A 72,089-nucleotide genomic window follows, 5' to 3' on the forward strand; every position below is an offset into this window, starting at 1 on the left:
TCTTCTTGCAATAGAGCTGGTACAACAAGTACAACTCTCTATTCAACTATTACAATAAGTACAATGGTTGGTACAATAGGTACAGTGGCTGGTACAGTCAATACAATGGCTAGTACAGTAAGTACAGTGACTGGTTATAGCAGGTACAACAAGTATAAATGTTGGTACATCAAGTACAATGGTTGGTACAACTGGTATAGTGGCTGGTACTAGCAGGTACAACAAGTACAAGGATTGGTACAGCCAATACAGTGGCTGGTTACAACAGGTACAACAAGTACAATGGCTAGAAATCATAATAAATGATTAAATACCCTTGCCTTCAGTATTTCTTTGCGATGGAAGCCTCCAAAACAGTCCCCAACAGCTGGTATTCTTCATGGGCAGCCTTCAAGAGAGAGAGAAAGAGAGTAGCCATCATTAGGGCAGCCTATATAACGGTGGTAGAGGCTAGTGTGCAGCAAGAGAGCCTTTATTAATGAAGAGAGAGGGCTCCAATTTATAGATTTGGGCCTCCCATGAGCTAAAATGGCAAGAGAAGGCTACAATGACAAGTGGAGAGCCACACAATAGCTGGAGTGACAAGGGTGAGGCCACTTGTCTCACTTTGATCCACTTTCTTGTTGGCCACATGTCCCAATTTAAGAGATGGGTTCTCCCATAATCTTTACCTTTAAAAATATCCCAACTAGTAGACATTTTGTCATAGGCACTTTGCCAACTCTTGGTATCTGCTCAATTCTAGATGTAATGACGCGAATAGAATTTCCATCGGAGTTGGGCCAAAAATAACAACTCTCCTAAATTTTAAGAGTGTGGTCCTTTATATTGTAGGATAATCCCCCATTCCCAAAGCTTGTACTTTCCAAATATTTAGACATCTTGGAGTCCACCAGACCCCTTTGATACTGGGAAATGTCCAGGCTGGTGATATCCTGTCCAGCTTCTTAAAAGTTGTCCGACAACTTGAAGCTTGAAGCCATATATCCAAGATATAATCTGTCCCATCGAGTGGGCGAGACAAGACAGTCTCAAAAATCCAATATAACTGAAGAATCCATGTCCCAAATAAATGGACAAGAATTCCATGGAAGATATGCTAGACATAGGCACAAGAGCCAATTGTGTCTCAATCACCAATATTAATGTGCCATTCTAGATCACAAACCATGGTGATAGAAAAGCTGGTTCTCCATAGGTATGGCAATCCTTTCTCCCAATCCCAACAATTCCCATGTTCTCCCATACAATCCCAACTCTGATCAACAAACATGGTGTGGAAACAATGAAACACTTACTCCACAATCGCAACATGAATCCACGTGTATGGTGGAGTGTTCATTGAATTGCCCTCTCACAATCCCAACATGAATCCACATGCATGGTGAGATGAACAATGAACCTCTTGGCCTCTTTATGGGGAGATAATGATTCTAATATGGCTTAAAAATAAATAAATCCATGTCCCAAATAAATGGGCAAGAGAAAACAGTCCCATAAGTCCAGATATCCTAATCATGTCCCAAGTAAATGGGCGAGACAAATCAGTCCCATAAATCCAGATGTCATAATCCATGTCCCAAGTAAATGGGCAAGACAAATCAGTCCCATAAGTCCAGATATCATAATCCATGTCCCAAGTGAATGGGCGAGACAAAATAAGCCTCCTCCCAACAAGGCATCGGTCCACATGACCCTTGGCAAAGACATAAGTCCCATGCCAACCAGGCGTCATGTCCACTTTACCACTTGCACTCTATGTTGGTACTCTGACCACACACCTTGGATGAGAGGTGGGCTCAAGTAACAAGATAAAACAATCACTTGCAGCCATAGATAGCCTGGTGTTTCATAAGCATTTCTCCTACACATAGTTTATAGGCATTTCAACCACCAATAGCTTGTAGGCATTTTGGCCACCAACTCACACTACTCTCTCAAGTGCCCATGTTCCCTTCCATCTGCTCTCTATTGTTCCACCACCCACACATGGTAGGAGCAATCTTCAAGAGAGCACATAGGACAAGAGAACACTACATAAGGTAGGTTGTGCTTGTCACTACCCTTTGAAGTGCCCATGTTCCCTTCCATCTGCTCTCTATTGTTCCACCCACACATGGTAGAAACAATCTTCAAGAGAGCACGTAGGACAAGAGAACACTACACATGGTATGTGAACCATGAGTTCCATAAGTCCAATGCATCCCAAATACAGGGAGCCATAAAGAATAATCCATCCCAGTAAAAGGGAGTCATAAACATAATCCATAAACCTGAGGGGATGGATCCAAATCCCTAGAAAAGAAGTCCATGAATCCATATACCTATATACCATAATCCTTGTATACCATAACTCTTACCACATACTCCGTGCTAAGCACACACCTTGGAGCAGAGGTGGACTTTTATCCATAAAAGCATCATATCCATGAGATATCCAAATATTTATTCTCTATAAACTGGGACAGATTCATCCATAGAAATTGCTTGTGATGAAGACCAATATCTATATAAATCTCGTCCAAGAAAGAAATCTCCATAGATATAATCCATCCCAATAAAGGGAGCCATAAACAATGTTTCCCTGAAACCATCTCAAGGTAAACAACACCACCTTTCTCCTTGCATGGCTATACAAGGGTTAGTGAACATCAAAAACACTTCATAGTAAATAGCAAAAGCACCAACTTTGCAAACTCAAAGTATACTTAGCTTTTCTATGCCAGGTTGGTCATGAAGCCAAAAGAAATATCTCCTCACCATATCCTTAAGATATCCCGAGATATATCTCCATATAGCTTGCATGTAAGCTTGATAATATAATCCACAATATCCATATGGAAAGAGTGCTAAACGTGTGCACATAAAGCAACTCCACATTTCTAAGATAAATTTTGTGAATTCATGAATCCTTAGACCAAGCTGTCTATTGCTCATCCTCTTGCTTCATAGACTCTGAAGCAGCTAGCCATGCTTAACAGCAATGATGGTAAGTGTGGTCCCCACTTGAGATCTTTTCTCTTCCTTATTGATAGAAGGAAGCCTCTGCTTCTAAGAAAGCCTATGCTCTGATACCAAATGAAACTTGCGGGCGGTGCCCAGGGGACTAGGGCCTTTGACACATTTGTTGATACCATCAATGCATATTAAAACATTTAAACATGGCCACAACCTTAACACATATCCATCATTACTTTGCATGAAACATAAAAGCTGGACAAAACGTCCACAAATGCTGAAAATGGAGCTTGCACATGTGACACCGCATAGAGGCCGACCCCCCCCCCTTGGAGTATTTTATTACCCAAGGAGAATAATATCATGTACAAGCTTTGAGGGCCTTACTCTCCCCATGGGAGATGCCGGATTATCCATATACAAATGCCATAACACAGCCCAACATGAGGCAACCAAGCCGGAACATAGGCTATAGAAATGCCGAGCCAACAATATAATCCATATACCTCCGTGTGGGTATCGATTCTTCCCCAAAAACCATGGGTCTTCATGCAATAGAGCTGGTACAACAAGTACAACTCTCCATTCAGTCGGTGCAACAAGTACAATGGCCGATATAGTAGGTACAGCGGTTGGTACAACAAGTACAGTGGTTGGTACAATAGGTACAACAAGTATAAATGCTGGTACAATAGGTATAATGGCTGGTTCAGCGTTTGGTACTAGCAAGTACAGTAAGTACAAAGACTAGTACAACTAGTACAGTGGTTGGTATAACAGGTACAACAAGTACAATGGCTAGAAATCATAATAAATGATTAAATACCCTTGCCTTTGCGATGGAAGCCTCCAAAACAGTCCCCAACTGCTGGTATTCTTCATGGGCAACCTTAAGAGAGAGAGAAAGAGAGTAGCCATCATTAGGGCAGCTTGTAAAACGGTGGTAGAGGCTAGTGTGCAGCATGAGAGCCTTTATTAATGAAGAGAGAGGGCTCCAATTTATAGATTTGGGCCTCCCATGGGCTAAAATGGCAATAGAAGGCTACAATGAGACAAGTGGAGAGCCACACAATAGCTCGAGTGACAAGTGTGAGGCCACTTGTCTCACTTTGATCCACTTTCTTGCCACATGTCCCAATCTAAGAGATGGGCTCTCCCATAATCTTTACCTCTAAAAATATCCCAACTAGTAGACATTTTGTCTAGGCACTCTGCCAACTCTTCGTAGCTGCTCAATTCCAGATGTAATGACGCGAACAGAATTTCCATCGGAGTTGGGCCAAAAATAGCAACTCCAAAATTTTAGGAGTGTGGTCCTTTGTATTCTAGGATAATCCCCCATTCCCAAAGCTTGTACTTTCCAAATATTTAGACATCCTGGAGTCCACTAGACCCCTTTCATACTGGGAAATGTCCAAGTTGGTGACACTTCCCCCTCTGTTGCTTTGAACATATGCATCACTCCCAAACACACTAAAATTCTGGTTTCCTGCCAAAATATGTCTCAAAGGGAGTCATTTTCGCGGTACTGAAGTCGTCGGAGAACGGTTGAGGATATGGACAGACATAGCCTCTTCCCAAAGTGAATGAGGAAGATCACGTTGTCCTCGCCATCTCCACCACAATCGTGTTCTTATGCTAAACTACTCCATTCACTGAAGGCGAACCTGTATTGGCCAGCTCCTGCTTGATGCTGAGTACTAAGAGGGAAAATGGGACAACAACGTGATGGCCATATCCTCTGATGATATCTCTTTCTTTGCCTGGAGAACCTCTTGCTGAAGAGCCTATAACTTGTTGATGTGCTCCCGTAGTATTGTCTCGACAACTTTGCAGGATTCATCACGTGCATCTAAACTTCCAAGGAGATCCTCTTCATGGGTGATACCCTATTGTACAGAGAAGCCAAATGCAACCAAATCCCTTAGCCAACGTCATTTGCTTTATGTGATTGATCACTTGTGGTGTGCAATTTAGGAAGATGAAAGAACGGACGTGGGCATTGACACGATCCCATAACTGTGCCTGAGCCTCCCGTTCCTTCCGTATCGAGGGGGTAACTCCTCGTCTTCCAACTCTGGCCGTGTAACACCAACAACAATGAAATCAACCAAGTCATAAGACTCCAAAACGGACTCCATCATTATCTTCCATATGCAGTAGTTTTTCCCATCCAACTGTTGTCCACCAGGAACGTGGGGAGTGTTGGGATCTTCACGTGCTTCTCAACCATCTCAAGCAAGTCTGCCATCTCAAGGGTTCACAAGGTCTTGTGAAGGGAGAGTGGGTGGGAAAAAAGAAGAGGAGGCTGCAAATAATATGCAAGGTGGCTGTCCAACGGTGATGGCCGCCTTCTACCTGATCTCCAAGTCCCCGTAGAGCCCAAACAATCTCCAATCAGCACCTCAAATCAGCAAATGACCCTCGACGTCCCACTGTCTCCAAGCTTCAAGCCACGCGGGGCTCTGATATCATGTCAGAATGCACAAAGCAAAAATGAAGACAACTATTGTAGAGAGAAAAACGTAGATGAAAGAGAGAGAGAGAGAGAAGTTGTGTAACTTTGCTATATACACTCAAGAAAATCCTAGAATACACAAGTGGTAAGTGCGGGGGGAAAGGGGCCATTTTATATGGCCCTAGGCTACTGGTCGGCCAGTCTAAAACACGCCGATAGTAGCAGCAAAAGCTCACAGCTAGTCTTGGGCAGCTCACGACCAGCAAAAGAGCCAGTCTACCTGGTGCCTACAAAATCGGCTAGGACACCTGACCAGGTCAGGTAGTAGTACATCTACAATCGGCTAGTAACAAAAGTTAGCCGACATCTCTCCACACCCAGGTCAGGTAGTACATCTACAATTGGCTAGTAACAAAAGTTAGCGACATCTCTCCACACCCAGGAAAAAATGGAAAAACACATGGAGAGTGAGGAAAAATGGGGAAACACTAAAAACGAGCGGGCACACCCACAACAGAGGCCCTGGTGTAGTGTATAGATAGGAGATGACTGCTAGCACATACCGGTACGAAAAACAACTACGGCCTAAGAATTGTTATTCAATTTCTTTTTTTCTAATATAGGTCTAGATTTGCCTTGAGTCAATTAGAAGCTAACTTATAGCTAAATTGTATATTAAGCTAATAATTAATTATAGTCACTAGCAATAGGCTAATTAATGCTATATAAGAGGCTTGGGAGTCACTTATACTCATTATGAGGAGAGCAGGCATGCAGGACCTAGAGGCTAGAGTAGCTACATGCTGGCAGGCATACTGGTATGGCGATCAATCGGGCGGATAGCTTGGATGGGCCGCCCTACCAATAATGTTTTGGAGTGGACATAGTATTTTTGAGTGGAAGGTTGGGATAGGCTTTTGGCTTTCAAAAGGGTCTCTCTCTCTCTCTCTCTCTCGCACTGATAAATCCATTCATTGGGATCACTTAACAATTTTGCTTGCCCAAGCGGTATTTTGCACATAGCGCTCATTTTATGATTTTTTTCGCTCTAATGAGCCACACATAATGGGATAATCGAGCTAAGTGTAATGTTGGCATTGAATTCACATGCATACTAGTAGTTTAGTATGCACTAGTTTAGAGATCTATATAATGGCTGTTCGTGCTTGGTGAGGTTATAAGTTTATGTTATAAGTTTGTATAAAAGCGAACTCATCTAATAAGAACAGACACTTTCCTTGTGTGAGAATAGAGCTCTTGTGTGTTGCACTATCTCTTTGTAAGGTCCTCCCTCCCAAGCCATGTATGTGTCTATTTTAATATAGATTTCAAAAGAAGGAAAGAGAGTGCACTTAGAGAAGAGTGAGACAATAAGGCTAGAAACATTAGGAAAGTGTTAGAATAAAAGTATTAGCTCCAAAAATCCTAAAAGAAACAAGAAGACAAGAATAGTTCTATTAAGAGATAAGTATCTCCAAAAATAGAAATTCAAATTTAGGTGATAGGAGGTTGTACTTAGAGTACTTTTACATATTTAGAGTCCATGCATACTAGAAATGTGAAAAAGCAATGCGTTTCTAAAGATGGCGCGCTTGCGGCTATACAAAAATCTTTTTGCCTATTCTACCTACGCTAGCTTGTAGACCAGATGCCTTCCGGTTCTTTTGACTAGTTATATGACCATATTCTGAATTTTTATCAGAGAGTTATGGCTGAAACAATTTGCTGGTTCTATCAAGGTCTCTACATAGAGAAACTGTAAGAATGTAGCTAGCAGCCACAAGGTGATTCTAGACCTTGAGATGCATATATCCCTTCATTCTTATCTAATCTCTTGGAAAAGAAAGCTAGATCTCTACTTCTACTCCATAGCTTTTCTTTTAAAGAAATAATAGTATGCCATAGCCTTGCAAGAGAAGGCTACTTTCCCATAGACCTTCAAAAGAGAGAAAAGTCGAGTAAGAGGAGATAAAGCTTGGGGGGATGATCGGATGATTTCAATCGTAAGAGAAGGTATTAGAAGACTCTCTATTCTCATATATTAAGGTCTGAAACTCTTATTAAAACGAGCAAAGACAACGATAAACGATAAATTTCTATAAGGTATATATATATATTTTGTTTTTCAATTATATATCATTCTTAGGGGTTGAGGTATGGCCCCAGCTTCTTTATTAATTGTTAATAGTGATCTATTTGATTGATTTACTAGTTAAAGTTTGTATTCTTTTAAACAACAGCATATGCCTTAATAAAGAATGTCTTATCGCAATCTCAAGTTGAAATGCTAAAATCTTTGTGAAAAGGATTGTTTTCTTAATAAGAAGATAACATGGATTCTAGTCTTATGGTTTAGATGAGTAAATGGATTGTTATCTTGGTTAAATTAAGGTACAGGTATAACTTCTCCCTGTCTTGATGCTGCCCCATTCTTATGCTTGTGTAGCTGGACGGCGGAGACGTTAGTAAGGCATGGAGTTTGCCCATGGTACCCCTCATACCATTGGGAGAATGAGGTTCGCTGATTGAGGCGAGTAATTATGATGCTGCCTACTAGTTCTGAGGGCCCAGGCTAGTGCAGTGAACTAGCCTACCCTAGTGCGTAGACATCCCTCTGAGGGGCAGGAGGATTGAGTGTGACGGAGCCTGAGGGGGCGACAAGACGGCTTGAGTCCTCTAGCGGTAGCCGACGATGAGGTGTATGGTTCCGTAGGGTTTTGCCCAGCATGTAGAGGCTGGAAGGCCGAATTCTAGATCATCGGCAGTATAAAGGAAAAGAATAAGAGAGCCGGTTTTTGGCTTGTATGGAATTAATTCTTGTATAAACTTTTTTTATTATAAATCTTGTCTTTGGCATTATTGTACTGTGGAAAGAGGCTATTTTAACGAACCTTGTGAAAGGGCCTTAATTAAGGAACATATTTATTTATGTCAAACAGTGTGGTAGGATTAATTAGAAAACAAATTGATGCATGAGTAGGGTGAAAAGTTGGAGGATGGAATGCCCCGACGGCACCATCCTACGGACGGGTGGACCCGATTAGTCGGGTAGCTTTCCAACAAATTAAGTGAAAGCCCTACGCTAGATAAATAGGTTCTCGAGCAACTCTATTCTAGGAGACTAGGCCAGCGGCTGTGCCTTGCATGGATGAGGAAAAAAGCGTTGTCTCTAGGAATCAAGATTAGTAGTTGCCCAAATTATGATTAATTACCTTATGGGTAATTTGACTTTTAGAAGACCATGCTCCCCTTGCGGGGGATAGGACTAGGTCTTACCTATAAATCGTATCCTTGAATCTTTACATGGTCAAGGTGTCGATGAGAGTAGGAAATTTTCTCCAAGTTGACGTAGTAGACTATCTTAAGTGCTTCCCCTATTTTAGAAGGGGGAAACCTTACACTCTTTGCCTTCTTCTCTCATATGTGAGTGAGAGAGTGAGTGAGTGAGATAGTGTTTGTGTCCCTTACAAGTTATTTTATCCACTACCATGGCCTTGTTGCTGTGAGGGTAGAGTCCTTGGCACTTCTTTACAACAATGCTGACTACAATTGTAGCGGTCTTGGAGAGCTAGCTGAGCAATCATTGGGTAGCCTCCCTTGGGAAGCTATAAGTGGGTGGCTGTGCAATCTCCACGAGGTTGGTTTTCTATCCTCTCTTTTGTGAATACACTGTGTGGGTGGGTACAACCTTGCTGTGACCTTGAGAGGATTTAGACTCAATAATGGTGTCACTGGGGCGGGGAGGCATAGGCCACCTTAGCTCTCTAAATGTTCTTAGAAGCTCTAAGTTTCATTTTTTCTTCTCTGTGTTCTACAATAGCAATACTGTGTAAGAATGGATACGGGAATAAGACTTGAAAAGGTGTTTTTTTACCAGGGATTTAGGTGGAGTTTTTGTGATGATCTTTTGTTATTAAGTGGATCAGTGTCTGATTTTGATATTTGTATGGTTATGTTTGATGTTTTATGTGATTTTTTGTTTTATATTTGGTGTTTTTTTGAGTAAAAATACTCTTTTTTAGCTCTTTGTTTGAAACTTGCACAATGAGATTAGTTTAGATTAATTAGAAATTAATCACTCAAATAATAATAAAAATCATGGACATTGCATTACTAGCTTTGTTAGGCTTTTATTAATCCATTTTAGTTGTTGATTAAGCTTTGATTTATAATTAATTAGTCACTAATCACAATTTAACTATACTAAATTGCTCATATTGAAATGACTATGAACTTCAATTTGAAATTCAATGTTAAAATGGTCGGGACAAGAAAATGTGATACAATGACCAACAATCAGATTGATTTAACAAGTTGAAACCGAATCATCATTGTTTATATTACTGAATCAAATGAAATACAATAAATGATAAATTCTGACTTTAATGTGGAAGGAATAATCCCCAAAACCCTATTCTAATGCTAAGAAGCTCAATTAGCTCTCTCAAATCTGACAATTCATACACTGCAGTGAGTGTTAGGCTTAGGCTACACACTTAGTAGGTGGCTTCTTTTCACTATCTTGTTTACTATCAGCAACTGCATACAAGACATGCTTTTATAATGATCTGGGTAGGTGAACAGCTCTCGCCGATAGATAGACGAGTCATGATTGCAGATTCATCTCCATAATCTTACCGCGGATGTAATCAGGTAGGTGCATTCCAATCGGCCAAATTGTGCCAGTTAGGTCAGCTCTGCAAAACTGTCTCCTGAGAAGATTGTGACCTGTAATTCCTCCTTTGATGTAGGAATCACTTTCCACCAAACAAGCACACGTCACACGTGGGCATTTTTTAAAAGGCTTTTTATACCTTAGAGATGGTGTGAACTTGCATCTTTTAACACCTTCCCTCAAGATCATCATTGCTGAAACTTTGTTTAGACAATTGACTCCTTAGGTCAGAAGCTGACTCCGATAGACTGATTTAGTCAGCTGATTTTGAGAGCTCATTCAATCAGCTACTCTGATAGATTTCGCAGGTCAAAAGCTGACTCCAGCACTGATTCAGTCATTTGACTCCAATAGATGATTCAGACAGCTAACTGAGATTTGTAAAATAAAAAATTTAAAAAATCTAAAACATGTTATTTTGTGGAAGACTATTGAGGCTTCCCTTACTCCAAGCATGGAGCAGATGTGGAGCCTTCTGTTACTCCTCAAAGAGCTTCCCTTAAGGGAAGCTCCATCATGCCAAGGCCTGCTCTATGCTTGAAAAAGAGCTCTTTGCCTAGGGCTTTAGTGAAGATGTCTGCAACATTCACTTTGGTATTGTAATGATACAACACTAGGTCACTTGAGTGTATCTTCTCTGTGATGAAATATTCTTTGACTTCAATATGCTTGGTTCTTTGATGCATGATTGGATTCTTGGCTAAGACTTCAGCTGATATGTTATCACAAAGAATAAGAGTAGGGCCATTAACTCCATAAAGACCAAGTTATTGCAAGCATCTTTTTAACTAGATAGCTTCACAAGCTGAGGTGGCCAACTTTTCAACTAGATAGCTTCACAAAAGCTGAAGTGGTTATAGCTTTGTATTCTGCCTCTATGGGGATGATAGATTGAGTGTATTTTGCTTCTTAAAACACCATGAAATGGCTCCTGCACCAATAAAGAATGCATTGCTACTAATGCTTCTTTTGTCCCTTCAGGCAGGCTGCATAGTCGCAAAATCACTAAATCCATGCGCAGACTTAGTGTGTCACATGCATATAAGATACCTAATGCTGAGTACCTTTCAAGTATTTGAGCACTCTTTTGGCTGCACTCCAATGAGATAATTTAGGGTTCTCCAAAACTGAGCAAGACTATTTACAACAAAACAGAGTCCAGGTCTAGTGATAGTCAAGTAAATGAGAACCAATGAGTTGCCTGTACAAAGTAGTATCAGAAGGATGACTTGTTTCATCCTTTGTTAGCTTCAAATTGGATTCCATTGGTGTAGAAACCACTCGCTTTTATGCCCGCCCCGCAGGAGGGCGGAGGATGTTGTCCACCATCATATGGTTTGTGTCATGGGGACTTGTACCTCATGCGATAGCTTGGCCATGCTTCACTTGTACGAGGAGGATTCCTTGGTTGCTGAGGTAGTGACATGGAGCTAGTATGAGTATGTCACACATGGATGGTCTAGGAGATTACAGCTAGTGGAGCACCATTCGGCATGTGGCGAGTTCATAAGCACATTTACAGATTTTGTGTATGCCTACATACATCATGCTCACGGTGCCAAGTGGTAGGACCGTTAGTTTCGTGCTAGCCTACAACAGTTTCCTATTTGTGCAGTTGTCTCTGTGGGTTGACTTCGCAGAGAATTACACATTTGCTCCACAACAGAATATCCAAGTAGAGTACTACTTTTCTAAGCATGTATTTCATGAGACATTTCCTCATTTCAATTTAAGGTCTTCAAGATATTTTATATTAATGTTGTTTATGAATCTAACAATTCCCATTCTTGTGTGTTTGACTAGGTGGCCATCATGGTGCATATTAGTTATCGACATGCAGAGGTGGCAGAGTGATGGCATAACGAGCACCCCAGCAGAGGAGTGAGTTATCATTAGAGAGTATCACTTTTACATTAGTGACGATCGCTCTCACAGCGCCCAGTTTGTGCAGCATTGCGTCCATCGTCATGATGACTTTTTGAGAGAGCATGGAGTCACATGGACATGGCAGTGGATATGGTCTGATGGATGTGGGGCACAGTTCAAGAATGCTTGTCAATTTTATTGGCTATATTCTTGGAATCACATGACAAGCTTCTAGGTGATTTGGAGCTTCTTTGAGATAGGGCATAGAAAGGAGGAGCATGATGGTGCGGGTGCGTGTGTTAAACGCGTCCTCAAAAATCACCAGATCTGCCGTGTGACAGTGATTGTGCTTTTGAGATGCACATCATGTAGTGGATTGGTGCATTGCACATTTAACCACTAGTGCTTGCCTCTTCCTTCCCTCAGATGCCAGGATTGTCAAGAGGTTTTTTTGGTGTGTTAACAGTACTATCCTTGATTTTGCTTCTCTAGATTGTGTGACAGTTGTAAGCACACATAGGCTACACTCCATTAGGGAGAACATCCTATGATGATCCCACCATCTTCACACGGTGCCGTTCATGCTTTTGCAAGCCATGCATCGATGGGGAGACTACTCACTTTGTGAGATGCGAGATGCGAGAGTGGCCCTGATCCTTGGTTGCAGAGCAGGTGTTGATGCCAGAGCAAGGAGTTGGTCCCCCACCTCTTTTGATCTTCTCGCACTACCTGAGAGGACAGATCATGATTCTTTTTTGACAGATATTTTGACAGTGAGTGATGTTTTGGCAGTTATTTCCCAGGAGGGCAATGAGGAGGATGTAGACTACTACATTCTGAGGTGCACCAGGCCCAAGTGCACCCTTGAGTGTGATGTGACTGATGATTATGGATACTCATTTGATGCCCACATCATGATAGTGGCAGGTCACTACCATGCGCTGCGTAAGGGCAACATTGAGTTTGTGCAGTATGAGTGGGGCAAGGAGGCGATCATGTACTCTCATCTAGTTCTTGCTGTGAAACTCACACTTCGGTGAGTTAAGAGCAAGAAGGCAGGCCCCCCACGATGGACCTTACCCGAGCACATGCATGTGAGCATCTTTGAGACCCTTAGAGAGCTAGAGAGTCTATGGATTGATATTGTAGCCTCATCCCTCTTATTTGTTGTACCTACTGCACTTCATTTTGTATCTTTCTCTCGGTTTGTATCTTCTACCCATATATATTATGAGTTGGCTTTTCAGTTGCCCATATATTTTGTATCCTTCCTGGTTTGGTGGTGGTGAAACTTTGCAAGTGGATCTGTGGGGCTGCTACCCCACCACTTGCAAAGTTTCACCACCATCCGATGGCAAGATGGTGTGTTGCCACCCATCGCTATTTTTGGACATAGTGCCCAAAGGGTCCCTTATGCAAAAAATAACAGATTTGGGTGAGGCATCATTATCATACGATGTCCGATATGGTGGTAAAACTTTGCGAGTGGGTCTGTGGGACTGGTACCTAACCACTCGCACAGTTTCATCACTATCGGATGCCAGATGGGCGGGACGGTGTGTTGCCATAATAAGAATCCGCTATTTTTCAAATAGTGCCCAAAGGGTCTCCTATGTGAAAAATAGCGGCTTTGGGTGGGGCATCACTATCATACGATGTTTGATGATGGTGAAACTTTGCAAGCAAGTCCCTAGGGCTGCTACCCCACCACTTACAAAGTTTCATCACCATCAGCCATGCCGTATGGGTGGGACAGTGTGTTGCCATCCGCTATTTTTTGACAGTGTGCCCAAAGGGTCCCCTATTTGAAAAATAGCAGGTTTGGGTGGGGCATCATTATCAAATGATGTCCGATGTGGTGGTGAAACTTTTCAAGAGGGTCCACAAGGCTGCTACCCCACCACTTTAAAAGTTGCACCAATATCGTATGGGTGGGATGGTGTGTTGCCATCCGGGCCGCTATTTTTCACATAGTGCCCAAAGAGTCCCCTATGTGGAAAATAGCGGGTTTGGGTAGGGCATCATTATCATCTAATGTCAGATGATGGTGAAACTTTGCGAGAGGGTCCTTGGGCTGATACCCCACCACTTACAAAGTTTCATCACCATTGGATGCCGGATGGGAGGGAAAGTGTTTTGCCATCCGCTATTTTTCACATAGTGTGCCCAAAGGGTCCCCTATGTGAAAAATAGCGGGTTTGGGTAGGGCATCATTATCATACGGTGTCTGATGGTGGTGAAACTTTGCGAGTGGGTCTATGGGACTGCTACCCCACCACTCGCAAAGTTTCACAACCATTGGATGCACGATGGGCAGGATGGTGTGTTGCCATCTGCTATTTTTCACATAGTGCCCAAAGGTTCTCCTATGTGAAAAATAGCGGGTTTGGGTGGGGCATCACTATCTTATAATGTCCGATGGTGGTGAAACTTTGCAAATAGGTCTTTGGGGCTGCTACCCCACCACTCGCAAAGTTTCATCACCATCGAATGCCGGATGGGTGGGATGGTGTGTTGCCATCCACTATTTTTTAACATAGTGCCCAAAGGGTCCCCTATGCAAAAAATAGCATGGCACCTAGCATGTACAAACTTTATAGAAATTAAAAATCACAAAAGACATAGTCCAATATATAATACTTTTTAGAAATACAAAATCATAAAAGACATAGTCCAATATATAAATCAAAATGGGATACAACTTGTGGATGTCATACATAGAAGTAGAGATTTCGTTAGTTGGAATGAACGTATAAGAGCATCCTGCTGAGATATCGAGCTCGTCTAGTGAGGCGGTGGACACTGATGACCCGCCTGGGGGATAGGCCCCACACTTACACCACTGGCATGGTTGGTGAGATCATGGGAGATATGCGGCCAGTGGGATGACAGGCTGTGTGACAGCCATTCTAGAGACTGGCATAGTTATAGCGCCAGCTCATTTAGTTGAGTTCACACTATAGAGAGCCCGTGTATGTATTGGTTGAGTACCTTTCATATTATGTGTACTCTTATCTTGTATATGGTGTGTTGAGTGTTGAGTGAAGAAGAAGAAGATTTTCAGCCTCTCACCTTGTGTGTTCTCTATTAGGGTTTTGTGAGTGTGTGTGTGCTTGCAAGAGCTCAAGCTCTCTTCCCCCTTGCATCTTTTCATGGTATCAGAGCCAAGTTCGTGCTAAGGGCTGAGCTGCAAGCAAGAGAACCACAAGAAGCGGTACGAGGGTAAGAGCTTCAACTACTCTTCCCTATTGTGTTGGTGACTACACCCTTGTCGGGAGCTGTACAGGAGGCACCGGCAAACGATCTCTGATTGAGGAGCTTTCTTCGCGGGGGTAAAGCTATAGGGCAACTATATAGTCCTATTGGATTGCAATTTTCGGGCCGAGAACGTATTTCGAGCGCGTCTGGACCTCCGTTTTTCAGAAAGCAGGCGATTTCGAGCACTGCGGGTAAGTCATCGATTCTCTGCAGAACTCTGTTTTAAGAACTGCAGGAAGACAGATTGGCTGTGCAGACACTGTGGGTGCTGCAAAGAGGTCAACAGTTGCCGTTGGGTGTATGTATGTACATTGAAGTCACTGGTTGTGACATTTGAGAGTACTACAGTACCGCTGTGCAGAAAATACAGCAGTTTGTGCAGAAAAACCAGAGTGCAGTTTCTGGTAAAATTGTGTGTTTGGCAAGATGTCAAATGATGGGATAACTCAGATTGTGGGCTGAGAAGCTTGATAAGAATAACTTCCATGCTTGGAGGTTCAGGTTGATGAATTTCCTGATGGGAAAAGGCTATTGGGACTACATAGAAGGTGAGCATGAAGAGGCACCGGAGATACCAGACATAAATCCGAGTGTTGCAGATGTGAAAGAGTTTAAAGACTGGAACCAAGGAGCCAGGAAAGTTATGTATTGGCTTTCCATTAGTATACAGGACACCATGATTGGGCACATTCATCAGGATGCCAAGTCCCCCAAGGAGGCGTGGGACACCTTGGTAAAGCTCTATGAAACAAATACCAAGGCACGTAAGATACAGTTGAAGAATGAACTTCATACTGTAGAGAAAAAGAGCATGTCTGTGAATGACTATGCGCTGAAGATAAAGGGTATTGTGGAATCCCTTGCATCTATTGGTGTGTCAGTAGATGATGATGACAAGGTGGAACTCTGTCTACGTGGTCTCGGGCCACAATACAAGGCGTTCAAAATGTCTATTCAGACTCGGGAAAACATTCCCAACTTTACAGATTTGGTGTCTATGCTGATTATAGAAGAGAAGAGCTTGGGTGAAGACCAACAGTCTTCACAAGCCAAAAACAGTTCAGAGCAACAGGCCTTCTACACAAGTTCAGGAAGAGGACAAGGTAGAGGAGGCCGTGGACGCGGTCAAGGAGGTGGCCAAACAGGTAATCAGAATTATGGCCAGCAGAGCAGCAACAACAACAGTCCCAGAATACACAACAACGACAACAACAACACACAGGTGGAAGAGGCAGATTCAGAGGCAGGGGGAGTCAAAGAGGCTGTGGAAACTGGCAAAGGCAATATAATGATGCACGTGAATGCTATTATTGTGGTAAGCCTGGACATGTGCAGGCAGAATGTTATAAAAAGCAGGCTGACATGCAAAATGGGAAAGTGCAGCAAAACAACTATGCATCCTCAAGCAGAAATAATGAGGATAATGAAAGGTTGTTTGTTATGCAGCATGTCGTGAATGCCATGTCTGAAAATGTTGAAGCAGCACAAAAAGATGATATGTGGTATGTGGATTCAGGTGCTTCGAACCACATGACAAGTCATGGGGAGTGGTTCAAGGAGATGAAAAACTCGGAAAGACCAGGTTTTGTGGAAACAGGGGATGACACTGCTCATCCAATTGCCCATGTTGGAGATGTGCCATTGTCTATGCAGGATGGCAAAGTGAAGTACCTTGCAGATGTACTTCACGTTCCGAACATAACAAAGAATCTGGTTTCAGTTGGCCAGATGATTGAGCAGGGTTTGCAGGTTTGGTTTAACCCTGATGGTTGTTATGTTGAAGACTTTAAAGACAAGGTTGCAAAAGGCAACAGAGTGGGCAGAATGTTTACGTTGGATATAGACATGCCTGAGATGAGTGCTGCGATGTTTGCAAATGGTTCAAGGATTGTTGCAGACACAGACATTTGGCATAAAAGGATTGGACATGTGAATGTGCAGAGATTGAAGTCTATGCAGACTAAAGGAATTGTGACAGGGCTGCCAAAATTTAAAGTGGAAGGTATGCAGAAAATATGTGAAGCATGCCAATTTGGGAAGCAAACAAAGCATGTGTTTCCACGTAATAGATATCTGAGCAGAAATGCACTAGATGTTGTGCATTCAGATGTATGGGGTCCTACGAAGACCATATCTATGGGAGGCTGCAGGTATGATGTGACTTTCATTGATGACCACACAAGGAAAGTGTGGGTATATTTCATGAAGGAGAAAAGTGAGGTGTTCGCTCACTTTCAGAATTTCAGAGTTTTGGTTGAAAAGCAAATAGGGAAATATGTAAAGTGCCTAAGGTCAGATGGAGGGGGAGAGTACTTCTCCAATGAGTTCTCTGAATTTTTGAAGAAGAATGGTATTCAGAGACAGTTTACATGCAGATACACTCCGCAGCAAAATGGAGTTGCTGTGAGCGGAAAAACAGGCACATTGCTAGGATTGCGCGGGCATTGATGGAAGAGAAAAATATGCCGCATAGCTATTGGGCTGAGGCTGTTTATCATGAACAGGACTCCAACTGCAGCCATACATGATGTAACTCCAGAGGAGAGATTTACTGGCAGAAAACCAGATTTGTCTCATCTGAAAGTCTTTGGATGCATTGCATATGTGCATGTGCCAGATGAGCTGAGAACTAAGCTGGATCCGAAAGCTGAAAAATGTGTGTTTATTGGATATTCCCTTGAGCAAAAGGGATACAGGTGTTATAACCCTGCTACACGTGAGTTGAGGGTAAGCAGGGATGTTGTCTTTGATGAGATGAGCAGCTGGTATGCTACTAAAAAAGAAGCTGTTGGGGCTGATGTGAGTGGAAGTGTGGTTGCACAGAATGCAGGTCAGCAATCACAGTCTTTGAGTGGACCAGGAGAGTCCTCATCTAGTGGGTCTGTTGATAGACCATGGAGTGGCAGGCTGCGTCATAATACCAATCCTGCAAATGTGATTAGTACATCACGTAAAGGAAAAGAGAAAGTGGTTGAGCCCCTTGGTATGCCTGACATTTCTGCAGGGCATTCTCATGTTGATGGAGAGTCTAGTGGCTCAGATATGAGCCTTGATGAGGAGCTTGGGATCCCAGTTATGAGAACACCTGGTGTAAAGAAGGCTATGGAAGCCATGAATGAAAAGCTGCGAAGATCTGGGAGAGTGAAAAATCCTGTGCAGAGATTTACCTATGATGGTTATGTGGCACATCACTATGCATATATGGCAAAGGTTGTGCAGGTTGTTGAGCCCACATGCATTGATGAGGCTGTTGGAAATGTGTGTTGGGAGAAAGCTATGGATGAGGAGATGGATGCACTATATGGAAATGAAACTTGGGACTTAGTGCAATTGCCTGAAGGCAAGAAAGCCATTGGATGCAAGTGGGTGTACAAAGTAAAACATAACAGTGATGGAAGCATAAACAGGTGTACAAGGCTAGATTGGTATCCAAAGGATATGCGCAAACATATGGCATTGATTATGAGGAAACTTTCAGCCCAGTTGCCAAGATGGCAACAGTGAGAGTGGTGATAGCAGTGGCTGCGTCAAAGCAATGGTCTTTACATTAGATGGATGTAAAGAATGCATTCTTGCATGGGGATTTGCAAGAAGAGGTGTATATGTTGCAGCCACCTGGTTATGAGGATGTGGGTCACCCCGAGCATGTTTGCAGGTTGAAGAAAGCCTTGTATGGCTTAAAGCAAGCACCAAGAGCATGGTTTGACAAGATTTTTGAATATCTTGTCACTATTGGCTTTCATGTAGCCAATGCAGATTTCTCGCTGTATGTGAGACATGGTGATAGAGGGGTTGTGCTTGTTGTCATCTATGTAGATGACTTGATCATTACGGGGGACCATGATGCAGAGATCTTTGATGTAAAGATCTTGCTTAGACAGAAGTTTGCGATGAAGGATCTGGGGGAGCTCAGATATTTCTTGGGCATTGAGGTGATTAGGTCACCACATGGTATTGGATTGCTGCAGAGACAGTATGGCTTGGACATGTTGTCCAAGTATGGTATGAGACAGGCTGTAAGCCTATTTTCGTGCCACTGGATCAGAATGGCAAGTTAAGTGCAGATTCAGGAGAGATTTTGGAGGACCCTACTATGTATAGGCGCATAGTAGGAAGCTTGATCTATATGACGATCACCAGACCAGATTTGAGCTATGCTGTTGGGTTGGTGAGTCAGTTTATGCAGGTTCCACGAAAACCGCATTTGGATGCAGTGAGACGCATACTGAGGTATGTGAGGTCTACTTTGCATTGTGGACTATTCTATAAGACTGGGACAAAGATATGTGTACATGGGTACACAGATGCTGATTGGGCTGGTAGTATCTCAGATAGAAGATCTACCAGTGGATTCATGTTTTCTTTGGGGAGTGCTGCTATGACTTGGAGCAGCAAGAAGCAGCCTACGGTTGCTCTATCCAGTACAGAGGCCGAGTACAGAGGAGCTGCTATGGCAGCATGTGAGGTAGCTTGGTTGAGAAAGCTACTTGCAGATTTGGGTCTATCAGTGGATAGACAAGTTGTCATTTTCTGTGACAACATTAGCAGTATATAGTTGGCCAGGAACCCAGTCTTTCATGCTTGCACGAAGCACATAGAGGTCCACTACCATTTCGTCAGAGAGAAGGTTTTGGCAGGAGACCTTGGCCTTGTTTATGTCAGCACAGAGGATCAGGTAGCTGACATCTTCACCAAAAGCATTGGGTACAGAGAAGCTCCATAGATTCAGGGCTTCACTTGGTGTACATGAGATGGATTTGAGCTCGAGGGGGAGTGTTGAGATATCGAGCTCGTCTAGTGAGGCGGTGGACACTGATGACCCGCCTGGGGGATAGGCCCCACACTTACACCACTGGCATGGTTGGTGAGATCATGGGAGATATGCGGCCAATGGGATGACAGGCTGTGTGACAGCCATTCTAGAGACTGGCATAGTTATAGTGCCAGCTCATGTAGTTGGGTTCACACTATAGAGAACCCGTGTATGTATTGGTTGAGTACCTTTCATATTATGTGTACTCTTATCTTGTATATGGTGTGTTGAGTGTTGAGTGAAGAAGAAGAAGATTTTCAGCCTCTCACCTTGTGTGTTCTCTATTAGGGTTTTGTGAGTGTGTGTGTGCTTGCAAGAGCTCAAGCTCTCTTCCCCCTTGCATCTTTTCACATCCAGTATCAATAACAGAGTCATCAAGAAAATTTGAAAGGACTTAAGTAATTCATCATAAGGAGTGAGATGAGCAATGAGTGAATGCATAATTCATGGAGCAAGTGAAACCTATGTGTTACGACACTATGGTATTCATGAAACAATTCAACTTTCAGTTTACATCGATGCCAATGGTATTCTTGGAGGGATGCTTTCAAGACATTACTAGGATTTGAGCTAGAAAGACAACCCAAGAGTTGTTATTTCCACATTTGAGGGACAAGAGTTTTACATTGATTCAATTGCATCTATTTATATCCGCATGAGGAACACAGACAGCATCAGGCCATTGTAAATGGCTGTTGAAGCTAGAAGACCCCATCAAGTTCACAAAACATTGAGAGATCATATAGACCTGGCTACAACTCATACTCCTAACATCCTAGATAGATTCTTTTTTAGGAGAGTTAAAGGTAATCATGGGGAGACACAAGCCAATACAAGGATGCCCTCGACAACCACATCATTACAAATTCACAAAGGGACATAGACGAATCTTTTAGATTTGAGACATACCCCTGCTAAGAAAATGTCACCATCTAAAAATTGATCAAACGATATATACGAATGAGACCATCAAAGAGGTGAGAGGCATGGAAAGGTCAAGGGAGAGGGGAGTCATGTCACCTGTAGCTAACCTAGGGCCTAGAACGCAAGGAGCTTGAATGCGAATCTGTGAGATCCCATATCCATCACCTAATAACTTAAAGAACAGATGTGTAGCTGAGGAGAAACCAAACTAAACAAAGCTAATCTCTTTTTTACTAGAAGGATTAAGAAGCAAAGAATTGCATGATGCATTGTACGCCAAAAGGCGTATATGTGCCATAGATTTTTATGATAAATTTACAAGCATTCCCTCCATGAAAAGTATAAGACCATGTGAGAAATCTATGCTAGTGTTGTAAATCTAAAAATAGAGAATAAACTTGAATATATATGTAGTAGATATTAGATTATAGATGATCAAGGACCTGAATATGAATGAAGGTACATCACGAGGGAGGCCCATGAGTTCTAGTATGTACAAGTCAAGGCTGAAATAAGAGATGAAATGATGTGGGAATGAGACACCTATTTATATGTGCTTATGAGCTGTTCGGGCGTGGGCACCAGGAGTCCTACAGGTGGACTCGGACCAAAAATCCATAAAATGCTAAAAAGGGCACCTAAAAATGGTGCAAAAATAGCTGATAAAATATGCAGTCTAGGGCCTTATAAATGGACCAGACATGTAGGGATTCCATCTAGGGATGAACAATATTGGCGACACCTCCTCTTCAATGCCAAATGGGTGATCCAACATCGACAAGTTGAAGTAAGAACTCCAAAGAAGCACGAGGGAGCTGTTTGGCATGAAGAGGTCTACAAGGTTATCCTTGGTAGAACAATACACCAAGCGAAGAAGACCAAGTTCGATCCAGCCTTGAAAAAAATGATAATGCACTTCGATGTGTTTGGATCAACCACATATGACCAAGTTTTGTGCCAAAACAATAGCACTCTGGGAGTCTAAGAAAATTATGACATGAGAATCCTATGCTCACAGCATAAATGTTCCAAAATCTGATGAATCCACAAAGCTTCAATCATGGAGAGAAGGTAGGACTTATACTCAGCCTTAGTAGATGAAGCAGCAACAGTAAGAAACCATTCCAAATCCAAGTAGAAAACAATATCCAAAGGTAGATCGTAGAGAATCAACATAACCACCCTAATCAGCATCCGCAAAACCCACTAAATCAAAACCACTAGAATAAGTGATCCCATAACTAGATGTGCCATGAAGATACCAAAGAACCCGCAAAGCAGCTTGCCCCAGCAGTGAGACCATCGAGTCGTAGAGGAGAACTAACTGAAAATACTCAAGGCATAAGAGATATCCAGATGAGTGTTATTGAGGTAGAGCAATGAACTAACCAATTGATGGTACTCAGTAAAATCAAACAAAGGAGAATCATCGTCCTTTGAAAATAGAGCCAAAGAATCATCGTCCTTTGAAAGCATGGAACTAGGATCCATGGGACAAGACTAGAACTCATGGGCCTCCCTCGTGATGTACCTTCATTCATATTCAGGTCCTTGATCATCTATAGTCTACTATCTACTACATATATATTCAAGTTTATTCTCTATTTTTAGATTTACAACAGTAGCATAGATTTCTCACATGGTCTTATACTTTTCATGGAGGGAATGCTTGTAAATTTATCATAAAAGGGCGTGGAACTAACTCCTATGTTTTGTTCCGCTTGATACAAGAAATCTATGTGTCCATAGCTTGTCACATATGAAAGGGCCTCCTTGGGATTCTTGGGCTCATCAATATCTTGTAAGTTTCTCACATAAGAGAATAATTCACCATATAACCGGAAGAAGCAAGCCGAGAAGTTCTCTAAGGTGACTGGAAGATAGAGCAGATACCTAAGAATGCACTATGGTGGACCATACCTCCTCTCAAATCGAAAAGAAGAAGAAGGTATTGTTACAAAAATTGATGCATCTAAAATAGCAGTGTATGGAGAAGAAGGTATTGCTACAAAAATTGATGCATCTAAAATAGCAGTGTATGGAGAATAATTCACCACATATAATCGGAAGAAGCAAGCCGCCGAGAAGTTCTCTAAGGTGACTGGAAGATAGAGTAGATACCTATAAGAATACACTATGGTGGACCATACCTCCTCTCAAATCAAAAAGAAGAAGAAGGTATTGCTACAAAAATTGATGCATCTAAAATAGCAGTGTATGGAGAAGAAGGTATTGCTACAAAAATTGATGCATCTAAAATAGTAGTGTATGGAGAAGAGGCAGCCAAATGTGGAGAAGATAATGGAGAGGCTATAAATACTAATGCAGTAGATGCCAGTGGCAATCCAACTCTATGTAAGGGGCGGGACACAGAAGATACAGGAGCTAAAATAGAGGGTACAATAGGCTGAATTGGTGCTGTTAACCCTTGCTGGAGACCTCTATGGCATCGATTCCAAAAACCGTATTATTTTCACTTCTATTGGTCCACAAGCGTCAAAGTGGACGAAATTCACAAGAAAACCATGTATTGTACATTTTATGTGTGTGCTCTCACCACCGCTTGTCGTTAAAGGCACACCACATGATCCTAGGTTGAGAGTTCTAGCTTTAGAATAGGTTTTTACACTAGCTAGAGTGACCAAATGAGCTCGAGGACTAAACTTTTAGCTTTGGCTGCTGAAGATTGTAAACCCTAGAGGAGGTCACCTACAAAACCTAAAATGTTACTCTCATGAATCATTCTCTTATGCAACTAATAGAGTGCTCTTCTTTTATACTCTCTTGCTCTCTTGTGTCTTGTTTACCTAATTTAATTAGACCTATTGTATGCTCATTGTGTATGTGTGAGAGAGAGATTGAGAGAACGATCAAGCTTCCTTTTTGGAGTGTGGTTGTGGCGGGCAGCACATGGAGCTTTGGAGTGTGGCTGCGCGGCAATATTGTCTAATCCAAGCACAAGTATTCATGAGATGAGTGACACACCTTGCCCATGCAATTGTGAGCTAGGTCATGGTATATTGGCTTCTTGGTGGAGCTGTTTATCCTCCCAAGTGTGGTTTGGAAAAGCCCCATGACATTGGTTTGTTCCTACACTCTTTCTATGCTGAAAGGGTTTTCCATAAGTGGCACCAGTCGGGGAATAGCCACATTGCATAGACACAATTAATTTTGAATGCGTGTGTGCATATGATTGATTTCTATTACATTTCTATTTTCTATGTTTTTTCAAGAGTGGTAGAAACAAAATTCTGAAAATATATCCATTTTGTTGCATTGCTGTTGAAATCTTAAGAAATTTATGTTCAATTTCTGTAATTTCTGCATGTTTAGCAATTTATTTTCAATTTTTACATGTTCTGCATTTATATGGAGCAAGGACTGTTAACAAGCTTATGATGCACTGAAGTAAGGCTTGGCCAGTGTTCTAATCTCGCGAACAACTAAGTCGGATCTCATCTTTCATGTACACATTGATGCCTCTAATTTTGCAATTGGATGTATCTTAGCACAACTAGGGGATCACAAATTGGACTATCCTATTAGTTTTGTAAGTTGACAACTAGATGAGGCTAAAATAAATTACACCACCACCATTGAGCGTGAAGGGTTAGTGATGGTTTATGCTATAAAGAAATTTCAGCATTACCTTTGTGCTAACAAATTTGTTTCCTATGTTGCTCACATCAAGCCTTGTTGTATTTGGTAAACAAACCATGCTCTATGGGGGAAGGATCACAAGGTGGTTGTGTTGATTCTTCTCGAGTTTGATTTTACAATAGTTGTGAGGCTTGGCCAAAAACATGTCATGGGGGCGGATCATCTATCCCACATACCTAATGCCAGGTGAAGCAACAGTTGGAGTTGATGAGTGACAAGTTACTAGATGCTACACTATTCAAGGTTGAGGCTATTCTAGAATGGAGTGAGAGAATCATGAACTTTCTAGCTAATAGTTTTCCTGAGGTAAAAAAGTTCAGGAAAGATCTAGCCCAAAAGTTTCTTAAAGAAGGAGAAACTTACCAATTAATTTTTGGAACTCTTTATAGACATGGCAAGGATGACATATTAAGACATTGCCCTAGAGAGGAGGATGAATACTTATACATCATTGAGAAAGCACACAAAGGGGTAGCTAGTGGACACTTTGCATGCAATGTTATGATAAGAAAAATACTTCAATCTCGGTATTGGTGGATCACGCTCTTCAAACATTGTACACTATTTATCAAAGGATGTGACGAGTGCCAACGTTGTGCAAGGCCATAGAAGAAGGATATAATGCCACTACATCATGAGAATCAACCAACCTTTTGAAAAATGGGGCTTAGATTTCATTGGCCCTATTAGTCCTACTACATGTGGCACACAAAGCACGATTTATCATTCTTGCCCACCATGGATTATGTAACGAAATGGGCTAAATCAAGGGCTTCACGAAAAGTGAATGCCATGGCGACTACTAAGTTTCTCTATGAGAACATCATTACCCACTTTGGTTGTCCTTTTGAGCTGGTGAGTGAACAAGGGAAACACTTTATAAATGATGTAATCCAATAGCTCACCACAAACATTCATGATCTCACACTACAATTCCACACCTTACCACCCCACCGCATGCAAGCAAATGGTCAAGCTGAGAGCACCAACAAAGTCCTCATTTTCATATTAACAAAAACTGTTGAAGCTTGACACAAAGATTGGTAATTCTTGCTAGAAGCTTTATGGGCTTGCCAAAACTCTTACAAAGTTACAATTGGTTACACAACATTTAAGATGGTATATGGTGTTGAGGCGGTAATGCCCTAGGAATTTATGATATCTAGCTTAAGGGTGGCAGGACTGAGAGACTGTAGGGTAACATGTTGGCCGATCGGCTATTCATTATGGAACAACTAGAGGAAGGAAGACAAATAGTTGTACAAAACATGTTAACAAAAATTGATTGATAAAAAAAGTGGTTTGAATATAATCTCAAGGATAAGGAAATCAAGGATACCTAGTACTTATTTACGTAGTCTGCAAAACAAAAAGAAGAAACTAAAATATACTGATAAAGTACTATTTTGATTTTGCGAAATAACACCTTAAAATATTACATGTGTTGAGACTCTTGATGGAGTTGAAACTATCGGCTTCCTCCTTAATGGTATTAAAATCAAAAAGTAAAATGGTCCTCTTACCAAGGAATCCTTACAAGTCGCACATGATAAGAAGGTAGCCAAGGATAAAGTAGAAGAAAAGAAAGCTGAAGCTCGAGAGACGAGGCTAAAGAAAGGAAAATCTAATAGCAGCAAATGACGAGAAGCTATTCTAGCATCTGCACAAGCCTTTGTGGGAGAGGTTAAAGGAGACACAGAGGAGCACATAGCACCTCTAAAAGAACATCCATTCAATTTCCTAGCCCTTATGGTAAAGTGGTTTATAATGCATTAATTGATAGGGGGCTAGTCACAATCTAATTTCCTTTAATGCATGAGTTGGGAAAACCGCAACTTGTAGTAGATACCTTCTTAAAGGTGAAAGGTATCCATGGTAGAAATACCAAGGTTCTTGGTCTATAATAAATAAAGATATATTATGATGGGAGCAAGCACCTAGTGGGAGACTTTTTGGTTATGCTTACCAGAACATTACTTGAACTGATAATACTTGGTCGTACATGAATGAAGGCTTTAGGATTTAAGATTGACTGGTCGATAGGGGGTGTCCCTTTGGGTCAACAATCTAAGAACATTACTTGAATTGATAATACTTGGTCGTACATGAATTAAGGCTTTAGGATTTAAGATTGACTAGTCGATAGGGGGTGTCCCTTTGGGTCAACAATCTACTCATAAGCCTCTACCACCTCTCACTATTATCAAGGGTTGTGAGGAGGTAGCTTTAACATCCACAAAATCTATGGAAACCCCCTCTACTTAGCATCCACTATTCAAAAAAACCCTTGATTCTTTTACTTCCACATAGAAATCACCTGCATATCAAAAAATTAAACAGATACGATGAGCTACAAAGTGGCAACCCAAATCTACCCAAAGATGGGTTCCCAAGATTTCTCCATCTAGTGCAAGCTATATTGTCATGGGTTAGTGTTTTCCAATAGGCTTCCTCTTTATATGGACAAGAACTTTATCAGGAGAAAAATGTAGAGGGTAAAAGTAGTGATATTAGCATAAGACCCCCTTTCCTCCTTTCTATCATACCTTGACTTCATGAAAGATATTATAGGTTTTTTGTAACTATCCCTTCCACTGTGCTCCATTAGTATTTGTTGGCTAGGAGTGCCCTTTGTTACTTATCGTGGCATGTCAATTTCCAACTTTAATGGTGGTCAAGGGCTCTCATAAGACCGAATGGAGCTTATGGGTTCTCCCTTATCGACCCGATGAGAAATGGAGTTAACACTTACATAGTGGGTTGCTCTAGGGAATGGCATTGGTTTGGGGCTTGGATAGCCCCAACATTGATTTTGTAACTTTTAGTGATGTAGAAGCTTTACCCATCCAGCACCATGCCTCGTGTGATAAGTTTTCTTTTTGGGATGTAGACTTATTTGGGAATTGGTGGTGAAGGTTATTTTACAATAGCTTTCCCTTTGATGTTAATTGAGCTATTGAAGCTTTTATCCATCACTAAAGGAGACTTGGGAATTTGTAAGCGGTAGTGAGACTAGTGATATACATTTATGTTTTGGTATCCAAATACAATGGTTACCCTTGTAATAGCCTTGAGCTTTCAATAAGCATTTGGGGATCCATTTAGGGGTAACTTATAACTTGGACTACCCGCATTGATTCTTGTGTTGAGGTCCTCCTTGCTTGGTTGGTTATAGTGGACATCAATATACCAACTATACAAATACTGAAACCCCAACTATGTGGCGAGACCCCTCTGCCCCCTCCGCGCACCGAATTCCCAGTTGCTAGAAGCGGAAGTAGCTTCCTCTTGCGCGGGACAGGGTTTCCCACTCGGGGCCTCGCCCTCGAATGTTCGGACACAAGACTAAACTAGTGGTCATTCCGAAACTGAAACCGGGAAAATTTTCCTTGCCCGAAAAATGGGGACGATTCCACATTTTTGATTTTTTTAACAAATTTTCTAAGGAGGTCAAGAGACAAAACTATTCTTCACCTCATTAAACTAGATAGAAGGAAAACTATCACTAACTTAATTTGAAGAAATCAATGCTTTTTCCTAACCGAAATCAGGCACAGCCGTTGAAACTATTCTTCACCTCATTAAACTAGATAGAAGGAAAACTATCACTGACTTCATTTGAAGAAATCAGGCACAGCCGTTGAAACTATTCTTCACCTCATTAAACTAGATAGAAGGAAAACTATCACTGACTTAATTTGAAGAAATCAACGCTTTTTCCTAACCGAAATCAGGCACAGCTGTTATCTAGTCATTTGAGGAAATCAACGCTTTTTTCCTAATCGAAATCAGGCAGCACAACCGTTGATGTACTCATTTCTACATTCATATTCAGGTCCTTGATCATCTACAATCTACTATCTAGTACATTCATATTCAGGTCCTTGATCATCTACAGTCTACTATCTAGTACATTCATATTCAGGTCCTTGATCATCTACAATCTACTATCTAGTACATTCATATTTAAGTCCTTGATCATCTAAACTCTACTATCTACTACATATATATTCAAGTTTATTCTCTATTTTTAGATTTACAATAGTAGCATAGATTTCTCACATGGTCTTATACTTTTAATGGAGGGAATGCTTGTAAATTTCATCAAAATCTATGGCACATCTACGCCTTTTGGTGTACAATGCATCATGCAATTCCTTGCTTCTCAATCCTTCTAATAACAAAGAGATTATCCTTGTTTAGCTTGGTTTCTCCTCAGCTAGACATATGTTTTTTAAGTTATTAGGTGATGGATACAGTATCTCACAGATTCACATTCAAGCTCCTTGAGTTCTAGGCCCTAGGTTAGCTACAGGTGGAATGACTCCCCTCTCCCTTGACCTTTCCATGCCTCTCACCTCTTTAACGGTCTCATTCGTATATATCGTTTGATCAATTTTCAGATGGTGACATTTTCTTAGTAGGGGTGTGTCTCAAATCTAAAAGATCCATCTATGTACCTTTGTGAATTTTTAATGATGTAGTGGTTGTCAAGGGCATCCTCGTATTGGCTTGTGTCTCCCCATGATTAGCTTGAAATCTCCTAAAAACAAATCTATCTAGGATGTTAGGAGGTTGAGTTGTAGCCGGTTCTATATGATCTCTCAATGTTTTGTGAACTTGATGGGGTCTTCTAGCTTCAACAGCCATTTCCAATGGCCTGATGCTTTTTGTGTTCCTCATGGGGATATAAATATATCCAATTGAATCAATGTAAAACTCTTGTCCCTCAAATGTGAAAATAACAACTCTTTGGTTGTCTTTCTCACTCAAATCCTAGTAATGTCTTGAAAGCATCCATCCTTCCAAGAATACCATTGGCATCGATGTAAACTAAAAGTTGAATTGTTTCATGAATACCATACTGTCCTAACACATAGATTTCCCTTGCTCCATGCATTATGCATTCACTCGTTGCTCATCTCTCTCCCTTAAGATGAACTACTTGAGTCCTTTCAAATTTTCCTGATGACTCTCTTATGGATACTGGATGCTCTTATACGTTCATTCCAACTATTGGAACTTAGATCAATCAACTATCTAGAAGTGAGATCAGATGATCTTGATTAGGTCTAGGATTGCGATATGAATTTCAAGCAATTTGGACTTCGGGCAATCACCCCTCTTATAAGAAATATTCACTCTATCTAAATCTCTCTCTCTCTCTCTAATTCACTCTCTTTACCCCCTCTCTCTCTCTAACACTCATTCTCTCACTCTCTTATTCTCTATAACTCTCTCTCTCTCTCTCCCTCTCTCTTTCTCTCTCTCTCTCTCTCTCAAACTCTCCCTCTCAAACTCTCTCTCTCTCTCTCTCTCTCTCTCTCTCTCTCTCTCTCTCAAACTCTCCCTCTCAAACTCTCTCAAACTCTCTTACTCTCTGTACCTCTCTCTCTCCCTCTCCCTCTCTCTCTCTCTCTCTCAAACTCTCCCTCGCAAACTCTCTCAAACTCTCTTACTCTCTCTACCTCTGTTTATTTCTCTCAACTGACTAACCCTCTATCTAACGCTCTTTTTCTTTAACCCTTACTCTCTCTCTCTCTCTCTCTCTCTCTCTAACTTTCTCTCTTTAACTCTCTCTCTCTCTCTCTCTCAAACTCTCCCTCTCAAACTCTCTCTCTCTCTCTCTCTCTCTCTCTCTCCCTCTCCCTCTCCCTCTCTCTCTCTCTCTCTCAAACTCTCCCTCGCAAACTCTCTCAAACTCTCGTACTCTCTCTACCTCTGTTTATTTCTCTCAACTGGCTAACCCTCTATCTAACGCTCTTTTTCTTTAACCCTTACTCTCTCTCTCTCTCTCTCTCTCTCTCTCTCTCTCTCTCTAACTTTCTCTCTTTAACTATCTCTCTCTCTTTTTCTATAACATTCACTCACTTTACGGTGCATTAAATTAAGTGACTGTCAAAAATCATTATCATATTCCTAGAGTAGATGATTTTCTTGACAAATTGAAAGGTGCTTGTGTTTTTAGCAAGATAGATTTAAAATTAGGTTATCATTAAGTGTGTATGGACCCCATTGATACTTATAAAACTACATTTCACACTCAATTTGGTCTAGTAATGCCCTTTGGCCTTACAAATGCAATGGCCACATTTGTTTGCATGATGCATAGAATCTTTTTGAACCATCAAGATTTTGTGATTGTCTTTTTTGATGACATTCTTATTTTTAGTCACTTCAAAAAAGAACACAAAAACCATTTGAGAATTTGTTTTTAAACTTCTTAAAGAGAACCATTTGTATGAAAATCATGATAAAAGATCTTTTTTTCAAAGTGAAATTGAATATCTTAGGCACATTGTTTCCACTGATGGCATTCGTGTTGACCCTAAAAAGATAGCAACCATTAGAGACTGGCCAACAATTCCCAAGACGATACATGATGTGAGACCTTTTCTTGGACTTTCAACCTTTTATAAAAAATTTGTATGAAACATTTCTCTCATTACATTACCATTGACATTATTGTTGAAAAAGAAAATTGTTTTTTGTTAGGGTGATAGTCAACAAAAGTCCTTTGACCGTCTCAAATATCTCTTAACTCACTCCCCACTCCTATAATTACCTGACTTAGGAGATCACATCACATTCACATCCATTCACATCCATTCACATCACATCTCATTCATTCACATCTCATCACATCCACTCACATCCATCACACCCATTCACATCCATCACATTCATTGCATCCACATCATATCACATTCATTTCACCCACATTACATCACATCCACATCTCATTCTCATCCATTTACATCACATCACATCCTTTCACATATCATCACATTCACATTCACATCCACATCCATTTACATCACATCACATCCCATCCACATCCACATCCATTTACATCACATCACATCCTTTCACATATCATCACATCTCAATCTCATCTCATCACATTCACATCCACATCCATTTACATCACATCACATCCTTTTACATATCATCACATCTTAATCTCATCTCTTCACATTCACATCCACATCCATTTACATCACATCACATCCCATCCCATCCACATCTCTTCACATCCACATCCACATCCATTTACATCACATCACATCCCACCCACATCTCATCACATCCACATCCGCATCCATTTACATCACATCCCATCCACATCTCTTCACATCCACATCCACATCCATTTACATCACATCACCTTCACATCGCATTCACATCTTATCACATCGCATTCACATCTTATCACATCGTATTCACATGTTATCACATCACATTCACATATTATCACATCTTATTCACATTTAGTAACATTTTCTACTTTGGATACCGATGGGACTTTTTCTACATTTCTGCCAATTACTTGGCCTAGATAAAGGTACTTTTTCTCGATGGATATTTTCATATTCTTTCTCAAAATTTTCAAGTGAAATATATTCAATATTCTTTTTTTGAGTAAAAGATTCATGGGATTTACAAAAAGCCATTCTACCCATATTTTCCAATAAATTTAATAATGCTCAAAATTCCACTTTTCATAAATACTCATAATTTGAATTATGCCAAAAATTTCTCTTTTACCATTTAATTTCTTGGATCTCAATTATCATGGGAATTTCTCTTTTTGCATAAAATAAATTTACCAAAAATTACTCTTTTACCATTTAAATACTTGATTCTCAATTATCATGGGAATTTCTCTTTTTTATTTATTAATTATTTATGCATAAACACTAAAATTTTATTTTTCATGAATATGATGAAAATCATTCTTTAAGCATAGGATGTCCAATCCTAGAATATAGTAGGAAGTCCTCTTTTAGCATTATGCATAAAAATAAGATATGTGTTAATTTCTAAAAACTTTACCATAGCTTCGTTGCTATTACAGATAATTTTTAAATTTTCTAGAAAAGAATAAGACTTTGTAATATAATTATGATAGAAGAACTATCCTTAAACTTAAATCCAAATTATGGAATTAAATCATAAATTTACCATAATTTTATTATTATAAAAGCATAAAAATACTATTTTCTTAACCTCTAGCTTAACAAGCTTAGAGTTTGGTTTTGAATTAAGAATTTATCAATGAGAAGCATCCTTTTTCTAAAGAATTAGCCATAGGAATGACTATTCTTTTGGGAGAGAGAGATATACATAAAAAGCATTCAAAATAAGCATAAAGATTAACTTTTTTTGTGATTAATCATTAAAGTTCTTAGAGAAAGCTTGATTTGCATTAAAAATAACTAATTAGAACTTCTCAAGCTTGAGAGGGGTTGAGAAGTTAAATCATTTGAGAATATTAAGAAAAACCATGAAATTCCTTCTTACCTCTAGGTTTGGCTTGCTTCTTTATCTAGAAGTGAAGCCCCCAACCAATCAATTGGCTTAGTGAGTTGAGAAGAAAGCTCCAAGAGTTGTTGAAGAGAGAGAGAAGCTCCAATCTCTCCAAAAGTAGAGGATTTTTAAGGGATAATAGAAAATATGATTATTTTAATGTAATACTGGCATGGTATAGCTCACATATGTTTTTTACAAAAGACTAAGGGTCCATTTATAGGTGAGGGAGGTCACTAACCAAGTCCAACTGGGTTCTAGAATTTTCAAGGTTCAATTTGACTCAATTTGGACAAGATTTGGACCAGTTTGGCTCCCTTTGTGATCCAGTTTGATCCAGGAGAGAGGAGAGATAAAAATATCATAATTTTTTTGAATTCAAAAACCTTCCCACACATGTGAAGGACCTCAAAGGTCCCCTCCTTCCTTACCAAGGTGTCAAAAATTCATCATTTCCCCAAAATATCTCATTTTTTTAGTAATATCTCTTAATTTTTAACTAATAAACCTTGTACTCAGTCAACTCTTCATATTATGTGAGCATTTACTCATTTTTGGGCATTTTATTTTATTCTTTGGATTTATCTCATCCCAACACTTGGATTAATCCTATTGGCCCATAGGAACCTTAATTAGACCATAATCCAGATATTTCTGAAAATCTAGACCCTTAGGCTAAGGTCCCTTATATCATTTTTAATTGATTCCTAATGCACATTGGAAAGTACATTTTGAACTTTTGTTTTAGGGGAAACCATTTTAGACACTAGGAGGATTTTTATATCCAAAGATATCGTAATTTTGGATTATCTCTCTCTAGACCTTTTCTCTCTCTAGGGTAAAACAAGATCTTTCTTTTATTTCAGAGAGGGGAATAATTACAAGAATAGAAGGGGAGGTTCTTACACCTTTACACCTCAAAAGCTGGAGGGAGGAATCTTACAGTATGCCAAATGTGAAAAATCTTGGAAAAACCTTATGCTATGAAGGGAATTGAAGAGAATTAATGTTGTGCATCAAGGCAAAGGCATTGGAAATTTAGTTCTAATCACTATTGGATGCCATTTTGGATGTGTTGAATCATTGGAGGTGCTTGATGGAGCATGAGTTCATGCTTGAATTTATGGATATTTGTATATTGAGCATGATTCATGTGCTTAAATTCATTAGGTAAGTGATCTTAACTTATCTATTTGAGATTCATTCACTCTCCACATCACTTTGTATTACAGCTTCTATTTCTAGCATACTAGTGATGTGTGAGGGCACCTCAGTATATGGAGGAGAGATCCGGGGGAGCATGTCTTGAACTCACTATGCCGTGAGTTCCATGGGAAAGTGGTATGGGGAGGGATTAGGTACATGGTGGGTGGTGAAACAATGACCCAAACTGTTTTCCTTGGATTGTAAACTTGGGTAAAGGGGTTGGAAGAGCTTCGTCGGGAGATCCACAGGCTTGAATGCACTTCACAGACATACATTCTAAATGCAACATCAAGACAAAAATCTTGTGGGTGGCAAAATGATGCATGGGTGAGGTATTGGGGTGAACACTTCTATAGTACACTGTGTGAGGTATTGGAACACTTCTGTAGTAATTGTGGCATGCAAAACGTTACTTGCAGTGTGGTAAAATGCACATGTAATATGATTTGATTGGACACTAGGGCAATTGTCAATGAATGCATGTGTGTTGTGACACTTGATTACATTAGGATTTTTCCCCAATTACAAAGGAGATGCTATTCGATTTTGCTCAAAAGTTCATGTGTGGCTATGACAGAAAACCCTAATTCAATCATCAGGGTTTTGGGCAAGTCACAAGGTCTCTACATCATTGCAAAGTGCTTCCCTAGAGCTTTGAAAAACAAGCTATTGGGTGCACAAATTGGAAGTGGGCCTAATTCAAGGTTTGACCGGATTCATAAAACCCTAATTAAGTTCGATGGGTTTTGGAGGTTCAAAAAAGTTTTGGAGGTTAAAAAAAGCGATTAGATATGCTTATAGTACTCCCTAAGATAATTTTTTTCAGAGTCGAGTATTGCATGCTTGGTCAACACAGTTTACTTTTTCACTAAAGTCAAAATAGAGAGTACTCTCACTTTGACTCAAGCAACGGGATTTGGTGTAGGGATAGTACCACTCAAGAGCTTTCCGACAAGCTATTGCCGATAAAGTTTCAAACTCATTTAGGGTTTTGGACCCAAATTACTATTTTCAACACCATTGTACAAACCCTAAAACAAATAATAGTAGGGATATCCAAAAAAATTCTATTTTTGCATATTCGGATAATATGCAACAAAAAGCTATTCATAAATTCCTAGATCACCAATTTTCGACACCATTTGAGCCTTCTACGAGCCATCCATTTTCATTAAGTATGCCTAAGGGATGTCTATCCAAGCAAGCGGTGGGACTTCAAGAGATAAGAGAAGAAAGGGAAATGGTGAATTAGGATCATGTAGAGGTGATTGGTGAAGAGGACATGAGTTTGTAAGGGGGCAACAACAATTCAAGTATGACACATAGGACAAAGCATGTGCAAATTGGGCCGAATGTTCCAAATGTGGCCAATGCATCAAATTAATTGAGAGAGGAGAAAATGCACAAGCGATGCCCGCTATGACAAATGACATGTCACAAATGATGATGATGAGAATCATAATGGATACCATGATGCAACCAGTTATGGAAATCATGGTGCAACCAATTATGCAAGAGATTAGGGGCATTTGTGATGATGACATAAAGAATGAAGATAAGGATGGATCATCTTAACATGTTTGTCAAGCTCATGTTTGAGACAAAGAGAATCATCACCCAAGTTTTCATTTTGCTTAAGGTGTTATGTGTAACCCAATGTTTCCATACACACCCAATGAAGCCAAAGGCAAGAGTCATGCATTTCCAAACCCAAGGAATGAAGGCTCAATATTCCCAACAAGGAGTGATGCTCATATTCCATTCAAGGGAAATACTCATCGAGCAGTGTGTCAAGACCTCATGTTGAGGAAGATCTTGATGATGTGTTTGAGGATAACAATGGTCATGTGGATGGGCCTATGTATGGGCGTGGTGACCATCATGGGGATGGAGATGAATTTAAGGGTGTGAAAGATAAGATTGTCCTTTCATAGTTAAGTGGTGAAGGCACTAACAATGACATCTTCGTGGGTGAACAAATTGGATCTCTTTTTTGAGATGAAACCTCAAAGTGAGAAAGCTAAGGTTTACTATGATACCTTACACTTGGAAGGGTATGCTCATGCATGGTGGAGGCATCTCCAATCACAAGATTATGAGGTCACAATTCGGGATGTATTCAAGGCAGATATGAGAGAAGCATTCACTTCCAAGATGCACAAAGATAAAATGGTTTGTGAATGGGATGATCTACAACAAATATCCTTGAGTGTGAAAGAGTACACACATAAGTTTCTCAAACTTATGCTTCATGTAGAAGGGTTTAGTGAAGAATTTAAAATAGTGAAGTATATCAAGGGCTTGAAGAATGCAATTGGAACGGACATGAATGGACACAGATCAAAAACTCTCAAGGATGCAAAGATCTTGTCTGAGGTATATGAGGAAAAGTATGCAAATACATGGAAGGGGACTTCTCTTTTGACCCTGGTGGTTCTCTAGGTGATCTTTATGATTGTGATGATGGCTTACCTCATACTTTGGGTGCTACAAATGCATATGAACACAATGCTACTCTATGTTCCATATCCAATGAATCCTATGCCGTCTGTAAAGGGGAACATGCATTGAGATTCAAGGTTAAGGTTAAGGCAAGAGATGCATTTGTGTTGGTGGTGGACAACGGTAGCACACGCATAGTTTTGTGAACCGCAAATCATTGGGAAATCTCAAGTTGTTAGCAATGAAGAGAAAAGTTGAAGTGAGAAATGGGGATAATATGGATTGAACAATGATTTGAAGAAATGTGGAATTGATGTTGTCAAAAGAGTAAACTTGCAAAGCTGAATTGCATTAAGGAAAATGTGGACTCATTTTTGGGCCCTCTAAGAAATGCCAAGTCATCGTTCTATTTTGAAAAGGGGGATTGTGGATAACTCTATCCATAGTACCTCAAAACTATATCATGTAACATATCATTGGAAAGATCTTAATGAGAGGATTCTAACGCACCAACCTCCAACAAATTTGGAATTTTTATGCTCAAGTTATGGCCTCCCCACCAAAAAGTAACCTCAAAAGTTTCGTAAACAGAAGCCTCACCTTCATTGGTCCTTATGGAATATTCCCTAGAATCTCAAAGAGCTTAAAAGGCCCAAAAGTGAATCCAAAGTTTCCCTAATGTTAGTGCTAAATATGGAGCCGATTTACGGTGTGATTGGCTATCAACTCTTGGAACCTTCCCTATGAATTTGTAACAAGGATTTTCGAGGTTCATACCTGGGAAAGAGACTGTTACATTGCATGGTTTTGGCACCTCAAAGTCAACCTTGATCAATAGCACATAACTGAAGAGGGAATTAAAAAAGAGTGGCTATATGTACATTTGTAGCTTTGTAAAGATGAGGATAAAGAAAAAGAGAGCAAAGTTACACATGTGGGCATGGAGAAGCTATTCAAAGATTATGAAGATGTGTTCTATATGCCCAAATTCTTGCCACCAATGAGGGAGGTAGATCATGCCATTGAGTTAGACTCGAATGTAAGGCTAGTCAATAAACCCCCGTAGTATCGATTATCAAAAGTGGAGAAAGACAATTTGACAAAGCAAGTAAAAGAGCTAATAGATATGCTACAGAATGAGTGGGTTAGTGGAGTAGTACTACTTTTACTCCACACGTGGCAATCAAATGCAATCATATGTCAACGGGAGGTCGACGAGATGGTGGTTGCATGTCTGGAATGGCGAGTTTGTGGCATGAAGGGGTAGTAGAATTGCCAAGTGGATAGGGAGATTGGGAAGTTGACAGCTTAGGAAAGATGAAGCGGCTAAGATGAGGATGCAGGTGGCGAGTGTGCAAGGAAAAAAAATGTGCCAGATTGGATGAATGAGAGATTGTGTACTTAGACAAATGAAAATAAGGTAAGCTTGAAGATTAAGCCAGAGTTGGTCAAGAATCACGTGGGCCTTTTTTCCTAAGGTGGAGATAGGTAGATGGCTTCAAGAAGGTGTCTTGCATGATAAGGTGGTGTCCAAAGTCTTCTACTTAGGCAAGGTTTTGTTTAATGTGTTGTTTGTTAAGGGTCATCAGTTTGTGATAGAGATTTTTGTGAAAGGTTCCCTCTTCTTAGGACACCGACGGTTAGTACATGTGTTTCCATTTGGCCCTCTTTTTGATGTCAATAAGAGCCTTCAGAATGCATGCCCTGTGTGGGTTGAGATTGTAGGCCTTCCACCCTGGTTCAGGCCATCTTTTTAGGATATTGCTTATTCTCTAGGTTTGGTACTGTATCTTCGAAATGACGAGATGGGTGGTAAACAAGGCAATAGTGTTTGCATTTCTTGGAATACCACCAGAGATACACCAAAATCAGTTCAAGTGGATTTAGGAGATTTTGGTATTTTAAGAGTTGGGTCTAAAATTTGGAGCATTCCCAAAAGCCTGTTTTAAATGTGAGGGGTTTGGGCATATAGCTAAAAATTGTATCTAGAATAGTATTTGGGAAAAGGGGAAGGGGATAAGGAGGCAAACAAGAATGGGGAAAAAAAACTGATTCGGCCACTAGCCAGGGGATCTATGTTAAGGCAAAAGAGATGATGAAAGATGGAGGTAAGGCACAATCAAAAGGGGAATGGGTCAAGGTAAAAGGGAAAACTAGTGTCAGACAAGCCAAATTGGAAGCTAGGAAAAGTCATTCCAATCTGGGTAGAAGGAAAAGACAACAAATCCCAAGGTAGCTTTAGTCCCGTGATGTATTCCAATTCTTACAGTCCCTTGAGGGAGGGTGATCCTCTTCATAGAAAAGATTTAATTTTCAAGTGGAATAGGCTTGGAAGGGGATATAGAAAAAAGATGTAGTACCAAGGGAAGGGGAGGAGGTTGATATGGTCTCGAAAATGGTTCTATCGTGAATAAATCAATAGAATTCTTAGGGTGCACGTGGAACGTAAAAGGGATAAAAGATAAAAAAAAGAATGCTTCTTTTTGGGGGTTAGTTAAGCGATGGGGATATTCAGTTTATGACCATTCAGGAGCATAATCTTTTTGGTAATATCCTTAGGAGGGACAGGTTCAGAGATTGGGCGATAATGTACGAGGGAGTAAACTCTGGGTATAGTGGTGTTATGACCATAGTAAGGAATGATCTCAACCTTAGTATCATAGCTAATCACCCTAATTGTAGGATTCTTGTAGTAGAAATTTTGGTGGGGGGGAAGAATCTGGCTCATTAATGTTTATGGGGCTCATAACCATAAGATCAAGAGTGAAATGTGGAATTGGATTGCCAACCTCAATATCTAGGTCCCCTGGATTCTTTTGGGTGATTTTAATATGGTTGAAAGACTAGTGGATAGGTGTGGGGGAAGCACTATTCTTATGGGTAAGGAAAAAGGAAAATCAGTGTGGAATTAAGAGGGGATTTGGGATCATTGGTAGATAGTTGGAACCTAGGGGACTAGAGAGATAACCCTAGGCATGCGTACTTTAGTTTACAATATATCTCATCCTCTTCCAGAATTGATAGAATTTTTTTAGTGAACAAGCTTCATGGGTCCCTCACACTCTGAGGGTATCCATTGACTCCAGTACTTTTATTTTTGATCATATGCCCTTGAAATGGCGATGGGGGCTACCATTGAAGGGGAGGAGCTAGAACTTTCTCATTTTCCCACAAGGAAGCTGAGAGTTAATAATTTTCTTCTTAAGGATGAACTATTTGTTGAGTATACAGAGGAGGCCATTAGGAGGCTGAAAAGGAGAGGTGTGCCAGCAGATGGTTCATGGAGGCAATTTACTAATGATATGCATGGGATTATTAGAGCGTGCAAGCTGACAACTTGAGAGGCTATAAATTAAAAGACAGATTGGGAAACTCACTGCTGCAGAGGAGACCAATCTCTGTACTTCAAATGTTAGTCTGGATTAAAATATGAAGATGATAAATGTGCTAGAGAGGAGGGAAACTAGGCTAAATGGAAATCCTTCAATAATAAAAGGAAACCAGAGAGCTATTTGTTTAAGCTTGATAAAGGAAGGAATAGTAGAGAAGTGATGGGGATTATTCTAGATGAGGATGTATAACCTCTGGATAACATGGAATTAATGGCTAGAAAATGAATAAATTTCTTGGGCTCTACCCTAAGTATGAAAGAGGATTGTTCTCAGAGGAGGTTTCAAGAAGAAGATAGACTGCTAGGACTAATCAATCACTATGTGAACCCTGATAAGGCTAGATGGTTGGAAATAGATGTTGATGTTGAGGAGTGTTGGGTTGCTCTCTTGGAATTGGGAAGGGAAAAGTCACTTGGGTGGGATGGTATCTTTGTAGAATTTATCATTGCCTTCTATCCATCCTTGAAGGATATTGTTAGGGAAATATGCAGAAAAGCCTTCAATTCTGGTAGCATGGATAAGGACTTCAAAGAAGGTGATCTTGTGAAGCTGATCCCAAAGCAAACTACCTCTAACAGATTTGGACATTGGAGGCCTATTACTCTTTTCACTGTTGTTTACAAGATTCTAGCCAAGGTGATTGCGCTCAGAATCACTCATGTGTTATAAAGTTATTTCTAAGAAGAATCATGGGTTTATTAAGGGTAGATCAATACATGATAATATTTTTGTAGCCCATGCTAGGAAGAGATATTGCCCTCAAAACTCAGCAAAAATGTATCATGCTGCAATTGGACTTGGAAAAGGCCTATGATAGGGTTCATTGGTCTTTTGTTGCAAGATTTTGGAGAGGTTTGGATTTGGGACCAAAATGGCAACATGTATATACACCTTATCTTGGGGAGGGCACTCTAATGTTTTATTAAATGGGAGAGTGGTTGGAGGGTTTGAGGTTAATAGATCTGTTAGTCAAGGTTTCCCCTTGGATCCCCTTCTGTTTTCTATTGCCTCTCACCCCTTGGTGGTGTCACTTGAGAATGCCTATAGAGGTGGGAGTATATCTAGGCTGACGCTAAGATACAGTGAGCAATTGGTTATACAGTGCTTTGCTAATGATTCTTTGCTGCTCCTGGAAGTTGAGAGTAACAATGCAAGACTTGCTTTGGCCATTGTACAAGAATTTGCAGTTGCATCTGGTTCTAGATGTAATATTCAGAAATCTAGAATTATAATTTTGACAGAAGAGACAATGATTTTGATATATAGAGATGGGGATGTGAGGTGGTTCAAAAGGGACAAATTGTTAAATTGCTAGGAATTCTGTTGCATGACGAATGAAGATCAATACAAGGATGCAACAAAAAAGACACTTAGGGCTCTTGAAAAGAGTTCCAAGTTGTAGATGAATGTGGGAGAGGGCTTGACAATAATCCCACATGGGAACTTTTGGGAGTTCTAGAATTTTTGTATAAAAGGTGGCCCATTTGAGAGCTAGAGAGGACTCTTTGGTCATTTGGTTGAGAGGCTCATAGAGAGAGCTTGCTCCATAGCTCCTTCTCATGTGCTCTCCCAAGGCTCTCCATCTCCATTCTTGCTTCAATCTTGTACTCTCTATTCTTTACATTTTCAATGATATGAGGTTTTGATCTACACACTTGCTAATCTAGATTTCTTAATGATGTTTTGATTTGTGAGTTGTAGAGTGCACGGGATGAAGCTTGTGCATGAAATGATGTGTAGTTGAGGCTTGTGTGATAGCTCTTTGCATGTTAGGTTCTTTGCATAAGTTGCATTTTTATGCTTAAGTGTAGCCTAATCTTGATGCTTTGATTATGTAAGATTGATTGCTTGAGTGTTGAAGAAGGATTGAGTAGGACTAGAAGTCATTAGTGTGTGGTTAACTCTTCTTCTCCCATTCGGGATAGCCTCTATGCGCTAACCGGGTTGCATTCACGGATTGACAAGTGTGTGGGTTGGAGTGTAGCCTCCGCTATGCTATGATGTCCCAAACAATGGCGCCGCTACCGCGGAACGCACACCTAAGTTAGTGAAGGGTGTTAACCATTACTTCTTACTAAGTGCTCCATTGATTGCAAAATCGTGGATTAGGGTAGATTAGAGTAGAGTTTGCAAGGGCATTGAGTGTGTGATCTCAAGGGCGCCTTGTGTGTTTTCTGTTTTTTTGATTAGAAGTAAAAAAATTAAAACCCCATAGCGGTTGAGGTTTCTCCCGCATTGTTTTTTATGTTTTATTACTTTTATCCTTTTTCAAGTACCGTTCATTATGCTTACCTTCATTGTTTTTTGTCATTTCATGCTTTCATGCTTTTCGCTAACATGTAACTAGTAAAAAATAATAAAAGACTCGCTGAAGGGCCGCGTGGAAGTATATAAAACAGAGTCTAGCCATTGGAAGGGGTATGGTGGCTTAGTAGCATGTGAGCGATAATAAAAAATAAAAATAAAAAATAAAAAAACTACTCGTTGGGATGGTTTTGTGTGTTAAATAAGCGTGAGGGCTTCACTGCTTAGTAGCAGGCAAAACAGAATCTGCTTGTTGGGATGGTTTCTTCTATTAAGCGTGAGGGCTTTATCACTACAAGTAGTGCAGAAGCGCTCAACTCAGCCTACTAGAGAAGCATACTAGTGTATTTTTTAAAAAAAATAACAAAATCGTAGCGCAACAAGCGTAGGTGTGCTCAGGTAGGTGCAAGCAACCTTTCAGCAGTGTTTTGCTTCACTTGTGGTTCGCCAGCAGCGTTCTAGAGCTCCAAACATTGCAGCAGAGGTGGTGGCCGGCTAGAACTCCAAACGTTGCAGCAGAGGTGGTGGCCGACTGCAAGCGAGAGGTAGCTGCAAGAGAAAAAGAAGGCGAAGAAGGTGGCCGGTGGTTGCGCAGCAGCATAAGCGGGCAGAGAAAGCGGTGGCTTTGGCTGCGGCGTAGGCAAAGGCCGGCTGCGTGGAGGCGAAGGGCTGGGCGAAGGCAGTGGTGGCCAGCGAGAGGCAGGCCGCTGAACGCAGCAGCTGTGTAGAAGAAGAAGGCATGGGGGCGCCTGGGTGCGAAGTGGCCAAAGGTGGCGACATTAGCAAAAGAAGGCGGCGAAGGCTCCATCGTTGACGGGGGCCAGAAGGCGGTGGTGAGAGCTTGGAAGAGAAGGCCAGAGAGGCCACGAAGAAGAAGGTGACGGGCTGCAGAAGAAAGAGCAGAGAGGCTGTGGAGAAGGTGGGGGGGTATAGAAGCGAAGTGGCCGGTGGAGAGAAGGCGGCTGGCGAAGGTCAGTGTGGAGGAGCGAGCGTAGGCCCAGGCGTTGCCGGTGCGAAGGGCCAGCAGCAGACGAAGGCGCCGAAAGAGGAGCCGACTGCAGAAATCGCGGAGGAGATAACGAAGATAAGGTTAGTGATTTTTTGTTTTTTTGTTTTTTTTATTTAGTTTTTTTATTTATCTTTTGTTAATTTCTTTTTTAATTAAAAAATAATAATAATAAAAACCATAAAACAATAAATTTTTTAAAAAAAAAGAGAAAAAAAAGATTAAAAAAAAAGAAAAAAAAGGAAAAGAACAAAATAAGAAAAAAAAGAGAAAAAAAATAATTAAATTTAAAAAAAAAGAGAAAAAAAACAATTTTTATTTTTTTGAATCCATTATTCATTATTTAAATTTTTGCATAAGTAAAGTAGCGTGCATTCTTTATTTTTATTTTTATAATTGATGCATCATTAGTAGATTTATATTTTTTGTAATTAGGCACGAAATTTATTAGTTAAAAAAAACAAACAAACAAACAAAAAAAAAACAACAACAACAAAAGGAAAAAAAACAAAAGAAAAGTTAAAAAAAAATAAAAAATAATAATAATAAAATTTTAAGTGTTTTTAGGAGTCTACCTTTGTGCATATTTTGTAATTCTTCATTTAAATTTTTTGCATAATTAGTATTTTCCTGCATTTTTTAATTTTTGTAACTTTGTGCATAATTAGTATTTTTTTTAGTGTGATTCATAATTTTTGTGTTTTAAAAAAAGTTAAAAAAATAAAAATAAAAATCATTAAATCATTAAAAAAATCATTTTAAAAATAATAATAATAATAATAAAAATAGGATAGATAGTTACGCCACACATACTCATTTTAGTTGCATTTAGTGATTAGGTAGGTTAAAAAATATATATATATATATATATATATACATATATATATATATATATATATATATATATATATTTTATTTAAACAAAAACAAAAACAAAAACAAAACAAAACAAAACAAAAACACATAAAAAAAAAACCAAAAAAATTTGACCTTATGCACTTACGGTCGGGACGTCTTGTAGATTCTGCCATAGGGCCTAAGGCACCTTCTAGAGTACCTACGCAGGAAAGTGGGACCCAATCGGTAGGAAATTTGGCAGATATTGCTGAAACCCTTTTTGAATCCCAATCCGATACCCTTTCCTCTAGAACAACTAGTTCATTGTCCATGGACAATCTAGGGCCGACAAATAGTCATCCCGTAGCCCCAAATAGAACACCCACAAGATCCTTTAATCCATTTGAAGCCAACACCATGGGGTTAACACTTAATGTGCGACTCCAATATGTCTACACAAATGCTCAAGGAGCTGAGATCTTTAGGGATCCACAACAACGATATCTTGTTAAGATCGCAGACATTTTCTCAGAACTTGATAGAGCACCTCTAGTCAATGACCAGGGTAACATGTACATGGGTGGAGATGGTGTTCGCTACGAAGTCACCTACCACCCAAAAAATGTAGACAAATTAGGGGAGCTCTCTAAAACCGAGTTCTTAGACTTATCAGAATTTTCCAGAGCAAGGGAGTCTAGAGATGACTGGCTCATTGAGCCGGACATGCCTGGACCATCCAATGCCCAGTCCTCAAAGCCATCCATAGATGATTTACTTCTTGTAGATCTAAATTTGGAAAGGGATAGGAAAGGCAAGAGTAAAATGGATCAGGGGGCTGAGAACCAATGGGAGTTTGTACGACAAATTCCAGTGACAAAGGTCTTACAGGATGACCCACTTCAAGAGGTCTATAAGGACTCGTTAGAGGGATATTATGCCACAACTAGATTGCCACAGCTGGATCTTCCTCTAGCTCATGTGGTGGTAGTTGAGAAGCTTGCAGGACACATGAACAGAATAATTGATAAATGGGCCAATGAATACCGAACCTTAGATTGGAAAGAGATTCGGGAACTCACGTGGAAAGGACAACCATTATTCATGGAAGTGTTCTCAACAAATACAGCCAAACCAGGAGAGACAGCCTTTCTTGGAGAAACTGTTGCTCCTCCCCTACGAGAGTTCACTAGAGAGGGGCCCTCAACATCCAAGTGAGCCACAGCTAGTAGCCCAACTCTAGCACCAAGATATCGTCCTACACCAAATATGCGACCACCGGTCACACCACAATAACATCTTTCTCACTATGACAATCGGAGGAGAGGGGAGCCAACTCGGCCTCCCATTAATGCACCTCCTGAAATGCGGGTGACGAGATCTTTGGAGGGGTTTGGTGAGGCTGGTAATAGGGTTTGGTGAGGCTGGTAATAGGGTACCCACACCAATTTTGGAAACATGTGGACCATCTTTCCAAAGAGAGGAACAATTCCCACTGAGAGTAAGAGGCCGTAGGCCCTATGATGAGTATTCAAGGCAAGTAAGGCCATCAACTCTTCAGAAACTGGTAAAGAAGTATGAAGGGTCGGGAGATCCATATGACCATGTAGCAGCATTTAGGCAAGCAGTTCGAGCTGAGCAAGTGGCTGATAAGCATACTCAAATTGAAGGATTTGGACTCACTCTTGAGGGAAAAGCCCTGGCTTGGTTTCAGGCATTAGAGGCTTCAGACAAATCTTCTTTACGAGTTTTGGAAGAGAGATTCATTGTTGCTTTCAACATGACACGGTAGCACACATCTACTCTTTCAAGCAAGGCGAGAAAGAGAGTGTTAGAGACTGTGTAAATAGAATGAAGCAGTACATTAATCGTTGCCCAGAGGATGAGAAGCCCGCCCAAAGTCGACCGCCCAAAGTCGATTAATTTCTCTCTTCTTAAAAGGACTCAAAAATTCAACACTGCATACACATCTCTATGCGAAGAAACATACAAATTTCAATGAGTGTTGCCATGATGCTATGGATTTCACCGATAACTTTAAGTTCCAAGATGGGTCTGGCCCAGAGGTGAAACCTAGAGATCAGTGGGGAGATGACCAAAGTTCAGGGTCTAGCGCGCTAGTAAATCCAGACCAGATAGCTAACCTAGTACTAAGGAGATTGGGACAGACCTATCGTCCACCCATGCAGGCACAACAACAGCAGCAGAGAATGAGGAGTGTACTTCTTACAGGTCCTCATCTTTGTGGAGCATGTGGCGGTAACCATAAAACAGAGGAATGTAATACCTTTTCTCCTCGTCACAAACCAACCCACAAAAAAGTGGTGCCAAGCCTGTGCTTGGAACTTTACCCATACCACTCAGGAATGTACTCGCATTGCGAGAATAAGACAGGAACGTGAGCAGCCAAGGGGTGGAGTGGCTCCACAAATGTATCAACAGTATACTAATTTTGAACGTAAGCCACCGATGGCACAAGAGCAAGCACGACCTGTTCTTGGTGCTCAACCTCCTGCTCCTGGGACTGCTCCTGTGAGGGTTGTTGACTACGACAATTCAAATATGTGTAGAGACTTGGTAAACCCAGGCTATGTGGAGGAAGAATATGTATCATATTCATCCAAAGAAAATATCTTTGAAAGTCCCACATACCCAAGCCCAGCACTGGACACTCACGGGGGAACAAAACTCTTTAATGTTGCTAGGCGGCTACCAACCTAGGACTCCAGGCCCCTCAGGTCAATGGCAGCCAAGGAAAGTAGAGGCCAAACCAATGGGCCCCTGTTATGAGTGCGGAGAACCACATTGGGCTCGAGATTGTCCACATCGCTCAAGGCAAGCATCTCGATCCAATACAACAGTACAACAGTTTCCACCAATTGAAAGATATTGTCTAGGGTGTTGTGTAGAACACTTCCCAAAAGATTGTCTGCTGAAACCACATGAGGAAGGCACCTCTCAACCAAAGGTCTCACTCAACCTTGTAGGCGCAGTTCCATCACCACCTTCATCTGAGAATGAGGATGTCGTGCCACTTAGAGTCATGACTAGATCACAGACACGAAATGCCGAAATACAAACTGATGAGACACCTCGAACTAGGGACGCAAAGACAAATCTAGTGGACAAGACCCTACAGTCCAATAGAAAAAAAACCACTCGGAGGAAGAAGAACCGAAACAAGCAAACTAAAAGTGCATCCACTAGTTCTCAAGAAGCCTCTAAACAAAACATGAGGGATAAAACTTTTACATCCCAAGAAGTGCATGAGGAACATCAACCTCAACCTGGGCCTAGTGTTAAACAAAATGAGGCTAGTACGACTGAAGATAGTTCTGGGGGTTCTGTTTTTGTGGATAAAGTGAATGAGACTCTAGAGGCCATCATTGATGCTCATAGAAGTCGCATTGCAGCTTTATCTGAGCTACCCAAGAAGCTTCAAGAATACCCAAACCCTCATGATGAGGAGAAGATCAATCTAGCTGTACATCAGCAACTCATTAGGGAAGCTCAGTCAATACTTGACGGACCACCACCACCTATTCCTCGGGGCCCAACCTCTCTTAAGCCGACATTAGAAACCATACCAGAAGTGTCATCGAGTCGGGAAATGAAAAGTGAGCTCATTTCACAAGCTCATAGCGAAAGGTCTGCACCAATTGACACCCAATTGAAAGGGGGTAATCTGCCACCACCTAGCCTTGTCTTCCCATGCAATGATGAAGTTATTGATGCTAATGAGGACATGGCAAATGAGATGTGGGCCGCAGTTCATGAGAAAGTTAATGAGAACATGTCTTCTATTAGTTCGCCTCCATTCTCTGAGGTGGATTTTACCAGGGGCACGGAAAACAAATTTAGACACCCAAGCATCCAGGAGGAAGTTCAAACAATTGTTTCTCCTAGAAGTAAGCATACAATGAAAACCTTACCATCATATCTGGGAGAATATGAGAACTGTTCTCAAACCTTGAGGATACCCTCCATGCATAAAAGGTTGACAAAGGAGAAAGATATGAGTATGGTGCAAGCTATTTTGTCAGCACCAGTGGCTTGTACCTTACCATTGCTTGATTTGATAAAAATTCGACCTGAGTTGTGGAATGATATTGCCACATGTTTGTCAGAGCAGGTATTGCTACAAAAGGGTCACCATGAGTGTACTATACACCCTGAGACAAAGCATGTAATGCCAGTTCCTATCAACAAAGTAGGAAAATTTTGTGAGGACGATCAGGGAAATGCTACCCTCCCATTAGAAGTGCGAAAAGTATCTTCAACTGCAATACTTGATAGTGGCGCAGGAGTGGGCATTGTGACAAGGTCCATTTGGGAAAAGTGGGGCAAACCAGCTATTAGGAGTACCAGGATGCGCTTGCAGCTAGCAGATGGAAGCTTAGAACATCCCCTTGGGCTGCTTGAGAACATATTGGTCACCACGTGTGGGATTGAATATGAGCACACCTTTGCAGTAGTGGATTTTGGAAAACATCCAAACTATGAAGTGATATTGGGTAGACCATTCATGCGACAATTTCAAATGATTCAAGATTGGGGATACAATTATTTGTACCTCCGACATGATTCTGTCATCACAAGGGTCAACCTAAGGAATCACTCATATCGTGATGTAACAAGGTCTCCAATAGATGAGTTTGATTCTGCTTCATCTGAGGGCTCAAGAGTTACATTGCCAGATGGGCGAGAAGATCTGTGGATGTGTGGAGCCTCATGTAGGGATTTCAACACTGAGAGACTTAAGGGTAATCGAAGTGTATCAGATGAGGCATACATTCCACAACCCTTCCCTGAGCATTTAATTGATCCATTAGAATGGAGTCATGTCCTTGCAACATTATCGACATGTGCTTTACCGAAGCCAATTCAATTTTGTGACTCAGATGGATATGATATTATTCCTATACGAATGGTACAACCACGTGCCCTTCTAGATGATTTGTACTATAAGGATATATCCACAACAGCACTGCAAGTAGAGGAAGTCTCTGCTAATCCACGAGCTTTATCGTGTCAAAGGGGTAATGTTTCTACCTTACCCAACCCACAATCAAAATCTGCTCTTGAAGCTCCAAAACAAATGATGTGGATAATTGATGAGTACTCAAGTGAAGGCCATGGCTGGCATGTTCCAACTACTCTAGTTGCTACTCAAAGAAGGCCAGGCAAGAAGGAATTATCAATGTGGCTACCCAAAGATGCGTACAAACTTGTACCATCTAGTCCAGTTGCCAAACCTCCTAAAAAGCACATCATTTCCAAGCCTAAATCTCGGATTGTTACTTGATGGGTCCCAAAACATGTACTTAAAGCACAAGGCTGTTATGAGGGGGCAACAACAATTTGGCTTCCAAAATGCCATGGTTTGCTAGGGGTAAAAGAGTGTTTCAGAAAGATTCCAAAAGCCACCCTTGATTTTTCATATCAGTGTGGGTGCAAAAGAAATCAACACAAACTCTTCAAGAAAGGAAAGGTGGCTGTGATAGCACCTACAAAACTACTTGTGTTGATCTTCCTAAAACATGTATCGAAACACCGGTTGTCCCGATTTCTCCTTGTTACCCAATTCCACCCTCAACTGGTGTACCTAAGACACATCCAACTTCACATGAGTCTCATTTGAGCATAGATTCTAGCATTTCAATGCCTAAATCCTCTTATCTTGCTCAAATTCCAAGACAATTGCTAAAATCCCCACCTAAAAAGGATATACCTAAAACCAAAGATAAGGCATTAACACTACAATTGAAGCTCTTTGGTAGATCAATGTTTGCATAGTGTGGTTCCTTATGCCTTTAGAGGATTATGTTCTTTTTGAGATGATCTCCACCACCAGCGCAAGGGTAAGTTCAACGACTCCACAATAAGATCGACAAGCCAGGGCACTTTTCTCCCACTGGGGTTTTCCCCTCGGCTATATTCGGTGTTTGGCACCAATGGCAAATTTTATTCTTTTCCTTTTCTTTTCTTGTTTGTTAATAAAAATTTTACAGAGATCTTCGCTAAAACAAGAGCATCAAACACGCCCCAATAGTCCACCTATCGTGCACACAAATTAGGAAGGGGGAGACATGCTACGCCTACAAAGATCAAGGAGGAGCAATCTGCACAAAATCAGCAAGGCATCAATGCAAACGAACAACATCAACAGAGCACTACAACAGGTGTATTCAAATCTTAATCTTTATTTCTTTAAGTGCTCTTATCTTACGAATATATGGTTTGCATGTTCACACAATGTTGGCTGCTTTAAGTTTTTGATTAGTTGTTAAAATATGGTGAGTGAATTCTAGACTCTTAGAAGACTTAGTAAAAGATATTTCTATCTAAAGCCAGTGTAGGATATATACCAATGGAATATGCCAAGTTCTTATGCTTTCAAGGTATATTAGTTATCCCTAGTGGTAGCTACCTCTTAGATATGAGCTAGGTGCTAGGAGTAATAAAAATTTATGAAAATATACCCTAAAAATATATATATATCCAAAGTGAATTGAGACATGACGTGTCTACAGCCATGAGAAATGCTTGGTAGGACCTAGGGTTGTCTTCGCACCTTGGGGCTGATGCCTTGGTTTCCATGGGGTGAACACTAATGTCTAAAAGCCTCAGAAAAAGACCTTTGAGGAATCTATCGCCTTGATAGATGTTGGTAGGACTCTGGGGTACACTATGGGCCCTCGAGACCAATGCCCTCATCTTCATGGGGTACTCCTTAGGTCATAAAAGAAAGAAAAAGGGTCTGTCGCCTTTGAGATACTTAGCGGTCTTTAGATTCTCTTGGCGGAGGTCTCTTGGCCATTGCTTGGGTCTCTTTGGGATAGAACCTTAATCTTTATCACCTTCTACACACACATCAAAAAAGAAAAAAGAAAAAAAAAAGAAAAAAGAAAAAAAAAGAGAGTTCCAATCACCTTTGCTCATATTTAGGAGTAGGTTTGCCACTTAGGAATAACTTAAATACTTGTAGGACATTGAGACTGCGGTCATAACCGGCGGTGTACAAAGCACACTTGCCCTTGCATAGCACTATCTACCACTTAAGTCTCACTTTGCCTAGTCTTTACTCAACTATTTTAGGACTCATTAAAACTTTAATCAGCCTTGCACTTGTATGCTCACGTGTGAAATTATCATTGCTGGTTTTTCTTTTCTTTTCTTTTCTTCAATAAAAGACTTTAATGTATCCATTGTTTTTTTTTGTTGCAGCTCTTGCTACTACCGCGCTCGAGGACGTGCGCAAAATAGGAAGGGGGAGATCAATACAAGGATGCAACAAAAAAGACACTTAGGGCTCTTGAAAAGAGTTCCAAGTTGTAGATGAATGTGGGAGAGGGCTTGACAATAATGCCACATGGGAACTTTTGGGAGTTCTAGAATTTTTGTATAAAAGGTGGCCCATTTGAGAGCTAGAGAGGACTCTTTGGTCATTTGGTTGAGAGGCTCATAGAGAGAGCTTGCTCCATAGCTTCTTCTCATGTGCTCTCCCAAGGCTCTCCATCTCCATTCTTGCTTCAATCTTGTACTCTCTATTCTTTACATTTTCAATGATATGAGGTTTTGATCTACACACTTGCTAATCTAGATTTCTTAATGATGTTTTGATTTGTGAGTTGTAGAGTGCATGGGATGAAGCTTGTGCATGAAATGATGTGTAGTTGAGGCTTGTGTGATAGCTCTTTGCATGTAAGGTTCTTTGCATAAGTTGCATTTTTATGCTTAAGTGTAGCCTAATCTTGATGCTTTGATTATGTAAGATTGATTGCTTGAGTGTTGAAGAAGGATTGAGTAGGACTAGAAGTCATTAGTGTGTGGTTAACTCTTCTTCTCCCATTCGGGATAGCCTCTATGCGCTAACCGGGTTGCATTCACGGATTGACAAGTGTGTGGGTTGGAGTGTAGCCTCCGCTATGCTATGATGTCCCAAACAAATTCCCTTTGGGGTAGATGTTACAAATAACAAATTACTGACTGGGAAGTTAATAGGTTTTTAGAAAAGTTGAGGAAATGGGAGGGAATCAGAGTGTCCTTTCATAATAGGATTGTTATGTGTAATGCTGTGTTGAATGCTTATATAATGTTTTTATGCCTAGTGATGGATTTTGGAAAGTGTCACTGCTGGAAAAGGATAGTGGGAGGTCCTATCATAGATTTTCTATGGAGGAATGGTAGAGCTTCCATAAGGGTTCCTAGTTTGGTTGGCATGGGATAAATTATCAGTCCCAAAAGGGGAAGGAGGCATTGGACTATTACATATTCCTACTCATACATTAGCAAGGGCTGCCTTGATGCTTCCCAAATGTTTACACCAAAATGAATCTTGGGATGTAATGATAAGGGAACTAGTAGAACAGGCAATGGTGCATGCTAAAGGTAGGTGGATGGATTTGGGATGAAAAGATAAATTGTTTTCTTATGCCCCTCTTAAGCTAACAAGCTCCCCTTTCTGTAGGATGTTGTGCAAGAGGTGGAAAGATAGTCTGAGCCTGATGACCTAGGATGGGGGATGCAGAGTGACATGCAATTCTATGCTCAGTCTAGGGATTTGGTGGACACACAAATTCAATCCGGATGGTAAATGTATGCATATTTCTATTGACTTCATTACCGGCTTGCCTTCTACCTGTTGAGATATCGAGCTCGTCTAGTGAGGCGGTGGCCACTGATGACCCGCTTGGGGGATAGGCCCCACACTTACACCACTGGCATGGTTGGTGAGATCATGGGAGATATGCGGCCAGTGGGATGACAGGCTGTGTGACAGCCATTCTAGAGACTGGCATAGTTATAGCGCCAGCTCATTTAGTCGGGTTCACACTATAGAGAACCCGTGTATGTATTGGTTGAGTACCTTTCATATTATGTGTACTCTTATCTTGTATATGGTGTGTTGAGTGTTGAGTAGAGAAGAAGAAGATTTTCAGCCTCTCACCTTGTGTGTTCTCTATTAGGGTTTTGTGTGTGTGTGTGCTTGCAAGAGCTCAAGCTCTCCTCCCCCCTGCATCTTTTCATGGTATCAGAGCCTGGTTCGTGCTAAGGGCTGAGCTGCAAGCAAGAGAACCATAGGAAGTGGTACAAGGGTAAGAGCTTCAACTACTCTTCCCTATTGTGTTGGTGACTACACCCTTGTCGGGAGCTCTACGGGAGGCACCGGCAAACGGTCTCTGATTGAGGAGCTTTCTTCGCGGGAGTAAAGCTATAGGGCAACTATACAGTCCTTCGGACTCCTTCGGACTGAATTTTTCGGGCCGAAAACGCGTTTCGGGCGTGTCTGGACCTCCGTTTTTCAGAAAGCAGGCGATTTCGAGCACTGCGGGTAAGTCATCGATTCTCTGCAGAACTCTGTTTTAAGAACTGCAGGAAGACAGATTGACTGTGCAGACACTGTGGGTGCTGCAAAGAGGTCTACAGTTGCCATTGGGTGTATGTATGCACATTAAAGTCACTGGTTGTGACATTTGAGAGTACTACAGTACCGCTGTGCAGAAAATACAGCAGTTTGTGCAGAAAAACTAGAGTGCAGTTTCTGGTAAAATTGTGTGTTTGGCAAGATGTCTAATGATGGCATAACACAGATTGTGGCTGAGAAGCTGGATAAGAATAACTTCCATGCTTGGAGATTCAGGTTGACAAATTTCCTGATGGGAAAAGGCTATTGGGACTACATAGAAGGTGAGCATGAAGAGGCACCAGAGATACCGGATATAAATCCGACTGCTGCAGATGTGAAAGAGTTTAAAGACTGGAACCAAGGAGCCAGGAAGGTTATGTATTGGCTATCCATTAGTATACAGGACACCATGATTGGGCACATTCAGGATGCCAAGTCCCCCAAGGAGGCGTGGGACACCTTGGTAAAGCTTTATGAAACAAATACCAAGGCACGTAAGATACAGTTGAAGAATGAACTTCATACTGTGGAGAAAAAGAGCATGTCTGTGAATGACTATGCGTTGAAGATAAAGGGTATTGTGGAATCCCTTGCATGTATTGGTGTGTCAGTAGATGATGATGATAAGGTGGAGGTCTGTCTACGTGGTCTCGGGCCACAATACAAGGCGTTCAAGACAGTTCAGAGCAACAGGCCTTCTACACGAGTTCAGGAAGAGGAGGCCGTGGATGCGATCAAGGAGGTGGCCGAACAGGTAATCAGAATTATGGCCAGCAGCAGCAGCAGCAGCAACAGTCCCAGAATCAACAACAACAACAACAACACGCAGGTGGAAGAGGCAAATTCAGAGGCAGGGGGAGTCAAAGAGGCCGTGGAAATTGGCAAAGGCAATATAATGATGCACGTGAATGCTATTATTGTGGTAAGCCTGGACATGTGCAGGGCAGAATGTTATAAGAAGCAGGCTGACATGCAAAATGGGAAAGTGCAGCAAAACAACTATGCATCCTCAAGCAGAAATAATGAGGATAATGAAAGGTTGTTTGTTATGCAGCATGTCGTGAATGCCATGTCTGAAAATGTTGATGCAGCACAAAAAGATAATGTATGGTATGTGGATTCAGGCGCTTCGAACCACATGACAAGTCATGGTGGGGAGTGGTTCAAGGAGATGAAAAACCCGGAAAGACCAGGTTTTGTGGAAACAGGGGATGACACTGCTCATCCAATTGCCCATGTTGGAGATGTGCCATTGTCTATGCAGGATGGCAAAGTGAAGTACCTTGCAGATGTACTTCATGTACCAAACATAACAAAGAATCTGGTCTCAGTTGGCCAGATGATTGAGCAGGGTTTGCAGGTTCGGTTTAACCCTGATGGGTGTTATGTTGAAGATTTTAAAGACAAGTGCAGGTTGGTTGCAAAAGGCAACAGAGTCATGCCTGAAATGAGTGCTGCGATGTTTGCAAATGGTTCAGGAGTTGTTGCAGACACAGACATATGGCATAAAAGAATTGGACATGTAAATGTGCAGAGATTGAAGTCTATGCAGACAAAAGGAATTGTGACAGGGCTGCCAAAATTTAAAGTGGAAGGTATGCAGAAAATATGTGAAGCATGCCAATTTGGGAAGCAAACAAAGCATGTGTTTCCACGTAACAGATATGTGAGCAGAAATGCACTAGATGTTGTGCATTCAGATGTATGGGGTCCTACGAAGACCATATCTATGGGAGGCTGCAGGTACTATGTGACTTTCATTGATGACCACACAAGAAAAGTGTGGGTATATTTCATGAAAGAGAAGAGTGAGGTGTTCACTCACTTTCAGAATTTCAGAGTTTTGGTTGAAAAGCAAACAGGGAAATATGTAAAGTGCCTAAGGTCAGATGGAGGGGGAGAGTACTTCTCCAATGAGTTCTCTGAATTTTTGAAGAAGAATGGTATTCGGAGACAGTTTACATGCAGATACACTCCGCAGCAAAATGGAGTTGCTGAGCGAAAAAACAGGCACATTGTTGAGATTGCGCGAGCATTGATGGAAGAGAAGAATATGCCGCATTGCTATTGGTGGGTGGGCTGAGGAGGCTGTTTCTACAGCAGTATACATCATGAACATGACTCCAACTGCAGCCATACATGATGTAACTCCAGAGGAGAGGTTTACTGGCAGAAAACTAGATTTGTCTCATCTGAAAGTCTTTGGATGCATTGCATATGTGCATGTGCCAAATGAGCTGAGAACTAAGCTGGATCCGAAAGCTGAAAAATGTGTGTTTATTGGATATTCCCTTGAGCAAAAGGGATACAGGTGTTATAACCCTGCTACACGTGAGTTGAGGGTAAGCAGGGATGTTGTCTTTGATGAGATGAGCAGCTGGTATGCTGCTGAAAAAGAAGCTGTTGGGGCTGATGTGAGTGGAAGTGTGGTTGCACAGAATGCAGGTCAGCAATCACAGTCTTTGAGTGGACCAGGAGAGTCCTCATCTAGTGGGTCTGTTGATAGACCATGGAGTGGCAGGCTGCGTCATAATACCAGGCCTGCAAATGTGATTACTACATCATGTAAAGGAAAAGAGAAAGTGGTTGAGCCCCTCGGTATGCCCGACATTTCTGCAGGGCATTCTCATGTTGATGGAGAGTCTAGTGGCTCAGATATGAGCCTTGATGAGGAGCTTGGGATCCCAGCTATGAGAACACCTAGTGTAAAGAAGGCTATGGAAGCCATGAATGAAAAGCTGCGTAGATCTGGGAGAGTGAAAAATCCTGTGTAGAGATTTACCTATGATGGTTATGTGGCACATCACTATGCATATATGGCAAAGGTTGTGCAGGTTGTAGAGCCCACATGCATTGATGAGGCTATTGGAAATGTGTGTTGGGAGAAAGCTATGGATGAGGAGATGGATGCACTATATGGAAATGAAACTTGGGATTTAGTGCAATTGCCTGAAGGCAAGAAAGCCATTGGATGCAAGTGGGTGTACAAAGTAAAACATAACAGTGATGAAAGCATAACCAGATACAAGGCTAGATTGGTAGCCAAAGGATATGCACAGACATATGGGATTGATTATGAGGAAACTTTCAGCCCAGTTGCCAAGATGGCAACGGTGAGAGTTGTGATAGCAGTGGCTGCATCAAAGCAATGGTCTTTACATCAGATGGATGTAAAGAATGCATTCTTGCATGGGGATTTGCAAGAAGAGGTGTATATGTTGCAGCCACCTGGTTATGAGGATGTGTGTCACCCCGAGCATGTTTGCAGGTTGAAGAAAGCCTTGTATGGCTTAAAGCAAGCACCAAGAGCATGGTCTGACAAGATTTCTGAATATCTTGTCACTATTGGCTTTCATGTAGCCAATGCAGATTTCTCATTGTATGTGAGACATGGTGATAGAGGAGTTGTGCTTGTTGTCATCTATGCAGATGACTTGATCATTACGGGGGACCATGATGCAGAGATCTTTGATGTAAAGATCTTGCTTAGACAGAAGTTCGAGATGAAGGATCTGGGGGAGCTCAGATATTTCTTGGGCATTGAGGTGATTAGGTCACCACATGGTATTGGATTACTGCAGAGACAGTATGGCTTGGACATGTTGTCCAAGTATGGTATGACAGGCTGTAAGCCTATTTCTGTGCCATTGGATCAGAATGGCAAGTTGAGTGCAGATTCAGGAGAGATCTTGGAGGATCCTACTATGTACAGGAGCATAGTAGGAAGTTTGATCTACATGACGATCACCAAACCAGATTTGAGCTATGCTGTTGGGTTGGTGAGTCAGTTTATGCAGGTTCCACGGAAACTGCATTTGGATGCAGTGAGACGCATACTGAGGTATGTGAGGTCTACTTTGCATTGTGGACTATTCTATAAGACTGGGACATAGATATTTGTACATGGGTACACAGATGCTGATTGGGCTGGTAGTATCTCAGATAGAAGATCTACCAGTGGATTCATGTTTTCTTTGGGGAGTGCTGCTGTGACTTGGAGCAGCAAGAAGCAGCCTACGGTTGCTCTATCCAGTACAGAGGCCGAGTACAGAGGAGCTGCTATGGCAGCATGTGAGGTAGCTTGGTTGAGAAAGCTACTTGCAGATTTGGGTCTATCAGTGGATAGACAAGTTGTCATTTTCTGTGACAACATTAGCAGTATATAGTTGGCCAGGAACCCAGTCTTTCATGCTTGCACGAAGCACATAGAGGTCCACTACCATTTCGTCAGAGAGAAGGTCTTGGCAGGAGATCTTGACCTTGTTTATGTCAGCACAGAGGATCAGGTAGCTGACATCTTCACCAAAGCATTGGGTACAGAGAAGCTCCGCAGATTCAGGGCTTCGCTTGGTGTACATGAGATGGATTTGAGCTCGAGGGGGAGTGTTGAGATATCGAGCTCGTCTAGTGAGGCGGTGGCCACTGATGACCCGCCTGGGGGATAGGCCCCACACTTACACCACTGGCATGGTTGGTGAGATCATGGGAGATATGCGGCCAGTGGGATGACAGGCTGTGTGACAGCCATTCTAGAGACTGGTATAGATATAGCACCAGCTCATTTAGTCGGGTTCACACTATAGAGAACCCGTGTATGTATTGGTTGAGTACCTTTCATATTATGTGTACTCTTATCTTGTATATGGTGTGTTGAGTATTGAGTAGAGAAGAAGAAGATTTTCAGCCTCTCACCTTGTGTGTTCTCTATTAGGGTTTTGTGTGTGTGTGTGCTTGCAAGAGCTCAAGCTCTCCTCCCCCTTGCATCTTTTCACTACCAAGAGGGGATGGCATAGCTTCTATGTGGTGGTTGACAGGTTGACAAAAGCTGCTTATTTTGTACGAACAAAAGTGAGACACTGAACATGTGGTGGTTGACAGGTTGACAAAAGCAGCTCATTTTGTACCAACAAAAGTGAGGCACTCAACATCTATGGTGGCACACCAATTCATGGAAAATGTGTTCAAGTTCCATGGTATGCCGTAGCAAATAGTGAGTTACTGAGATGTGAAGTTCATGGGAACATTTTGGCATACATTTTTTGATAGCATGGGTACCAAGTTGATTCCTAGCATGGCCTCTCACCTGGAAATTGATGGTCAAACTAAGAGGGTTAACAAGTATCTTGAGACTTACTTGAGGCATTATTATTATGAAACACAATGTGAATAGGATGATTGGTTGCATTTGGTGGAGTTTTCCCACAATAGCACTTATCATAGTTGCATTGGAATGTCGCCTTTTGAGGCTGTGTGTATAGTTACAAGGTGTATGTACCAATCGTAGCGTTTAAGCAAGATAATGCAAATACACATGCAAGGAAGGAAGTGGAAAGAATGCAAACTCTTTTTTAAACATGCAAAGAGAACATCAAGAAGTCTTAAGAGAAGATGAAGCATTATGAAAATGCACATCGAAGACCATTCGAATTCAAAGAAGGCGACTTTGTGTTCTTGAGGCTCGGGGGGTTCACTATATGTAAACTCTCTATATCCTGTGTGTTCAAGGCCTAATTAAAAAACCCCTCATTTGTAAATTTTTCATAATAAATAAAACACGCCCTTTTTCCATTCAATATGTAAATACCCCCTTTAAATGGTACCCTTCTGTATGTAAAAAATATGTTAAAAAGGATTTTAAAACCCCCTTCTATTATTGAACCCACATACTATGCTTATATATTTATGTGTGAACACCCCCCCTTCTATTGAACCCACATACTATGCTTATATTTATGTGTGAACACCCCCCCACCCCCCCCCCCCCCCCCCCCCCGACGAGTCTTGAGGATACCTAAAACTCGATATGCATCTCTCAAAGGTAGCACCAACACAAAGCTTGCACACTATTATTATGGGCCATAGAAAGTATTGAGAAGGGTTGGTGAAGTGGCTTATCAATTGCTACTTCCATCTACTACAAGGATACATGATGTCTTTCACATATCACATTTGAAGGGGGGGATATTTTTTGGTGAGCTTCTACGGTGAGCTTTTTTGCTATTTTGGTGAGCTTTTCTAAAGCTATTTTCTCATTCACACTATGTGGTGGCCAATGGGATAAGAATTGGGGAACACTGAAATCCAAACTCCAATGGCACCAATTAGACCTACACTTGCCCTCTTACCTCCACCTGACTCTGTTGGGACACTTCAAAATCCTATGCCTCCCTTCTTCAGCTGCCCTCCCAGGTTAGCTCTAACCTCTAGCACCTCTCATCTTTCATTTTAGAGTCTCTTCTGACCACGTTGACATCCAGCTAACCAAATACAACTCTAGCTGCCACACAACCTTTTAGATTCTGACTATCAATGCCTCCACTAGTCCCTAGATAGAAAATTGTCCTCTAGGATCTTTTGACCTGATATTCTCAACCTTTTTTTATTTACATTTATATATACATACATACATATGTATATATGTATGTATATGTATGTATATATATATATATATGTATATATATATATATGTATATATATATATATATATGTATATATATATATATGTGTGTGTGTGTGTGTGTGTGTGTGTTTAGATGTGTGTATGATATATCTATCTATATATTTAAAAGTGACCACAACTTATCACCCATCTCTGCACATTAAAATTTAATCAAAATTAATTAAATTATGTCGATGTTTGTATTTATATTTTTAAATACATGTATATATGTATAAGTATATGTGTCTATGTATAGGTTTATGTATCTAAAACATAATATTGTATATACTATATATTTACATATGTGTATGTGTGCGTGAGAGAGAGAGAGAGAGATATTGAAAGAGAGAGAGAGAGAGAGAGAGAGAGAGCGCTTCTATGTGTGGGAGAGCGTAAGAAGAGAGACGGAGTGTGTGCATGTGTGTGTGTCTGTGTGTGTGTGAGAGAGAGAGAGAGAGAGAGAGGGAGAGCAGGTGTGTATATGTGTGTGCATGTGAGAGAGAGAGAGAGAGTTTCAACATTTGAGAGTGTGTGTACATGACAGAGAGAGGGAGAGGGTCATGTGCATGTGCATGTGCATGTGCATGTGCATGTGTGTGTATGTGTGTGTGGTGTGAGAGAGAGAGAGATGGTTGTAGAGAGGGAATAGTTCTTTTCTGGAACCTTGGTCAGCCGCAGCAATCCGCGGGTGCAATACTAGTATATATCTATCTATACAAGATTAACCACAACCCCACCTCCCTCCACGTGGGCAAAGGAGGTGGGGTTAATTCAAAATAGCCACTCCTCCTGCAAGCGTGAGGAGGAGCCAAATCTCACATCTTCCAATGCAATTTTGAATTTGAATCTAAGAAGATCTCATCTCACATCTTTTAATGAAATCTTTGTATATATGCTTACATACCTATAGATACACACACGTATATATGTTATGTATGTATGTGTATCTATAGGTATGTAAGCATGTATATATAAATAGATTTATATGTATGTCGATGCACACACATGTATGTTGATGCACACACAGACAGCAACACATGATACGTGCACACACGCATATAAACACACATACACACACTTGCACGCATGGATACACATGCAACATAGAGAGAGAGAGAGAGAGAGGCAGATAATTTCTACGTAGGAGATAGTTTGTGTGGGAGGAGAGAGTGTGCGTTTAGATTAGTGTATGTGCAGTGTGTACATGTGTGTGTGTGTGTGTGTGTGTGTGTGTGTGTGTGAGAGAGAGAGAGAGAGAGAGAGAGAGAGAGAGAGAGAATAAAAAGTAGCTTTTAATAAAATATAAATTAAATAGAAAACATATATGTATATGTGTGTATACATGTGTATGTGTGTGTGTGTGTTTTTATTTACATTTATACATACATACATACATACATACATATGTATGTATGTATGTATATGTATATGTGTGTGTGTGTGTGTGTGTGTGTTTAGATGTGTGTATGATATATCTATCTATATATTTAAAAGTGACCACAACTAATCACCCATCTCCGCACATTAAAATTTAATCAAAATTAATTAAATTATGTCGATGTTTGTATTTAAATTTTTAAATACATGTATATATGTATAAGTATATGTGTCTATGTATAGGTTTATGTATCTAAAACATAATATTGTATATACTATATATTTACATATGTGTATGTGTGTGTGTGTGTGTGTGTGTGAGAGAGAGAGAGAGAGAGAGAGAGAGAGAGAGAGAGAGAGAGAGAGAGAGAGCTTCTATGTGTGGGAGAGTGTAAGAAGAGAGAGGGAGTGTGTGTGTGTGTGTGTGTGTGTGTGTGTGTGTGAGAGCAAGAGAGAGAGAAGAGAGAGAAAGACTCGAGAAAGAGCACGTGTGTATATGTGTGTGCATGTGAGAGAGAGAGAGAGAGAGAGTTTCAACATTTGAGAGTGTGTGTACGTGACAAAGAGAGGGAGAGGGTCATGTGCACGTGTGTATATGTGTGTGCATGTGAGAGAGAGAGAGAGAGAGAGATAGAGTTTCAACATTTGAGAGTGTGTGTACGTGAGACAGAGAGAGGGAGAGGGTCATGTGGGCAAAGGAGGTAGGGCTAATTCAAAATAACCACTCCTCCTGCAAGCGTGAGGAGGAGACAAATCTCACATCTTCCAATGCAATCAATGCAATTTTGAATTTGAATCTAAGAAGATCTCATCTCACATCTTTCAATGAAATCTTTGTATACATGCTTACATACTTATAGATACACACACTTATATATATTATGTATGTATGTGTATATATAGGTATGTAAGCATGTATATATAAATAGATTTATATGTATGTCAACGCACACACATGTATGTTCATGCACACACACACACAACACACAGACACCAGCACATGATACGTACACACACGCATACAAACACATACACACAGTCGCACGCATGGACACATGTAACATATAGAGATATGCACACTTGCACACATACTCAATGTTTGGGACATCTTAGCATAGCGGAGGCTACACTCCAACCCACACACTTATCAATCCGTGAATGCAACCCGGTTAGCGCATAGAGGCTATCCCGAATGGGAGAAGAAGAGTTAACCACACACCAATGACCTCTAGTCCTACTCAATCCTTCTCAACACTCAAATAATCAATCTTACATAGTCAAAGCATCAAGATTAGGCTACACTTAAGCACACAAATGCAACTTATGCAAGGAACCTAATATGCAAAGAGCTATCACACAAGCCTCAACTACACATTATTTCAAGCACAAGCTTCATTACAAGCACTCTACAACTCACAAATCAAAACATCATTAAGAAATCTAGATTAGCAAGAGTGTAGACCAAAACCTCATATCATTGAAAATGTAAAGAATAGAAAGTACATGATTGAAACAAGAATGGAGATGGAGAGCCTTGGGAGAGCACTTGAGAAGGAGCTATGGAGCAAGCTCTCTCTATGAGCCTCTCAACCAAATGACCAAAGAGTGTGCTCCCTCTCTCAAATGGGCCACCTTTTATACAAAAATTCTAGAACTCCCAAAAGTTCCCATGTGGGATTATTGTCAAGCCCCCTCCCACATTCATCTACAACTTTGAACTCTTTTCAAGAGCCCTAAGTGTCTTTTTTGTTGCATCCTTGTATTGATCTTCATTTGCATGCAACACTCCCCCCTTCCTATTTTGCGCACGTCCTCGAGCGCGGTAGTAGCAAGAGCTGCAACAAAAAAACAATTGATACGAGTAAAGTCCCTTATTGAAAAGAAAAGAAAAGAAAAGAAAAGAAAAATCAGCAATGATGACTTCACACGTGAGCATACAAGTGCAGGGCTGATTAAAGTTTTAATGAGTACTAAAATAGGTGAGTAAAGACTAGTCAAAGTGAGACTTAAGTAGTAGATAATGCTATGCAAAGGCAAGTGTGCTTTGTACACCGCCGGTTATGACCGTAGTCTCAATGTCCTACCAGTATGTAAGTTACTCCTAAATGGCATACCTACTCCTAAATATGAGCAAAGGTGATTGGAACTCTCGTTTTTTTTTTTTTAATATGTGTGTAGAAGTTGATGAAGATTAAGGTTCTATCCCAAAGAGACCCAAGCAATGGCCAAGAGATCTCCGCCAAGAGAATCTAAAGACCGCTAAGTATCTCAAGGGCGACAGACCCTTTTTCTTTCTTTTATGACCTAAGGAGTACCCCATGAAGATGAGGGCATCGGTCTCAAGGGCCCATAGTGTACCCCAGAGTCCTACCAACATCTACCAAGGCGATAGATTCCTCAAAGTTCTTCTTCTGAAGTTCTTAGACATCAGTGTTCACCCCATGGAAACCAAGGCATCGGCCCCAAGGTGCTAAGACAACCTCAGGTCCTACCAAGCATTTCTCATGGCGGTAGACACTTCATGTCTCAATTCACTTTGTATATATATATATTTTTTAGGGTATATTTTTATAAATTTTTATGACTCCTAGCACCTAGCTCATATCTAAGAGGTAACTACCACTAGGGATAACTAATATACCTTGAAAACATAAGTACTTGGCATACTCCATTGGTATAGATCCTACACTGTCTTTAGATAGAAATATCTTTTCCTAAGTCTTCTAAGACTCTAGAATTCACTCACCATATTTTAACAACTAATCAAAAACTCAAACCAGCCAATATTGTGTGAACATGCAAACCATATATTCGAAAGATAAGAGCACATAAAGAAATAAAGATTAAGATTTGAATACACTTGTTGTAGTGCCCTGTTGATGTTGTTCGTTTGCATTGATGAATTGCTGATTTTGGTGCAGATTGCTCCTCCTTGATCTTTGTAGGCGTAGCATGTCTCCCCCCTTCCTAATTTGTTTGCATGATAGGTGGACTATTGGGGCGTGTTTGATGCTTTTGTTTTTTACGGAGATCTCTGCAAAATTTTTATTAACAAACACGAAAAGAAAAGAAAAAAATAAAATTTGCCATTGGTGCCAAACACCGAATATAGCCGAGGGGAAAAACCCAGTGGGAGAAAAGTGCCCTGGCTTGTCGATCTTATTGTGGAGTCGTTTTTACTTACCCTTGCGCTGGTGGTGGATATTATCTCAAAAAGAACATAATTCTCAAAAGGCATATTGAACCACACTATTCAAACATTGATCTACCAAAGAGCTTCATTTGTAGTGTTAATGCCTTATCTTTGGTTTTAGGTATATCCTTCTTGGGTGGGAATTTTATCAATTGTCGAGGAATTTGAGCAAGATAAGAGGATTTAGGCATTGAAGTACCAGAATCTATGCTCAAATGAGACTCCTTTGGACTTGCCTTAGGTACACCAGTTGATGGTTGAATTGTGAAACAAGGAGAAATAGGGACAACAGGTGTTTCAATACTTGTTTTAGGAAGATCAACACAAGTAGATTTGTAGGTGCTATCACAGCCCCCTTTCCTTTCTTGAAGAATTTGTGTTGATGTCTTTTGCACCCACTGATATGGAAAATCAAGGGTGGCTTTTTGAATCTTTTTGAAACACTCATTTACCCCTAGCAAAGCATGGCATTTTGGAAGCCAAATTGCTGTTGCACCCTCATAATAACCTTGTGCTTTGAGCACATGTTTTGGGACCCATCGAGTAACAGTCCGAGGTTTAGGCTTGGAAATGATGTGCTTTTTAGGAGTTTTGGCAATTGGACTAGATGGTACAATTTTGTATGCATCTTTGGGTAGCCACATTGATAATTCCTTCTTGCCTGGCCTTCTTTGAGCAGCAACTAGAGTAGTTGGAACATGCCAGCCATGGCCCTCACTTGAGTACTCATCAATTATCCACATCATTTGTGTTGGAGCTTGTGTCTCTTTCTTATCAGCATCATTAACAAATTTGAGTGTTAAATTCTCAACTGAGACTTCCTCGACATGCATAGCTGTTGTGGATGCATTCCTATAGTACAAATCATCTCGAAGGTTATGTGGTTGTACCATTCGTATAGGTATAATGTCATATCCATCTGAGTCACAGAATTGAATTGGCTTTTGTAAAGCACATGTCGATAATGTTGCAAGGACATGACTCCATTCTAATGGATCAATTAAATGCTCAGGGAAGGGTTGTGGAATGTATGCCTCGTCTGATACACTTCGATTACCCTTAAGTCTCTCAGTGTTGAAATCCCTACATGAGGCTCCACACATCCATAGATCTTCTCGCCCATCTGACAATGTAACTCTTGAGCCCTCAGATGAAGCGGAATCAAACTCATCTATTGGAGACCTTGTTACATCACGATATGAGTGATTCCTTAGGTTGACCCTTGTGATGACAGAATCATGTCGGAGGTACAAATAATTGTATCCCCAATCTTGAATCATTTGAAATTGTCGCATGAATGGTCTACCCAATATCACTTCGTAGTTTGGATGCTTTCCAAAATCCACTACTGCAAAGGTATGCTCATATTCAATCCCACATGTGGTGACCAATATGTTCTCAAGCAGCCCAAGGGGATGTTCTAAGCTTCCATCTGCTAGCTGCAAGCGCATCCTGGTACTCCTAATAGCTGGTTTGCCCCATTTCTCCCAAATGGACCTTGTCACAATGCCCACTCCTGCACCACTGTCAAGTATTGCAGTTGAAGATACTTTTTGCACTTCTAATGGGAGGGTAGCATTTCCCTGATCGTCTTCACAAAATTTTCCTACTTTGTTGATAGGAACTGGCATTACATGCTTTGTCTCAGGATGTATAGTACACTCATGGTGACCCTTTTGTAGCAATACCTGCTCTGACAAACATGTGGCAATATCATTCCACAACTCAGGTTTAAGCTTTATCAACTCAAGCAAAGGTAAGGTACAAGCCACTGGTGCTGACAAAATAGCCTGCACCATACTCATATCTTTCTCCTTTGTCAACCTTTTATGCATGGAGGGTATCCTCAAGGTTTGAGAACAGTTCTCATATTCTCCCAGATATGATGGTAAGGTTTTCATTGTATGCTTACTTCTAGGAGAAACAATTGTTTGAACTTCCTCCTGAATGCTTGGGTGTCTAAATTTGTTTTCCGTGCCTCTGGTAAAATCCACCTCAGAGAATGGAGGTGAACTAATAGAAGACATGTTTTCATGAACTTTCTCATGAACTGCGGCCCACATGTCATTTGCCATGTCCTCATTAGCATCAATAACTTCATCATTGCATGGGAAGACAAGGCTAGGTGATGGCAGATTACCCCCTTTCAATTGAGTGTCAATTGGTGCAGACCTTTCGCTATGAGCTTGTGAAATGAGTTCACTTTTCATTTCCCGACTTGACGACACTTCTGGTATGGTTTCTAATGTTGGCTTAAGAGAGGCTGGGCCACGAGGAATAGGTGGTGGTGGTCCCTCAAGTATTGATTGAGCTTCCCTAATGAGTTGCTGGTGTACAACTAAATTGATCTTCTCCTCACGAGGGTTTGGGTATTCTTGAAGCTTCTTGGGTAGCTCAGATAAAGCTGCAATGCGACTTCTATGAGCATCAATGATGGCCTCTAGAGTCTCATTTACTTTATCCACAAAAACAGAACCCCCAGAACTATCCTCAGTCGTACTAGCCTCCTCTTGTTTAACACTAGGCTCAGGTTGAGGTTGATGTTCCTCACGCACTTCCTGGGATGTAAAAGTTTTATCCTTTATGTTTTGTTTAGAGGCTTCTTGAGAACTAGTGGATGTACTTTTAGTTTGTTTGTTTCGGTTCTTCTTCCTCCTAGTGGTCTTTTTTCTATTGGACCGTAGGGTCTTATCCACTAGATTTGTCTTTGCATCCCTCGTTCGAGGTGTCTCATCAGTTTGCATTTCTGCGTTTCTTGTCTGTGATCGAGTCATGACTCTAAGTGGCACGACATCCTCATTCTCAGATGAAGGTGGCGATGGAACTGTGCCTACAAGGTTGAGTGAAACCTTTGGTTGAGAGGTGCCTTCCTCATGTGGTTTCAGCAGACAGTCTTTTGGGAAGTGTTCTACACAACACCCTAGACAATATCTTTCAATTGGTGGAAACTGTTGTACTATTGTATTGGATCGAGATGCTTGCCTAGAGCGATGTGGACAATCACGAGCCCAATGAGGTTCTCCGCACTCATAACAGGGGCCCATTGGTTTGGCTTCTACTTTCCTTGGCTGCCATTGACCTGAGGGGCCTGGAGTCCTAGGTTGGTAGCCGCCTAGCAACATTAAAGAGTTTTGTTCCCCTGAATCTCCAGTGCTTGGCTTGGGTATGCGGGACTTTCAAAGAGATTATCTTTGGATGAATATGATACATATTCTTCTTCCACATAGCCTGGGTTTACCAAGTCTCTACACATATTTGAATTGTCATAATCGACAACCCTCACAGGAGCAGTCCCTGGAGCAGGAGGTTGAGCACCAAGAACAGGTCGTGCTTGTTCTTGTGTCATCGGTGGCTTACATTCAAAACTAGTATACTGTTGATACATTTGTGGAGCCACTCCACCCCTCGGCTGCTCACGTTCCTGTCTCATTCTCGCAATGCGAGTACATTCCTGTGTGGTATGAGTAAAGTTCCAAGCACAGGCTTGGCACCACTTCTTTGTGGGTTGGTTTGTGACTAGAGGAGAAAAGGTATTACAGTCCTCTGTTTTATGGTCACCGCCACATGCTCCACAAAGATGAGGACCTGTAGGAAGCACACTCCTCATTCTCTGCTGCTGTTGTTGTGGCTGCATGGGTGGACGATAGGTTTGTCCTAATCTCCTTAGCACTAGATTAGCTATCTGGTCTGGATTTACTAGCGCGCTAGACCCTGAACTTTGGTCATCACCCCACTGATTTCTAGGTTTCACCTCAGGGCCAGAACCATCTTGGAACTTGAAGTTATCGGTGAAATCCATAGCATCATGGCAACACTCATTGAAACTTGTATGCTTCTTTGCATAGAGATGTGTATGCAGTGTTAAATTTTTGAGGCCTTTTAAGAAGAGAGAAATTAATCGACTTTGGGCGGGCTTCTCATCTTCTGGGCAACGATTAATGTACTGCTTCATTCTATTTACACAGTCTCTAACACTCTCATTCTCGCCTTGCTTGAAAGAGTAGATGTGTGCTACCGTGTCATGTTGAATTCCCATCAAGGAAAAAGCAGCAATGAATCTCTCTTCCAAAACTCGTAAAGAAGTTTTGTCTGAAGCCTCTAATGCCTGAAACCAAGCCAGGGCTTTTCCCTCAAGAGTGAGTCCAAACCCTTCTATTTGAGTATGCTTATCAGCTACTTGCTCAGCTCGAACTGCTTGCCTAAAAGCTGCTACATGGTCGTATGGATCTCCCGACCCTTCATACTTCTTAACCAATTTCTGAAGAGTTGATGGCCTTACTTGTCGTGAATACTCATCATAGGGCCTACGGCCTCTCACTCTCAGTGGAAATTGTTCCTCTCTTTGGAAAGATGGTCCACATGTTTCCAAAATTGGTGTGGGTACCCTATTACCAGCCTCACCAAACCCTTCCAAAGATCTTGTCGCCCTCATTTCAGGAGGTGCATTTATGGGAGGCCGAGTTGGCTCCCCTACCCTCTGATTGTCATAGTGAGAAAGATGTTGGTGTGGTGTGACCTGTGGTCGCACATTTGGTGTAGGACAATATCTTGGTGCTAGAGTTGGGCTACTAGCAGTGGTCCACTTAGATGTTGAAGGTCCCTCTCTAGTGAACTCTCGTAGGGGAGGAGCAACAGTTTCTCCAAGAAAGGCTGTCTCTCCCGGTTTGGCTGTATTTGTTGAGAACACTTCCATGAATAATGGTTGTCCTTTCCACGTGAGTTCCCTAATCTCTTTCCAATCTAAGGTTCGGTATTCATTGGCCCATTTATCAATTATTCTGTTCATGTGTCCTGCAAGCTTCTCAACTACCACCACATGAGCTAGAGGAAGATCTAGCTGTGGCAATTTAGTCGTGGCATAATATCCCTCTAACGAGTCCTTATAGACCTCTTGAAGTGGGTCATCCTGTAAGACCTTTGTCACAGGAATTTGTCGTACAAACTCCCATTGGCATTCAGCCCCCTGATCCAGTTTGCTCTTACCTTTCCTATCCCTTTCCAAATTTAGATCTACAAGAAGTAAATCATCTATGGATGGCTTTGAGGATTGGGCATTGGATGGTCCAGGCATGTCCGGCTCAATGAGCCAGTCATCTCTAGACTCCCTTGCTCTGGAAAGTTCTGATAAATCTAAGAACTCGGTTTTAGAGAGCTCCCCTAATTTGTCTACCTTTTCTGGATGGTAGGTGACTTCGTAGCGAACACCATCTCCACCCATGTACATGTTACCCTGGTCATTGACTAGAGGTGCTCTATCAAGTTCTGAGAATATGTCGGCGATCTTAACAAGATACCGTTGTTGTGGATCCCTAAAGATCTCAGCTCCTTGAGCATTTGTGTAGACATATTGGAGTCTCACATTGAGTGTTAACCCCATGGTGTCGGCTTCAAATGGATTAAAGGATCTTGCGGGTGTCCTATTTGGGGCTACGGGATGACTATTTGTCGGCCCTAGATTGTCCATGGACAATGAACTAGTTGTTCTGGAGGAAAGGGTATCGGATTGGGATTCCGATAGGGTTTCAGCAATATCTGCCAAATTGCCTACCGATTGGGTCCCACTTTCCTGCGTAGGTACTCTAGAAGGTGCCCTAGGCCCTATGGCAGAATCTACACAACGTCCCGACCGCAAGTGCATAAGGTCAATTTTTTTTGGTTTTGTTATGTGTTTTTGTTTTGTTTTGGTTTTGGTTTTTTGTGTAAAATATATATATATATATATATTTTATTTAACCTACCTAATCACTAAAGGCAACTAAAAATGGGTCTGTGTGGCGTAACTATCTACCCTATTTTTTTGTTATTTGTTTTTTTAAATGTTTTTTTTAAATGATTTTATGTTTTTATGAATTTTTACTTTTTTTAACACAAAAATTATGAATCACACTAAAAAATACTAATTATGCACAAAGTTACAAAAATTTAAAAAATGCAAGTTAAACTAATTATGCAAAAAATTAAAGAATGAAGAATTACAAATTATGCAAAAAAGTAGACTCCTAAAAAACACTCAATTTTATCTTTTTTCTTTTTTTTAATTTTCTTTAGTTTTCTTTTGTTTTTTTTTTCCTTTTGTTTTGTTTTGTTTTTGTGTTTTTTTTTTACTTATAAATTTTGTGCCAAATATAAAAAATATGAATTTACTAATTATGCATCATTTACAAAAATTCTAAAAAATAAAAAATAAAAAATGCAAGCTACATTAATTATGCAAAAATTTAAATGATGAACAATGGTTTCAAAAATAAATAAAATTGTTTTTTTTTCTTCTTTTTCTTTTTATTTATTTATTTTTTTTGGTTTTATTTTGTGTTTGTTTTTGTTTTTGTCTTTTTTTTTAATAACAAAAAGTTAAAACAATGCAAATCACTCTAATTATGCTAAAAATTACAGAAATGAAAAATAAAAAATATGCAAACAATATGGACTCCTAAATTTTTTTTAATTTTTTTATTTTTTTTTCCTTTCTTCTCTCTATATTTTTTTTAAATATTTAATTGTTTTCTTTTTTCCCTTTTTTTTCTTCTTTTTTTTAATCTTTTTTCAATAAAAAAAATATTATTATTTTTTTTGTTTTTGTTTTATTAAAAATATTAAAAAAATATTAAAAAATTAATTAAAAAATAAAAAAAAAGGAAAAATACCACCTACCTTATCCCTCGCCGCTCGCCTGATTTCCCGCCGCCGCATCCACGCGCCTTCGCTTTGCTTCTGCCGGCCTTCTCCTTCAATGCCTCCACGCTGCTGCGTTGGCCACAGCAGGCGCCTTCTGCTTCACGCCTTTGCTTGCCGGCCTTTCAGCTGCTGCACATTAACCTTCTTCCACACTTCCAGTCAGCCTTCCACAGGCTGCAGCCCCTCACCGGCTCTTGGCTCTCAGTCGCCTTCTACCTTCACAACTCCACGCAGGTCCTTCCACGCCGGCTTCGACGGCCTTTTGCTGCCAACTTCAACGCCACGTAGCTACAGCTAGCTACAGCCCGCCACCTACGGCTTAACTCCACGCAACGCCTTGTTGCGGCCCACTTATGCTGCTGCGCCACTGCTTCGGCCACCGCCTCTATGCAGCCAACACTTCAACGCCACTTCAGCTGCAGCTCGCCTACGGCCTCCCACTCCACGCAGCTGCCTTCGCCACCTCCACTGAGATCGCCTGGGCTGGCCACAGCATCCACAGCCTGCCTACGTTGGTCACCTTCACCTCAACTGCCGACAAGCCTGCAGTTCGACCCAGCCTCTCTTCGCAGCCACCTTAGCCGCCTTCGCCCGTGCCCAGCTACAGCCACCTTCCTTCGCGAGCTGCACTGCCAGCCGCCTCCAGTTCTGCGTTAATGTATTATACCGGCCGCCTCTCCTTTCGCTTCCCACTTCTACTCCAACGCCTTCGTCTGCAGGCTGCGCTCAATGCAGCGCTCAATACAAGCCGCGCTCAATACAAGCGACCCCCTCCAGCTGCCACGTCAGAAGTATAAACATAGTGTGTATTTCTCTTCCTCGCTATAAGCCGGCCGCCCACTCCAACTGGCCGCCCACAGCCAATGTATATATATGTGAATATATATATA

Source organism: Cibotium barometz, chromosome 31, assembly GCF_041138505.1.
Source record: "Cibotium barometz isolate CiBa-2024 chromosome 31, ASM4113850v1, whole genome shotgun sequence".
Taxonomy (NCBI): domain Eukaryota; kingdom Viridiplantae; phylum Streptophyta; class Polypodiopsida; order Cyatheales; family Cibotiaceae; genus Cibotium; species Cibotium barometz.